This window comes from Taudactylus pleione, unplaced genomic scaffold (genome assembly GCF_031769625.1).
Source record: "Taudactylus pleione unplaced genomic scaffold, aTauple2 ptg000066l, whole genome shotgun sequence".
NCBI classification, from domain to species: domain Eukaryota; kingdom Metazoa; phylum Chordata; class Amphibia; order Anura; family Myobatrachidae; genus Taudactylus; species Taudactylus pleione.
In genome coordinates, this window is record NW_028284468.1 from 15,575,901 (window position 1) to 15,647,989 (window position 72,089).

The 72,089-nt window shown below is 43.8% G+C and overlaps 2 protein-coding genes across 4 annotated transcripts; one reads left to right on the forward strand and one right to left on the reverse strand.

Moving 5' to 3' along the window:
- Positions 1–9,021: 9,021 nt before the first annotated feature.
- PDAP1 (PDGFA associated protein 1) lies at positions 9,022–37,761 on the reverse strand. The gene is made up of 7 exons (XM_088466668.1): positions 37,563–37,761; positions 37,217–37,356; positions 27,647–27,738; positions 25,585–25,686; positions 16,907–17,028; positions 13,742–13,893; positions 9,022–9,343 (listed from the first exon to the last, which is right to left on the reverse strand). The coding sequence occupies exons 1-7, from the start codon at positions 37,694–37,696 to the stop codon at positions 9,282–9,284; spliced, it is 804 nt and encodes a 267-aa protein (XP_088322794.1). The 5' UTR covers positions 37,697–37,761; the 3' UTR covers positions 9,022–9,281.
- Positions 37,546–48,091, forward strand: BUD31 (BUD31 spliceosome associated protein). Of its 3 annotated transcripts, none has more exons than XM_088466669.1 (5): positions 37,546–37,649; positions 39,450–39,555; positions 43,448–43,570; positions 44,581–44,747; positions 47,908–48,091. In XM_088466669.1, exons 2-5 carry the CDS (start codon positions 39,462–39,464, stop codon positions 47,956–47,958), a joined length of 435 nt encoding a protein of 144 aa, XP_088322795.1. In that variant the 5' UTR covers positions 37,546–37,649; positions 39,450–39,461; the 3' UTR covers positions 47,959–48,091. The 3 variants fall into 3 exon arrangements, with proteins under 3 accessions (XP_088322795.1, XP_088322798.1, XP_088322796.1); XM_088466672.1 differs by having other exon boundaries at positions 37,590–37,663; XM_088466670.1 differs by lacking the exon at positions 37,546–37,649 and adding an exon at positions 37,696–37,801.
- Positions 48,092–72,089: the final 23,998 nt, after the last annotated feature.

Here is a 72,089-nt window from a genome sequence, read left to right on the forward strand (position 1 = left end):
CACTGACAATGCGTCCACAAAGGCTGCATCGGGGTCCTTTGTCCTGGCTCCATACACTGGAAGTTTGTTGTTGTGTCTTGAGGCCATGAGATCCACATCTGGTAGACCCTATTTGTCCACCAGGAGCTGAAAGACTTCTGGATGTAGAGACCACTCCCCTGCATGCACATCGTGATGGCTGAGGAAATCTGCTTCCCAATTGAGAACTCCTGGGATGAATACCGTGGATATGGCGTTCTGTCCATGTGAGAATGTGGGACACTTCTGCCATTGCTGCCCGGCTGTGAGTGCCTCCTTGGTGATTGAGGTTGGCCACTGCCGTGGCGTTGTTGGACTGTACTTGCACTGGTCTGCCCTGAAGAATATACTGAGCCAGAGTGAGAGCTTTGGGTCAGGCAAACCTCCGGGGGGAGGCCCATCATCTGGGATCTGAGTAGATGGGGTAGCCGGTTCCACCTGGAGAGGATCAGGTGTTGTAGGGGCCTGAAGTGAACTGAGCGAACTTCACCATGTCGAATGAGGACACCATTGATCCCAAGGTGTGCATTCCAGAGTGAATTTACACTCAGTGACTGCGGAGCAGTCTGCGCACTCTGGGCCTGATTCAGAGCCGCTCGTAAGCGGCCGCTCGTTCGCTCTGAGCGATGTTCGCACAACTGCGCATGCATATGGGTCGTAATGCGCAGACCAGTCATTGCGGTCGGAAATCGTGCGCTCGCAAAACAGCGAGGGGCTGCTAATTTGATTGACAGAATGTACCGTTTGTGGGTGGTAACAGGGGAAGGTGCTTGAAAACGGGGGAGTGGAGATCCGAACGCAGGTGTGCCTAACGGTGAAAAGGGCATTTAATGAGAGTGCATAATTAGTAAAGGAGCATCATCGACCACCTCACTTGGTTGTCTTTTAGCCTGAACTGCTCACAGTGATAGCGGTAGGAAAAAGCTACCACAAGCACTGCGAGCAGTTCAGATGCCTTTCGATGTTCCCGATTAATCTAATAAATACCGGAGATGACGTGTGATGTGAACGGCAAAGGGGCGTCTTTACAAAATAGCAAGCGCATTTTTCGTTCACTCACTCAGACATAGAGGCGTCAACAAACCGCAAAGAGCGAGCGCTCAATTTAAATAGCCGGCCCCTTTTTTGGAATGACCGTCCGCAAATAGCGTCCGGGTCTGAATCAGGCCCTCTGTGCTGTATTATTGCGATCTTGTCTTCTGTTAGGAAGATTCTCTGAACCTGAGAGTTCAGGAGGGCTCCCAAATGTACAATTCTTTGAGGTGTCAGGGAAGACTTTTTCCAGTTGATCAGCCATCCAAGCATTTGTAGAAAGGCAATGGTTACCTGCAGAATGAAGAATCTCTTGGGAGCTGGCCAACAGCAAGAGATCGTCCAAGTATGGGAGTAGTCTGATCCCTTGACAATGAAGATAGGCCGCCATGATCTTGGTAAAGACCCGAGGGGCCGTTGAGAGGCCAAAGGGCAGAGCCTGAAATTGGTAATGTTGCTGTAGTATAGCAAACCAGAGATATTGTTGATGAGAAGGCACTATGGGGATTTTATGGTGTCTCTGGACATTCAAGATACTTACCTACATGTACCTAGACTCCATAGCTAGGATAATAAAGCGGAAGGTTTCCATACGAAACCTGGGCACCCTGATAAACTTCAGAGATTTGAGGTTGAAGATAGGCTGATGAAACCCGTTGGGCTTCTGAACTTAGGAAAGGGTAGAATAATAGCCCTTGCCTCGTTGTGAGGAGGGCACTGGAATTATTACTCCTGAATTCAGGCTCTTTGGAGCAGCAGGGTCTTGCTTGGGTCCAATGGAGGTTCTTTGGAAAATAATTGTTGGGGGAGGGGGGTCACCTCAGGAAGGATAGGGCATATCCGTGGGAGACCACTTATCCAGGCGTCTGATGTGGTCTAACGCCAAAACTGGGCGAATTGAAGAAATTGGCCTCCCACCCTGGGAGCCCCCAGGGAGAGGCCCGCTCCGTCAGGCTGCAGGCTTATGCTCAGATTTGGTAGGTGGACGTTTAGTAGCCCAGGTCTGTTTGGTCCTAGGCTTGGAGGCCTTAGTTGATGCCGGATGCCTTGGAAAGGCCTGACCTTTAGCTTTTCCTTGAGGACGAAAGGACAACATCCGAGGCTTTGCATTATATGCAGAGGGCAGGAACGCCGTCTTGGAAGCTGCCAAGGTAGTCACAATTTTATTCAATTCAGGGTCAAACAGGATATCTCCAGAATAAGGCAGAGACTCCAGTGCCCTTTCAGAGTCCTAATCTGCCTTCCAGGAGCAGAGCCAAACAATACGGCGGGCCACTACCGAAGTGGCAGAAACCCTGGAGGCTAGGAGAGCCGTATCCATAGCTGGTTCACCTAAGTAGGAGGCTGCATCTCTAATGTGAGCAGGGCCGGATTAAGGTCTCTGGGGGCCCCTATATACCACCATTTCTCGTCACCCTAGGATTCTTTTTTTCTTTCTATTCACCTTAATGCCCATTTTGCAATGGCCACTGTAGAAGTGCATCTTATGCAATTTCCCCAGTAATGGTCCCCCCTATACAGAGCTCCTTATGCAGTGCCCCATTTAGTAGTGCCCCTTATGCAGTGCCCCCAGTATTGGTCTTCCCTATGCAGTGCCCCTTATATAATGCCCACAGTAGTAGTCCCCCCTATGCATTGCCCTCAGTAGACCACCCCTATACAGTGCCCCCAGTAGTTGTCCCCCCTATGCATTGCCCGTAGTAGTCCACCCCTATACAGTGCCCCCAGTAGTAATCCCCCCTATGCAGTGCGCTTTATATAGTGCCCCCAGTAGTATTCCCCCAAAAGCATTTCCCCCAGTGGTATTCACCCCATGCTCTGCCCCCAGTAGTAGTCCCCCCCCCACAGTACCCCAGTAGTAGTCCCCCATGCTCTGCCCCCAGTAGTAGCCCCTCCTATGCATTGCCCCCAGTAGCAAACACCCCCCCATACAGTGCCCCCATGAAGTGGCCCCCCTATACAGGGACGTCTGTAACGCTCCCCCCCATGCAGTGACAGTGCCCCACACACACAAAAAAAAGCTTACCTGAATCCGCGCTCCTGACGCGAGTCCCAGCTCTTCTATTGCACAGTTGGGAGAGACGTCAGCGTCATGACGTCTCTCCCATCATCACCAGCTGCAGGGGGGAGCCGGCTCCCTTCCGTTGTGCAGCAGCCAATGAGAGTCTGTCTGACGCTCATCGGCTGCTGTAACATACACACAGCTGCTGCCGGCGACTAAGTGTATGTCACTGTGTAGTGTGACCACATTCACTGCACGGTCTACACTACACTAGCGGAGGGGACACTAGCGACGGGCGCAGACAGCGCACCGCTGCTAGTGGGGGCCCTCCGTGTGTGGGGGCCCAGGGACGACCACCCCTGTCGCCCCCCCTTAATCCGGCCCTGAATGTGAGATATGTAGGACAGCTGTTCCCTCAAAGCATCAGAGGGAAAGGTCTCTTCTAGGGCCAACTCTCAATGGCTTTTGGCAACCAGGCCGTAGCACTAGCAGGATGAGTATATAGATTTGTGACAAATATCTATCCTTGTTTCCATGGTTTCCTTCAAGGAGGTTGCAGTATGGATGGGTAAGGTAGCATTCTTGACCAGACGTGTTACATGAGAATCTACTGCTGGGGAACTTCCCATTTAGTGCAATCTGTAGTGTGAAGAGGGTGAAAGAAACTTTGTTCAAGTAACGGAAACCTTTTACTTGGCATATTCCATGCCTTGCTCATGTGATCAGATAGCTAGTCGGAGTAAAGGAACTCTGTTAAAACTAAGTTTTGTTGTTTAAAAAGTGGCTGTTTTGCCTTAGGATCGGGTTGTGCCTCTTCGATTTGTAGATTAGAGTTTACAGCTCTCACCAGTGCAGGTATATTTAATTTAGAGGGTGGCTCCTCATCTCCCGAGAAGGAGTCAGAGTGAGAGAGGTCTGCGTCTTCTGCCTCCCCAGAGAGATACATCAGAATCTGATAACTGGGTGGACTGGGAAAATAATACAGCACCTGTGAAAAGGCAGCCCAGGGTGGGTCCTGAGGAGAGGACACTGGGGGGTGATGGGCACAGGGCGGTATAACAATTTGTACAAAGACCATCTTGAATGAGGTCCTCTGGGGTTAAGCCTGCTGAGCAGGACTTACAAGACACCAGAGTAGGAGCAGTGGCATCAGCCTGCTTGTTCTTTCCTCTGCCAGACATAGCCACAAGAATAAAATACACAATCTGACACAGTGCAGTGAGCAACCCAGAAGTATGTGTAATATGGCACAGTGTAGTGTGCAACCAAGCTAAATAGTATGTGATAGCCCTCACAAATATATGGGAGATGTGAGGTACAATGAACCCCCTATACCTTAGTAGGTCAGAGTATAGTAGAATAAAGGGAAAGGAATAAGCTGGATAGTATATAAAGAATATATCAGCGCAACTACACAGACGGCAGTGGCTGGTAGGATATAGCGCTGTATAACCTAGCCCTTGGGAGAGGTATACAGAGAGACTGAACCCATCATTCCGGGAAACCTGCATGCAGAAAACGGCTACCACGTGTCTCTGAGGCTGCGGGAGGAGCAGCTCAGGGAACAGCAAGACCGCAGTGGAATGGCGCCCTGAGCTGGGGGAATGGCTGCAGGGAGAGCATCTTCTCACCTTAGGCTTACGTTAACCACTGGGTCCCCTGGCCTGTAAAATATGCCCTGCGCCAGTAATATATATGCCCCGGTGGTTCCCTAGCTAGTCCCCCACAGAGCCCCGCCGGGAGTACCTAGCCGAGGGCTGGTGTCACGGCACCGCGGAGGGGTGATGGAGCAGCAGTGCAGACGTCCAAGGGACTGTCTCACGCTGCTGATCAGAAGTAAAAATACTAAAAATAAATCATAAAATAAACTTGGGCTGTGTAAAGCAGCCCCAGTTAAAAATGACGATCCACCTCCTGCCAGACACCAAAGAAACTGAGTTGCCCTCAGCCTCTGGGCGGAGTATAGGGGGAAGGACCGAAGCATCCTGGGATTGAAAAGGTTTGCAGTTGATATCCGGTCTTTCAGGTCCCACCTACACCTCATTGTCTCCCCTATGGAGCCCTATGGACCCTGAAGAAGAAAGACATGTTGTCCACTCACACCAGATTGTCTTCCCATAGATTGAAAATAACGGATTCTAATTTCACCATCAAAATATCTGCTAAACCTAAAGGGTCACATGCTTTTGCCACTCACAGATGTGTGATATTGGATCATTTTCCTCAATAAAAAAAAAAAAAAATTAGCACGTCTAATTTTTCTGTCTCATTTGTTTGGGCTTATCTACTTTTAAGACTTTTCAGCAGAAATATAGAAAACTCTGAAGGGTTCACTTTCATGCACCACTGTAAGTCACATTCGCAGTCAGCAGATAGTTTATCACAAGCTGCAGAGACTTTTTGATGTTGTATACTACTCTCCTTCTCTACCACAGGTCCTTCAAGTGTACTGAAGAAAAGCACACCATCTCTAAAATAGACTATCCTAGTATATTAATGGACAGTACAAAAGCAAACCATCCTGAATTTAGGTACTTACTCTGAGCAGCTGATTTTTGAGGCTAGACTCAATTCCCAGTACTGTGGTCTAGCAACAGAGAGCACTATAAGATGTTCCAAGACCTCCATCTGCTGCCCGGATATTACGTATCTGGTGCTTTTCAATGACAACACAATTTCTATTTACAGTAAAGACTTTCACAGGGACATCCTGGATCACTTGGCTCCTGTTTTCTGTATACTCCACCCAAAAAAGTTGTGGTCATATTCTGCCCTAAATCCATATGCATTTCCAAAAAGGTTTTTTCTTTCTGGGAGCAACTACAAAAGAGAGTCTGGTCAAAGAGTTCATCAACTCATCTTGCGCGGTTAGGCTATAAGGTAACGTCCTGTAGAGACTTGGGGATAAATTTACTAAGATGTAAGATGTTCTGTTAAGAAGTGATGTTGCCCATAGCAACCAATCAGATTCCAGGTATTATCTTCTAGAAGGTGCTAGATAAATGAGAAGTAGAAGCTGATTGGTTGCTATGGGCAACATCACGTCTTAATAGAACTCCTATCTTATAAAATGTACCCCCTGTAATCTACCACTTAAACTATTCATGTGTTTCTCCTAGCCTTAACATGCATTGGTTTACTTACCCCTCCATTACCTGCCAAGTGTAAAAGCTTCTGGAATTCCCTACGGACTCCCAATTCACTGGACGGATACAGTACGCACAGTAATGTTCTGCACACCCTCCCTGTAAGGAATGGGTATGATATACCGTCGGCTGCATGGCCGGCGGTTCGATTCCCGTCAGCGGCAGCCCGACAGGAGCAGAGTGCGACGCAGCGGAAGCCCGACAGTGCTGGAAATCCCGATCGTGGATAGGTAAGTATCCACTAACCTAATCCCCCTAACCCTACTTAGGGGTGCCTAACCCTAACTTCCCCCCCAAGTGCCTAACCCTAATCCCCCCTCTAAGTGCCTAACCCTAACCACCCCCTTCCCTGCTGCCTAAACCTAAGTCCCCCGGGGGGTGCCCAACCCGAAGTCCCCACCGTGGGTGCCTAACCCTAACCCACCCGGGGGGGTGCCTAACCCTAAGTCCCCCCCGGGAGCCCTAAACCTAACCCTCCCTCCCGCGGCTGTCCGCTCGCGGCGCCCGGCATCACTACGATCGTGATGCCGGGCGCCGGTCTCCCAGCGTCGGGGAAATGCGGGCGTCTACATCTAGACGCCCGGCATTTCACCCTTGCCGGGATAAGACAGTCGGGAAGCCGGCTGCCGGAATATAGGCAGTCGGCTTCCCGATTGCTTCCCCCCTGTAAGCAGTGGTGAGCTTTAAGGTGCATACACACGATCAGATTTTTTCTTCAGATATGGACGATAACGATTTAAAAATCGTTCAGTCGTTCATATCTGAAGGAAAATCGTTCATATCTGACATGCCTGAACGATGGACGATCAACGATGCGCGTTCCCGTTTGTCAGATAACGATATCTGACATCTGATGGGTTTGCAGTCAGACTTGGACGATTCCATTCATTTTAATGCAGTCAAAAATCGTTCAATCGTTCAAAACTTTGGTCAAATCGTTCAAATCGTTCAGATCGTTTAATCGTTCAATCGTTCATCTGACAAATCTGACAAATCTGACCGTGTGTACGCTCCTTTACTTCGACAACAGACTTGGAAGTTGAATACTGCTTTCCTGATTAAGTGACAAAGGGCCTGATTCAGAGCCGTTCGCTATTTGCGGTCGTTCGTTCAAAAACAAGGGGTGGCTATTCAAATGATCCGTTCGCAAATTGCAGTCTGTTCACACCTCTAAGTCTGAACGAGCGAGCAAAACATACGCTCGTTTTAATGATAAAAACGCCCCCTGGCCGCTCGCACCATACGTCATGTCCGCTATTTATTCGATTAATCGAGTACATCGTACAGCGTATGAACTGCTCGCTATTCTTGTGGTTGGTTTTTTCAACCGCTATTTTGCGAGCAGTTCTGAGTTAAAAAAAACCAAGTGACGTGGTCAATGACGCTGCTGTATTAATTATGCACTCCCTTAAAACGCCCGTTTTGACCTTTAAGCACGCCTGCGTTCGAATTCCACTCCCCCGTTTTCAAACACCTTTCCCTGTTACCACCCACATACGCCTCATTCTGTCACTCAAAATAGCAGGCACTCGCTATATAGCGTACAAACGATTTTCGGCCGCACTGACTGGTTCGCGCATGCGTACTAAAAACCGTACGCATGCGCAGATGTGCGAACATCGCTCGGAACGAGCGTACAGCCGCTAGCGAGCAGCTCTGAATGAGGGCCAATGTGCTTAGCTTTCTATCCTCACAGTATTATTTGAACTAGGACTCTGTGTAAGGAGTTCTGATCTACCAGTGTTTGCATTGATAACCGATACCAGACGAAATTGACCTGTGTATGTTTGTAAGGTAGAGAGAATTAAGAGGGTAAGCTCCACTGGGAGAGGACTCATTTAAAAGATTAAACATATGTATAGCAGTGTGCTATATGAATAAAATAGATGTATCGGTGTTTGTACTTATTATGTGCGTGCCTAGAGATAGAAAGTGCCAAAAGTGAATGTGTCCCAGAGGCAGTGCGGAACAGAGGGCCTGATTCAGACCCGCTCGTAAGCGTCCGCACGCTCGCTCCGAGTGATGGTCAAACAACTGCGCCGGGTTCGCAATGCACGTGCGCAAACCAGTCATTGCGTTCAGAAATCGTGCACTCGTAAAACACAGAGGGACTTGGCTGTCTTTTAGCCTGAACTGCTCGCAGTGATTACGGGAAGTAATTCCTACCTCAAGCTCTGCGAGCAATTCAGATGCCGTTCGATGTTCCCAATTAATCTAATAAAAACAGGAGATGGCGTGATTTGCGAACGGCAAAGGTGCTTCTTGAAAAAATAGCGAGCACATTTAGCAGACGATCGCACAGACATAGAGACGTCCTCACACCGCAAAGAGCGAGCGCTCAATTTAAATATCCGGCCCCTTTTTGAGAGCGAGCGGCCGCAAATAGCGTCCGGGTCTGAATCAGGCCCAGAGTCTGCTGCTGAAAACTCAGCTTTGCATTCTGTATGCGAACCAGAGCATCCATCTAACAGTGCACACACTTCATACACCCAGGGAGGAGAGATTACCTTCTGCCGTGTGTCACTTCACACTAACTGAGCTTGTGGGAAATATGAATGTTTAGGGCCCAACAATACTGATTTTCATACAATTTTGCTATTACATTTTATGAATTGCTCAATAAGAAAATACAAAAATAATATTTAAAAGTAACAAAATAAAAATGATTTTCTGTGAGGAATAGTGCTGCAGCAATAAGGAGAATATGTATCCATCCCAAGGTTTGGTAACCACTTGCCTAAAGCATTTTATAATGTTGGAATTTGTAGTTGTAGCCCTGAGCCGTGTGCTCACAGTTGCTGATAAAAAAAAAACATGACAGAATTTATCGTTTTAATTCCAAACTTTATTCCTCTCCTTCCGGATCCAAGCTCCACAGAAACACAGCATTAAATAAATACGTGCTGAGTGCATGTCCAGTCTTTAGTAGCAGTATCCTCAGTCTGCAAACACTGTGCTGACTTGATCAGGGATAGTATGTTGTGGACACACAAGAGACCAGAGAAGTGGCTAGACAAGTAGTCTACAGACCATATAGCTGCACTGGTCCAAGGATCCTCTGGATGTGGTCTGTGTAGCAGCAGTTATGGTTTATTAAGAGACATTGACTGCATTGATTTGACTGGCCCTCCCGATGGATCTTTTGCTGCAAAGTAAAATACATTGTATTAATAACTTAAACTTCAATGAAAAGCCTGTAGTATGTTACCACAATGGGAACCGTCTTTCATGCAATGTACAATCAGCTAGTACTGACTGGTATGCACACAGAAGCTTATGGTGGGAGCAATAAGTAACACTAATATTTTCTGCAGTGTAGGGAGTTATTACTGGGGATCATACATGATCACCTGACAGGAACTCCCAAGTTCATTTGAAAGAGGAGATTGACCTCACTCGAAGAAGGGTGCCTCTGTGTCTGTGACAGAATTGGTTAGGTAGGGTACCTTTAGTGGTATCGGTATGTAATGCCGCCAGATTTACTCCCTGCGAACCAAATACTGACGCCGGAAGCCCGAACAGTGAAGACCCCGACTAGGGCTTGTAAGTACCCTAACCCTCCCCTCTCCCCACCCCCTTAACCCCCGTGGGGGTGCCCTATCCTTAACCTCCCCCCAGTGGTATCTATTGCTAACCCCCCCTTGCCGCACCCTAAACCTATCCCTCCTGGGGGGTTCCTAACCCAACCTCCCCTTTCCCTAGCCTAACCCCAACCCCCCTTTTCCCTAGCCTAACCCTCCCCCCGGGGGTGCCTAAAGCTAACCCCCTGCGGCTAACAGCTAGAAAGCCGCGGCTTACCTTCGTTCGGGATGTCAGGCATCGGGATTTCTGCGTGGGGCTAAAGATAGGCGTCGGGATTTAGACACCTATCTTTAGTCCCTGGTCAAGCTTCCAGCATCAGGATTCCGGGCAGCGGTATCTTAACCACATCCCCTTTTAGTGTTGGAGCCAGCCACCCTAATGTAATCATGCTCCATCGGCAGTAACTATCAATGTGGGGGAAGTTTATTTTCTGCTATTAGCAGCAGAGATGGTGTAATGGTTAGCAATACTGCCTCACAGCACTGAGGTCGTGGGTTCGATTCCCACCACGGCTCTGTGTGGAGTTTGTATATTCTCCCTGTGCTTGTGTGGGTTTCCTCCGGGTGCTCCGGTTTCCTCCCACATTCCAAAAATATACTGGTAGGTTAATTGGCTCCCTACAAAATTAACCCTAGTGTGTGCGCATGTGATAGGGAATATAGATTGGTACAAGGGAATGTATACTGGACCCGCACTGAGAAAATTCTGCTGGAGTATAATAAATAATATATCTCATGTGTATACCTAAAACAGACTTAATATATACACACACATGTACGTGTCATGGTATTCCTATCATGGATCATGAGACAACAGTCTAACAGGCCATCTATAGGAAAGTCTATGGTGCTCCCCAGAGTCAGTTTATAACATGAAAACCACAGGAGAGAGGAGAAAAAGGACTCTTTGTGGGGGCACACAATAGGTATGGAGATATAGCTGATATCAGCGAATTAAAAATGAACCTTTATTCAACATAGTATTAAAAAGATGAGCAACTAAAGACAATTCAACAAACAGAAAAACAGACAATACATATATGAATGAAACAGAGGAGATAAATTCTCCACTGAAAAAGCCAGGCAAAATAATACTGTGATGCTATAAATACTAATATGTGCCTATAACCACAACATAATATTAGTACCAATTAGTTCATAATTAAGGCGTACTTGCCTATAGAAAGAATAATACGTATATACATAATTCAAGGGAGATGCATTCTCCACAAGGAAGATCACCTCTGATACTAGTGTCTCTCTTTATGATATTAGAAGAGATAGACAAAACGTATATAAATAAATCAGGGGAGATGCATTCTCCACTGCGGGAGCCTAGCAAGATAATACTGTGATGATATAAATATTAAATATGTGCCTTTGACCACAATACAATATATTTCATACCTATTAATTCACAGTTAAACCGTGTTAGCGTATACAACAGATTATACGTATATACTTAAATTAAGGGAGATGCATTCTCCACAGATGAATTCATCTATGATATCAAAGTCTCTCTTTATGGTATTAAAAGAGATAGGCACACAGAGAAAATTCAACAAACAGGACAGAAAATACATGACTACATAAATCAAAGGAGATATATTCTCCTCAAGGGAGATGTATTCTCCACTGTGGATTGAAAAAAAGTCTGTTTGTGCTGTAAACAGTGCCGGTGCATGCCGCTGTGTATAGCTGGAAAGCCGGTGTCACGTGTGCGCATCACGTGACCCGGAAGTGTAGGTCTGACGCGTGTTTCGCCGCTAATAGGCTTGCTCCCAGTTCCAACCCTGAGGGTTGCTCACAGTTCCAACCCTGACACCGGCTTTCCAGCTATACACAGCGGCAGCACAAACAGACTACAAATCAGGACTGCACGCTGACCAGGTAAGTGGCGCATACCCCCTGCACTGCCTAGCGCATCAGGGCAGACGGCCACCTAACCTGACAGCTTATCCTATCTTACATCGTACATATACTTACTGGACCTCTGTCTTTCTCTTTGTAGCACTACAGTTAATTAACTAGAGGGACAAGCGATTGACTGCTTTGACTTTTCATTTATCAACTATATACCCTCATGCTATACATTTAATTAATAACATTAGTAATCAGTTTAGTTATTGATATTAATGAAGTCCGTCCTGATGTTCTTAGTGCTGTTTGTCATACTCTGTGTATTTTCTCTATGGGAGATTTATTGACAAATAATTTTTTCTCTGTATTAATCTCCAGTGCATGCGGGCATACATACAAATGCATGTATGATAATTATCCCATCAGGAGAGAGACACTATCATTTAAGGTGATCTTTTCTTGATACAGTATGCCCATACTGTGTTAACAATATTATATTGTGGCCAATAGCACTACAGTTAATTAACTAGAGGGACAAGCGATTGACTGCTTTGACTTTTCATTTATCAACTATATACCCTCATGCTATACATTTAATTAATAACATTAGTAATCAGTTTAGTTATTGATATTAATGAAGTCCGTCCTGATGTTCTTAGTGCTGTTTGTCATACTCTGTGTATTTTCTCTATGGGAGATTTATTGACAAATAATTTTTTCTCTGTATTAATCTCCAGTGCATGCGGGCATACATACAAATGCATGTATGATAATTAATGGGAATTTATCCCATCAGGAGAGAGACACTATCATTTAAGGTGATCTTTTCTTGATACAGTATGCCCATACTGTGTTAACAATATTATATTGTGGCCAATAGGCACATATTCCATATTCATGCTATCATAGCATTATCTCGCCCGGCTTTTTTTCAATCCACAGTGGAGAATACATCTCCCTTGAATTATGTATATACGTATTATTCTTTCTATAGGCAAGCACGCCTTAATTATGAACTAATTGGTACTAATATTATATTGTGGTTATAGGCACATATTAGTATTTATAGCATCACAGTATTATTTTGCCTGGCTTTTTCAGTGGAGAATTTATCTCCCTTGTTTCATTCATATATGTATTGTCTGTTTTTCTGTTTGTTGAATTGTCTTTAGTTGCTCATCTTTTTAATACTATGTTGAATAAAGGTTCATTTTTAATTCGCTGATATCAGCTATATCTCCATACCTATTGTTTGCCCCCACAAAGTCCTTTTTCTCCTCTCTCCTGTGGTTTTCAGGGAATATAGATTGTAAGCTCTTCTGGTGCAGGGACTGATGTGAATGGCCAAATATTCTCTGTAAAGCGCTGCGGAATATGTGTGCGCTATATAAATAACTGGTAATAATAATAATAACACCCGCAGTGCTGAGGACGAATTGGATTTGGCCTTGTAATTTTTGATGTGCATGCAGAATACGAGTCCCACTGTTCCTGGTCATTAAAAGAATATAGTGATAGAGAATCATCTCTTGGATTCACTGCACACTGCTCTAGCTCCGTTTATTCTATTGAAAAATGCAGTGAAAATGTATATAAAACGACTTACAAAGAGTGAGAGCAATTTAAAATTAAATCATTATAGATTAACTATATAAAGCTTCACAAGTAGGTTATTTATTATTTCAGATACTTAGAGAATATTACCTTTTCTGAAGAGGACGGATTTAAACAAGGCCCTAACTTATAATGACTATGACACGCTTACTAGGGAACCCCTCGGAGTGAGCCAGCTACACCATCACCGTCATGCTTATTGTTCCAGTGTAAAGTCAGAGTACATGGGATGAGAAGAGAGCACATTCCAGTGTAAAGTCAGAGTACATGAGAATAGAGCACATTGCAGGGTAAAGTCAGAGTACAAGAGATGAGAAGAGAGCAAATTGCAGTGTATAGTCAGAGTACAAGAGATGAGAAGAGAGCAAATTGCAGTGTATAGTCAGAGTACATGAGAAGAGAGCACATTGCAGTGTAAAGTCAGAGTACATGAGATGAGAAGAGAGCACATTGCAGTGTAAAGTCAGAGTACATGAGAGCACACTCACTTTTTTTTTCTTCCACTTTTTTCTTTGCTGCCTCTTCTCTCTGTTTTCGAATAATTGCTAGACGGGCCAAGTCAGCCTTCGCTTGGTCTGTTTTTCCTGCTAAATGCATCTTCATGTAGCGTTCTTTTGCCTTCTGCTTCTCTATTTCTTCCCTATTCCAAATACAAAACACACTATTACTCTATGCTTTAGGCACCGCTATACTGCTCAATTTGCCCTAGGGATGGCAAAAAATATAGTCACAGCTAAGACTGACCAACAACAGATCTAGAACTCACAGCTAAGACTGGCTAGCAACAGATCTAGAACTCACAGCTCAAGCTGGCTACACACCTATACAATCATCGGGCCGTTCATGCAATATTGAGAGAACGGCCATTGGATTGTATAGGTGTGTACACTGTCCCGATGCAGGAGTGTTAGCCGATAAAGGGCTTTTAACGCCCCTGCAATGGTCAGGATCGGGAGGTCGCATCTTATGTACAGTTTAATATTCGCGTCGGTTCGACCACCCAATCCCATAGAAGGCCGTACACACTGTGTTATGTCTGCACAGTGTGTACTCGGCTGACAGGGGGGGTCACACTGGGGACAGACTGCACGGCTGATCAGGACAGTTTAACCCAAACAGCCTGCAATGGTAAAAGTGAGTACCCAGCTTTAGACTGGCCAGCAACCGATATAGAACTTAAATCAATAAATTAATTACAAAGTTCAAGTTTCTTTTTTTGCACTTTTGCTGCAAGCAGACTATTCTAAAAATCGCATTTTATTAGTTTTGGCAGATGTAAATTATTAATGGTTTACTGTATCCAGGCACATTTTATAACTTTAGTTTCATGAAGAAGCAGCCAGGGGTTGGTTTTGATCAGATAATAAAAAATGTCTCATTTACGACCAAAAAAAAAAAAAAAAAAAAGTACTCTTTGCAAAGTATAAATATTTACTTTATTGTGTTTAAGAAAAAAATAAATAAAAGGAAGGACCTGACACAGCCCTTCCCCTTTAACTCTGCTCCTTGGGAGTCCAGCTTTTTCTCCAGGGCTTGCGCCCACTTCATTCCCTATATAGCGCTAACAGGGATCTCGTCAGTAGGCCAATTGATTGACTCCTCTGGTGTTAGGAGTTTCCCTTCAGTTCAGGCCAAATGGAACCTACCTGAGAGAGATATGGAGGTATCTCCAGATTAAGCACTCTCTCTTCAAACCGCATACACACTTAATGATATCGCTCAGAGCATATCGATAATTGTTTCCCCTGCACTGCCAGGCTCAATGTCGTTAACGACACTGAGCATACACACTGAATGATATTGTTCAGTGACGGGACCCTTCCTCATCCCTGTACTTGCAGAACCTGATGATATTATCAGGTAACCCTGCAAGTAAGGGCGATGAAAGACATCGATAACGATGCGCACATGCATGGTTCATATCGCCCAATTTACCATCTAGTGTATATGCGGCATTAGGCCTAGGACCACTAGTGCCTACGACCGCGGGCTCAGCCCATTAGAAAACATGTGCACGTCACACTCCTATCCCCCGCATCCTCGGTCCTCTATTTATAAATTACTTGTATATTACCTCTTTCCCACTAGGCCCAAGTCCACAAAGGATTGGGAGGCTGAGCTGCAGGGATTTGGGGGGGGGGATGATTGGCCGAAGATTTTTAGTAACATTCTCCAGCTCACTTATTATGTTGGTGATGGAAACGCATTACAAAGTGTTATCTGCTAGCATCATTATCCTGGTTTATTAGCAAAAAAATTTGCCCAATTCGTGCTGGAGATGTAATGAGGCACTGGGTACTCCCTTACATATCTGGTGGGAATGTTCACCATTGCGTCCCTTATGGGATAAGGCGATACATACTGCAGGGGTTATTCTACAGGAAGACCTGCACTAGCTTCTGGCTTTTTAACCTTCTACATCAGTGGTCAGGGAACAGGGGTAAATTACCCCACATGCATATGAATCATTCTATACAGGACAGGACAGCGGCGGATGCAGGAGCGGGGATAAAGGTGTTTTTTTTGTACAAGCGGCACTACAGGAGCATAACTATGGGGGCACTACTACAGGGGCATTATATGGGGGCAGTACTATATGATTTCCCTCCTTTCAAATCAAGGGGGTAACATCGGTGTATCTACATATATTTTGGGGTAAAAGGTAAAAAAGTTCCCTCATCCGTTCTACATAGACCACAGGCGCTTTTTAAGAAAGCCTTACTGCGTCATATACTCAGTGCCTCAAAAGCTGTCATCCCAGTATATGGAAGTCTGCCACCGTCCCCAGCATGAAAGAATGGTGTGCTTGGCTTGACCACTAAATGTCTATGGATGATCTTATACTATCATTACCACGTGGTCATAAAGATTTCACAGCAATCTGGTACCCAACTCCTTTACAAAGAATCTGATCATTACAAATCGATAAGTAGGGGGTAGGGGTGGTGAAGTGAACAGGGGTTGTTGTCTTTCCTTGTGGGCTATGTGAAACATTGCGACAGACTTCTCTTTTATCTCTTGTTTTTCAGAAACCATGCAATTTGTATTGTGATATGTTTTCAGTTTTAAGTACCAGGCATGATGTGTTAAATGTTTATTTTTGTGTTGGTTTTCAATACACATAAATTGCAAAAAAAAAAAAATTAAACTTTTTTTTTTTTTTAAAGTATTCTATTACCGCTATTTTTTAAACCACTATTATTCTTTTATTATTCATCCTAACACGAGCTCAAAGTTAAAGAAAAGTTAAAATTATTTTTTCTTTCTAACATTTTATCATGTGATCAAAATGGACTAACTTAAGACTTCCTAACACCAAATATATTACCAATACAGCTAAAAACCACTAACTTCAGAAATCATCATTTTAAATAACTGGTGATAGACAAGATACCAGTCTGTGAAAAGTCCCGCACTTGGTTACTGCAATTTCCAAACAAGAGATTCCAGGAAGAAAGAACAAAGTAAATCTCCCTCTGTCCCCAAAACATTATCTAAAAGCACCAATTAGAGTAAGAATTCCCAAATAAATCCATATTGATCGATGATATAAGAGAATAAACTGAGAATTGCCTGAGGGGTGAAACAGTTTTATAACCACTGTATGCTCCGTCTGCATCAACATGATGAACATTAATCTGACAGGAAATTACCTCTCTCTTCGCGAGAGTTCCTTAGGACCTTCCAGATCAATCTGAGCAACCTTTTTAGAAGCTTGCGCTGCCCGATTAGGATTTTCTATGTCAATCAGGCCTTCCACTCCTTTGCGCTTTTGCTGAAACATAAGGGAAAAAAACACCAAAATCCTCAATATGTAACATTACAATCAATAAACTATTTTACCATGAAATACAATAGATAAAATAAAACAAATAAGGGGACACAAACCAATCTTCTTATGTATAGCTAGTTGAAGGTGTTACATAGCCAACGTTACTAAAAGGGGCTCTTAGCTTGAACTTAGCCAAGTAAGGAGTAATCATGACATCCTGGCAGTGCCATTGTGCAAGTCTTGGAAACTACGTTCTTGGTGAAGATCAGACTACAAAACTAAAAATCCTGGAGGGAAGTAAGGGAAGACTGTCTGATGATCTATCAAAATGGGAATCCTGGGATAGCAAAATTTCCCCTGCTGCAATTACTGGATCACCATCTTCAGTGATATCATTTGGAGTCACTCCCATGGAAGGAATCTGTTCAGGGCCTTGGAACAACCTGTCCACATTGGCATCTGTAAGAGCGCACCTGACTGCTGATTGCATGAGATGTGTGTTTAGGATTTCAAAGACCTATACATACATTTCTATGTAGATGCTAGAAGGAAAGAAGATCATCCCAGTGTATCTGAGTGAGTGATAACTTGGAAAAAAAACATTGTAGAGTGTTTTCTTTTTTTAACCAACTAAAGACTTTGCAAGGTGATGTGTGTAAAATAATATATATATATATATATATATATATATATATATATTTATTATATGCTCCGAAACGTTGGTGATATCTATCACACTCTCCTGTATTGTTTCATTGGAATCAGAGTGCCGCCGATGTGGACTGTATTTCGTTGGGCCATCAGCTGGTGGCCTTAACTGGAAGGCACTTGCATGTTTTTTCTTGGAGAAAGGGAGTGCCACCCTTGGGGATTATAGAGCTAGAGATTGAGATATACACACTGCAGGTGGCTTTTGGTTCTCCAAGTGCCAGCATGTCCTGTCAGCCATTCAAATTGGGCATGCCAGAGCTTGCCAAGACCTGAAGTATTCCAGTTAGTTATTTATATTATTAAACAATCTTTATTGCCCCTCACTCACTACTACATGGGTGTGGGAAGAGTACTAGTGCCTTTATTTATTTATTTTATTAATATGCTTGGGTGTGGTTCTGTCTCTTTAAACCAGTGAGCCAGTACCAAAACAAGGGGAGCCATGATAACGGTGTTTGGGAACCTCTGACCTAAACCCATGGAAGCAGCATAATGTGTATTTAAAATCTATGTGATACCTATGGGTAAATTTACTAACAATCAAGATAGGTCGAGATGACCATCTCGGGTGATTTATTGATTTTTTTCTCTGCTTGCAAATTTTCTAAAAGCACAAGGCTGCAGGGACAGAGCTGGTTTTAAATATATGGCGAAAAAAATTATGTGGGTTACACCGTATATTTAAAACCAGCCCTGGACCCTTTCTAACGGGGGCTGATGCCACAGCCAGGAGTGCCCTTTCACCGGGCGCCCCAGCCACAGCATCAGCCCTGACCGTTAGTCAGCCCAGGCCAGGGATCCCTGGGGAGCTGGTGACCCCCCCAATAAAGGGGTCACCCTCTCCAGGGCACCCCTAGCCTAGGCTGATAGCCCGGGGCAATCCCCGCCGCCTCTGGGTGGTGGGTGTCAGGTTGATTGTGTTAGGTGAAGTGTAAAACTAAGATTTTTCATCATTGTCTTTACAGTGGAACTACAGGTCCCAGCAAGCCTCCCCTGCATGCTGATACTTGGAGAACCACAAGTACAGTGCATTAAGGGCCCACTGGTACCTGTAAAGAAATGGTTAAATAAACACACAACACACCTGTAAAATAAAGCTTTATTACATACATGCATACACATACATACTCACCTGATTCCAGATGTTCACGTCCACTTGTCAACGTAAAGTATCCTATTGGAATAACATGTAAAAAAAGATCCAATACTCACCTCTCTGTCCCACAATGTTCTCCGTAGAAATCAAAGCGGGGCCCCTAATACAGTGTAACAGCATGTTGTTACACTGCGCTACTGTCTGCTCGTGGGAACGAGCAGACTTCAGTCGCGTGCCGCCGGCCAATCAGCGGCGGCTAACATTAGCGGCCGCTCATTGGCTGGGACCCACGTGGGCTTAGCCAATGAGCGGCCCCTAATGTAAGCCGCCGCTGATTGGCCGGCGGCACACGAATGAAGTCTGCTCGTTCCCACGAGCAGACAGTAGCGCAATGCAGAGCCATAACTAGACTTTTTGGTGCCCTGTGCCAGAAAAAGCATTGGCACCCCCTCATTTTTCAAAGGGACATAATGTACCCCAAAAAAGGGCCATGGCCTCATTGGGAAGGGCCAGGGAAGAGATAGCAGAGGCCAGGAGATGCTGGGGATGAAATAAGAGGAAACTACAAGTGAGAATGATAATAAATAGAAATTTGACAGACCCAAACAGCACCCCCTGACCTGTGGTGCCCTGTGCGATGGCACCGTCCGCACTACCCTAGCTACGGCCCTGGCGCGATGTAACAGCATGCAGTAACATGCTGTTACACTGCATCAGGGCCCGGCTTGGATTTCTACGGAGAACATTGTGGGACAGAGGTGAGCATTGGATCTTTTAAACCATTTCTTTACAGGTGAACTACAGGTACCAGTGGGCCCTTAATGCCCCGCATGCTGGTACTTGTGGTTCTCCAAGTACCAGCATGCAGGGGAGGCTTGCTGGCACCTGTAGTTCCACTGTAGAGACGATGATGTCAAATCTTAATTTTATACTTCACCTAACACAATCAACCCGCCACCCACCACCCACCACCCAGGGGTGGCGGGGATAGCCCCGGGCTATCAGCCTAGGCTAGGGGTGCCCTGGAGAGTTTGACCCCTTTATTCAGGGGGGGGGGGGGGGGATCCCTGGCCTGGGCTGACTAACTGTCAGGGCTGATGCTGTGTCGCCCGGTGAAAGGGCACCCCTGGCTGTGGCACCAGCCCCCCCCCGTTAGATGGGTCCAGGGCTGGTTTTAAATATACGGTGTAGCACACGTCATTTTTTTTCGCCGTATATTTAAAACCAGCTCTGTCCCTGCAGCCTTGTGCTGGTTCTTGCATTGCAGGGGTTCCCTACACATTTTTCCCTGTAATGTTAAGAACCTGGACAGGCTGGTAAGCCTGGGGCTGGTTAGCTTTTTTTTTTTTTTTTGGTTGGGGGGGGGACCTCACATCATTTTTCTAAAAAAAACATTTTTCTAATTTTTATAAGGGTTAAAACACAAGCAGCAAGCACATATCTCACTGATATGTGCTAGCTGCTAGCTCGGGAGAGATTTGCAGAAAGAAAACACTGCAATCTCGGGTGACTAATCTCCTGCAAAACGAGATACTCGGGAGAGATATCTCGTTCTGCTTCACCAAAGGCAAACTCGTTTAGCCTCAAATCGCCTGATGGTAAATTTGGTAAAAGAAAAGGGATTAAATCACCCGAATTTTGGCGAATTCCAGCGAGTTAAATCACTTTGAAAATCGGGACCATCTCGAATCTTAGTAAATTTACCCCCTAGAGCCAAATGATGAAGAGCAATGCTCATATTTTTGAGAGTCAGTGTATGGACTGACCACAAGGGAAGACAGTGACGTGGTTGGTCAGCTTAACAAATTATTGCAATACTTTGGAACTACCATTCCCTAAAATTTAATGAAGTACAGTTTGGAATATAATGGTGAGTGCTGAGATTGTATGATTTTTGAATTTTTATTTAAATGGTGTGGTCACATACCAAAGGCACCGCAGATGATTGAGTGCTGTGGATCAAAGCCAATTGTGTGTGATATATATATTAAAGATTTTTTTTTTTTTTTTTAAAGGTGCACTGCAGGCTGCAGATGGCTGACAGGGCATGCTGGCACTTGGAGAAGCCATTAGAATTGGGCATACCAGGGGCTTGCAAAGACCTGAAGTGTGCCCATAAATGAATTATTTATATTATTAAACAATATTTATTGACCCTCACTACTGCATGGGTGTGAGAAGAGCACTAGTGCTATCATCATAGGGCTGTTTTTTTTTTTTTTTTTCCTGTGGATACAGGGCACTATTTTATTTTTTTGCCGGCCCAATACCCCTAGTGAAAACAGCCCAGTGCTGACTGGCCTAAGGCTGGTTGGCAATATGGCTAGGGTACCTCACGCTGTGTGTGTCCACTGCTATAGTGGCACCAACCATGGCTGGTAATGACTAGTGCTCAATAGAAATTTTGGGGGTGCGGAGATACCATGCTTTTTTTTTTTGTCATGCCAATTTACCAGTAGATGGTACTGTTTTAACCACTTAACTGACAATTTTTTACCGGCAAAAAACTGGTCAGAAATACATTTTTTTAATGTAATATAGTTTAAAAAGTATTTTTAAACAGCTATTTAAATATTTCATTAAAAAAATATATGCATAGGGGATGTCTCGCACCACCCCCATGTCCATAGGCCCCCATTATAAAATCACTTTGCGCCCCAACCCCTGGTTTTTTCACCTCCCTCCTCCTCCCCATCACTAATGTAATTTTGTATTATTTTAGCCCCCCCTCCCCTCCAGAGTCTGATTACTTTATTTTACCCCTCCTTAATACCAGCCCCCCCACACACACACACACCGCAGTGGAGCCTTTGTCTCAGGGGGACAGAGGGTGTCGCTGGCTTTTCTGGGGCCGCCAAGGTATACACAGAGGGGCAAGGGGACAGCACTGGCTTCCCCGGCAGCCTCCGGGAGGGGGTGCCGCCAAGCTGCCCGCTCACTGCTGGCAACAGTAATCAGGACACACTGGGGGCGGAACAGGAGGTGCATAGGGGCCGGGAGGTCCCTCTAACATTGGACGTTTCGGATTGGTTGCATCAGATATGACTATGTCCGGGAAAGCCCAGTCTGGTGTGGTCGCATCTGATGCGACCATGCCAGACAAGTGGTTGAAGTATGTAACTATTTAAAAGGCATGTCTGTATTGTATTTAATTACATCTTAAATGGCATGTTTTTTTGGAGTTCGTTCTCCCTCACATATCTGCAACAGGTTGGCATGTTGAGAGAGAAGTGTTTTGCTACCAAAGACAGCAAAGTTAATGACAGGCTTACAGACTTGCATTGCAGGCATGCACTGTGTTGATCTCAGGATTCTTATACGGCAGGCCTGGCCGTAGGTCCCCAGCTGTTGTGAAACTACAAGTCCCAGCATGCCCTGTCACAGTTTTGCGATTAGGGCAGGACTCAACAAATCCCGGGGGCCAGGTCGTCATGGCTACCAGATTTTGCAGTGAGGGAGGAACAGATCCTCATCAGCTCCGAGAGAGATTCGTGCCTATAGTATTGCGGTGTTCATATCATGCACAGGAATGCATGTGCTGAGTGTCGCCTGTGGTGACTGCTGTGCCTCTGTCTGTCCCGGCCTGTGCTGACAACTCCTCTCCATCCTGGCCTGCTCTGATCCCTGCTGTCTGTTCCAGTCTACGTTGATCCTCCTGTATGTCCCGGCTGTCTACTGTCTCCTATCTCCGGCTGCATAGAGCTCTCCGGTAGTAGGGTCTATGCGTGGCCAGGGATTGCGGAGCGGCTTCAGAGGGATAGTGGTGTGACCACGAGGGGAGGAGGGTTTTGTTGTTCTTTCTGGCACCGTTATTTTATGTGAAATGTGGTCCGTTATTACAGGAGGGTGGAGCAGGGGAGCTGTGCAGAGCAGTGAGGGGGCCTCCATTTTACTGTATCCATTCAACTGTGACCATTTTGTGGACTAGTATAGTGTGTATAACAGTTGCATAACACACAGAGCTGTGCTCCTCACTCACTCCTGTAATTTTTTGAGGGGACGGTGGTCTGGCTCCTACACTTTCATCCTGGTTCCTAGATTTTAGAAACATTTGCAGGGCATGCTGGGACTTGTAGTTTCACAACAGCTCGAGAGCCACGCTTTGGCCAGGCCTGTTATAGGGGGACAGGTCCAGAGATATCAAAATAACTATATGGCCGAAAGTATGTGGACAACCCTTTAATTAGTGTGTTTGGTCATTTCAGCCACAACCCCTGATAAGTTTCATAAAGTCAAGCATGCAATCTCCATGGTCAAACATTAGCAGGAAAATGGATCGTACTGAAAAGCTTGGTGACTTTCTACATAGGATGCTATCTTTTCAACAAGTCAGTTCGTAATAGGTCTGCCATGCTAGAGCTGCTGCCGGTCAACTGTAATTGCTGTTATTGTGAAGTGTAAACATCTAGGAACAATGACAGCTCAACAAAGAATTGGTATCCCACACAAGCTCACAGACAGGACCAGGAGTGCTGGTGGTTGGAGTGGTGTAAATCACCCAGTCACTGGGCTCTGTAGCAGTGGAAATAAGTTCTCTGGAGTGACAAATCACACTTCACCATCTGGCAGTCTGAGGTGTGAATTTGTGTTTGCCTGACGCCAGGAGACCACTACCTGCCTGAATGTGTACTGCCAACTGTAAAGTTTGGTCGAGGAGGAATAATGGTTGGTGGCTGTTGGTATGGCCCTTAGTTCCAGGAAGTAAAATTTTAATGATACAGCTTGACCATATGACGACATTTTAGAGAATTGTGTGCTTCCAACTTTGCGTAAAAGTTTGGGAAAGCCCCTTTCCTGTTTCAGCAGGACAGTGTCTCTGTGCACAAAGGGAGGACAATCAAAAACATTTTTGCAGTAGAAGAGCTTGACTGGTCTGCACAGAACCCTGATCTCAACCCCAAACACAATTGGGAAGGATTATAAACCAGGCTTCTAACCCCCCAACCACACTAGTGCTCAGGTGGCTGAGTGGTTGAGAATCCCCACACAACAGTGTTCAAAAATTTGGATGGAAGCCTTACCAGGAGATTGATGTGTGCTACAGCAAAATAGGGGGGGGGGGGGGACCAACACAATATTAATGCCTATGGTGATGGAATGAGATGTACAACAAGCATATATGGGTGTTTCCCCATACTTCTGGCCATGTAGTGTAGCTGAAATGGCTGAAGTACCTACACCAGATCGCATTAGGCAGCTTTCCTAATAGTGTGAGAAACACTACAGATGCATGAAGTGATTACTTTACTTTCTAAACACAGCTGATGTTGAGAATCAGGTTAACCCTGAACAATGTATTTTACCTACATGATTCAGATCTGAAATGTTTAATCTGCAGTAGTGACTGGGGTTATAAAGATTCTGCAATTGTAGCTTCCAAACACAGATAGACCCAAAAAGCTTGTGCAACCAAGATGGTGCATGGAAGTCCCCGACATTATTTTGCTTGTCCTTATCTGCCCTTCTATATAGGTTGCTTTTGGTTTGGCAACACTTATGTTACTTAAGTAGAAACACTGGTATACAGTAAATATAACTCTGAAAATGCAGCTTTGATAATCTTACAAAGCTCTTCCAAATGCTTGCACATTATAAACATTGAATAATATTACAGTTTTACTTAGGGGTCATAGTGTATTACGCACTACAGAATAACTATCCTATAAAAATATGTTTATTTGCATAATATGCGGAAAGAAAAGCAATAGGTTTGTCAGTAATAGAGAAATAAAAGACAAATACTAATTATACTGTTACACTGCAGGACTAATTTAGTAACAGCACAGAGCTACCTATGAGGACTAAGGATGACATGAGACAGCTACACAATACACATAGTAAGCAGTCACGTTACCAAATTATCACCAGTAAGGTTATTTGCCAACTTACTCATTATGTATCCACAACATTTATAGCACAATAAAGGAATGGTGAAGAGAATGGTCACATCTACAAGAAGTAAAAAGTACTCCTTACATACAAACTAACCATGCCCCTATATCCATCTAAAAGCATGTGGTATGGATAGAGCACAGCATTAGAAAACCTCAGTCAGTCTGTTCAACCCGATTTCTAGTTTTAATATTGAGTATTTGTTTTATAAATAAATTTGGTTTAAAAAAAACTGTGGGTATATTGTGTAATTTCTCATTTCACAGCGCTACCTCAGTCAGTCTGTTCTTTCTATTTTTTGGTTTGCCACCATATAAACAGCTGCGTGAGGTGATACATCAAAATAAAGGTTTCCTTTTTAGCACCATTAGCCACTATTTTGGCATCAACCTGAGACTCCTTCCAACGATAGCCACTAAAGGTGCCTACAGACTAGGCGATATTTTACAAGATTCACCCGATTTGGACACATCGGAACAACAAAAAGTGTAAAATATGTCCAAATTGTGAGTGTCCACTCACTATCACGATGCCGATGTACGTACATCGCACCTTCAGATCTTGCCCGCTGCAGGTAAGATCTGCCAATCTCAGACACGATGTGGTGCAATAGATAGATTTTGTGCATAATAGATCTTAAGTCAGATTGGACACTTTTTAGTACCATATCGTGTCCAGGACTGTTCAAAGGAAATCGGACACGATATCTCATCGTGAGCACATCGCCTAGTGTGTAGGCACCTTAAGGAGAAAGAGGCATGCAAACATTTTCCAATTCAAGCTGCTGTTCAATGCCAAGTTGCAAAATCATTTTATCGCACAAAGGCTAATATTATCTAGAACTTGATGAGACAACCTACCTGATAGTCATCATCGTCATCACTCTCATCTGAGCTCTGATCTTTCTTTTCCTTGGTGGGGTCTCCAGTAGCACCCACTCCACTTTCCTCCAGCTCTGCCTCCTATATGGAAGAGGAAGGAAGGAGAGGGAAAGGAAGGGGGGGTTATGACCATTGTTCTTGCAGCATGGGTTGCATAATATTTTCTATTTAGCATTATACAAAGGAAATCTCATATTCTAAACAAGAAATAAAAACAACTAGACTACCACAACTACAAACAAAATAGTGCCAAAGGAAAATAATTACGTTAAAAATAACAATAGCCCAACATAAACATTTGGAGGTCTATTTACTAAGCAGTGTTAGGAGACGGAGTGAAAAGTGATAAGAAAGTGATCAGGTGCCAACCAATCAGCTCCCAACTGTCATCTCACAGGCTGTGTTTGAAATATGACAGTTGGGAGCTGATTGGCTGGTACCTTTTCACTCTGTCTCCTAACACTGCTTAGTAAATAGATCCCTAAGTCTTGTAGCAATAACAAATTGATATGTAAAATGGTTCCATATTTTTAAAAGGAAGTTATGAAGACATTTAATGATAATGTCATGTTACAGTAATGGAGGGCTTTTTCTCTCCCAGCTATTGAAGCAAGGCACTGCACTTTTCTTACTATGCTGGTGCCCTGGGGCGGCTTGGCTGGGGTAGTTTTTGGGGGGTCCTGCGCTCTGGATTTGAACCCTAGTATGTTAGGGACCTACCCGAAAGAGGTTACCTGGATATGGTCGGTATGCCCATAAGCTTGGCCATGATTGTGCTAAAAACCTCTATTGATTGCAAAATTTTATTGCATTTACATATATTATTAATAATTTGGAGTTGTGCACCTGAGATTTGTCTGTTTCTGTGCTAATAATAAAATCAACCATACCATTAGGCTAATAGGAGATTAATTTAACCTAATTAATTAAGAAATCAATTTATTGATCAACTCGTTAGCAGTGTCATATAAATGGATCCTCGTGACACCTATGCTAACACACTGAGCAGCATACTCATTTTCCAAATTGCTCCCTTAGGGAGGGATGAATTGGACAAGATCCTGCCATTTGGCGATTTGGGCAGCACAAGGGCCTGCGGTGGGAAGAGGATGACATACACAGTCTGATAATTCATCTTCTAGCCAAGTCACTTGGCCAGTGTTACTTTAGGTCATGTGAACTTTTAAAATCTATTGATTACTCTCACCCTCCGTCCTGTTTCTTTGACTGGGCAACCAAGGAAAACAACAGGAACAACAATGCCAGACAATGAACCTATTAAAATCAAGAGGATCATTTTTAGGCTGAAACTGCTGCCTGTGATCAGTATCATCTACCAACACTAACAAACTGCAGAGAAATAATCCGGCCACTCGGCCCAAGAGACAACTGGCCAGACCTACTTTGCCACGTACACATGTGGCTGAGATGAACGAGCATACTATAGCTCAAATGTTGGGTGGCCTCTAGGAGACTTTACACTGATTGAGTTCCAGTTTAATAACACAAAGCATTAATTTACTTAGCACAGTGGTTCCCAAACTTTTTAGAATCACGGCACCCTAGAGTATCAGCATTTTTTCCATGGTACCCCTGGGCCAAAAGTTTCTTATTAAGAGATTCAGCAAAAATGAAATAAAGCAAATTGTGCTTATAGGTCATCCTTAGGTTCAGTTACTTGATGGTTTACAGGGCTGCTTCTTTTTTGTCCACATATTTGATAGGCAAAACCAGTGCTAATGGCAGCCAATCACACTGACTAAAAACCATTTTATTTGGTATTGGACCGCCAACCCTAGGCACCCCTGCAAGTACCCTGAGGCACTCCAGGGTGCCAAGGTACCCAGTATGGGAACCACAGGTTTAGCAGATTAATCCCCATGGTCTACATGCAGTATCATGGCTTACTGTTAAAATATAAATGTACTGAATTGATTAAAATGCATATTTTATTAAAGATGAAAGTATGAAAACATCTAAGTAAAAGGCAGCAATAATTATAAGACAATTTCTGGAAATGTACTATTAGTTATAGACCAACCTGAGCCTTTTCATGTTCAGCTTTAATCTGAGCATCAATTTCCTCTGGACTTGTGTACTGCCTCACCCGACCTTTGTGACCGCCTTTTCTACCTGCACGGTTATAGGTTTAAGACAAAACAAAAATCATCACTTCATACTTGTACCAATCTTTAAAAGTGAGAAAAACTATAGGATGACCCAATGGCTTATTACGGAAGCTAGAACAACCTAGCATTTTTTGTTAATATATCAGATAAAAATTATATTCAAACAATAACATCTTGATTGTTATTTATCCATTGATCTCTACATGGGATCATCTACAACATGGTCTACATTAATTTGAATGTCTAAGATTCCTCTGTTAAACGGTATAGTAAAGTGCCCTCTCACCTTTCATTATTTGCCACTGTATAGCATTTGCATGTTATGGTTATATAAATAATTACAATAATAAATGGAATCATGCATATTATAAGAGACAGAAAAGCAAATCAGCACTGTCTTGTTTCCATTGTTTGTGAAGCACACACAAAAATCTAGTTCTAAAAGCTGTGTAACATAAAGCATGTTTAAACGACCTGCAAATACCATTCAGAAGAGGCCGATTGCCAACTCATCTGCTTAAATGTCATACAACAGCAAGACCGTTTGTGTCTCCAACATGAGGTTCTCAGCTGAGTCCTGAGAGCAGTTGCTAGATGTGGATCAGATTCAGAGAAATGATTTATAATATTCTGCATAACATACACTAGTTATGTTAATGCATGATATTATGGATATATCTGCCTATATGCTTTCAAGAGATTTGACAGTCAATACGCATGCTTAAATATGTAGCAGTCTTAACTTTGCTCCAAGTACTCATGATTGCTAAAATGTGGCAATATTTTAGGCCAAATTCAGCTAATAAAATAATCCTTAGCCCCCTAAAAACTCCAGCTGTCCATGGTCTGCAGATCCCACCATAAAATAAATGTACTCTAATCTTAAAATCCCAGATACACATAACAGGTTCTAACATCCCATTACTGAATTACTCCTAAATAGAACAGTTAGTAGCAATATTGGCTGCAAACCCACTAGACCCCCTATGGCTTACACAGGTGTATAAAAATAAATATATCCAAAGTATTCTAGAGTCCAAGAAGACCAACACTTGTTAGTATAGTATATAGGAGGCCAAGACAGACTCCCGATTCTCACTTTAATACAATATCAGCATGAACATCTTGGGGATTATTTATTTTTAGGGTTTAGACCAAAAACTATAATTCTTATTGCCACTATTTGTGGCAATAAGTAATTATGTACAGCCCAGATGCATGAAGAAACATCGCTGATGCATCATACATCCAGGGAATGCTTACATTTTGCGGGTATCCCCTGAAAAGGTCAGTTTTAGGCGATTTCATGCTAAATTTAATAAATAATTATTAAAGGGTTTGAGCACACTCCCATCTGTGAAAGCCAATGCCTAGTGACAGGACACAGTGGAAGAACTTTGAATAGTAGTAGGCATTCAGTTAAGTTCAGAGACTTAAGTTTAGGAAGATGAAAAAGATGCTGCACTAAATTAGCTGCAAATTGCAGCCATGGGCAGCACAGACGGTGCAATGATTAGCATTACTGCCTCACAGCACTGAGGTCGTGGGTTTGATTCCGACTACGGCCCTAACTGTGTGGAGTTTGTATATTCTCCCTGTGTTTGGGTGGGTTTCCTCCCACACTCCAAAAATATACTGGTAGGTTAATTGGCTCCAACAAAAATTAATCATAGTGTGTAAGCATGTGTGTGTATACATGTGGTAGGGAATATAGTCTGTAAGCTCCACTGGGGCAGGGACTGATGTGAATGGACAAATATGATCTGTAAGGTGCTGCGGAATATGTGTGCGCTATATAAATAACTGGTAAAAAAAAAAAAAAAAACAAGTTCACTAAAAAGAACTGTAATTGTATGCATATGCAAAGTCACAGCCATTGCAAGATGTGCAGTAGTAGCATATGTGCTAGGCATATCAGCCACATAATGCTTTAACTATTTATTTTTGCTGGCAAATAACTCATTGTTTAGGTTTCAGTAAAACTTTATACAAGATGATATTTTTATATATGAGGTGCATTCACACTCAGAATGATACTGCCGATGACGCTGGCATAGGGAGCGTCTGTGCGCTGGTCTGCATTATGGTTGTCCATCAACCATCAATATTTAGCAACCTACAATGTTTTCAGTCCAATGTTAGATTGTTTTTCCATTTTTGGCTGAAGTCCCATCTGGGTGATGTTGATAAAATGGACCTTGTTCTTGTGAATCTTGATGTACAATAAAGCAATTCTAATGAATGCCACATAACAGAGTATGATAGTATTTGGACACGCTGTGAATACTTTAAGTTCGAGACATCAAGGTAGTACGAGAGTTGCCACAGTTTGCACCGCTAACAGACACCCAGCTTTCTTTCTGGGTGCTGGATACTTTCATCAGTGAAAGGGAAGCTAAAGGTTATCTTACAGATGGCAGATTATTGGTGATCCCTCGCAGGACACTAAGCATGCTTGTTCTGTCCTGCAGATATTTAGCTGCCACTGATACTAGTCATGGGGCCTTGCACAGTGTGGATGTGAGATGATAGCTTTGCGTGCCTTACCTTGCAGGGCAGGAGAAGCTCACATGTGCTATTGGGTTGGTGTAAGGGGGGATTACATTGTGCAGAGTAGCTTGGGGGGTGTGCATGGCAGTGTCTATGCAGTTCCAGTTTTAGCTGAGCTGTCTGCACCCAAGAATACGCCACTTAAAGAGATACCGAAGAGGACCACTTGGTGCTCTGCTGGAGGGGAAGTAGCGAATGAACAGCTTCCTACAGGGAGCCAAGCAGTGTAACAAGGCATAAGGAAAAAAAATTCCCAGAGGAGTCAGAACTGTGCATGAATAGAGATGGGGAATGGGGCACGCATCACAAAAAAGGCCCAGTGACTGCACCTTAGCTATGACACTGAGGAGAATACCAAATAGATGTCACAGTTCTTTTGCAATAGGGAAATTAAGGATTAAGGGCCAGATTCACAGATGTACACAAACCCGATGGTTTACATACGTATTTGATGCTTTTAGATCTAAGCACGTGCAGAAGAGACACGGTGCATGTGCAGATCCGCTACTGTGATGTTGCTAGTGCCCCAAACACCGCAGCATGTTTGACATGCTGCTGACATTTGGAGGGCAGTAACAGGCAGCATCCCCAGTGTTCTCCCAGGCTGTTTTCTCCGGCACTTTCCCCCACTGTGGAACGCTGGCCTCTGAAGTGACCGGAGGCTAAAGTAGCCTCTGATCGCATCAGAGGCCAGCGTTCCCAGTGATACACTGCGCGGGTGATGTCATGAAGTCACCCGCAACGTGAGGAGCCTGCCCCGCACGCCTGCTGGATCTAGTTAAATCCAGTCAGCGGGAGCGGCCAGCAAGTAAAGGTAAGCGCTGGGCTGGGGCCATCACCAGTCTGGGGGCACTATTAAACCTGGGGGCACTGCATAAGGGGCCAGCCTGGGCACTGCATAAGGGACACTATTAAACCTGGGGGCACTGCATATGGGACACTATTTAAGCCTGGGGCACTGCATAAGGGGCCAGTCTGGGGGCACTATTTAAGCCTGGGGGCACTACATAAGGGACCAGTCTGGGGGCACTATTTAAGCCTGGGGGCACTACATAAGGGACCAGTCTGGGGGCACTACTTCAGCCAGGGGGCAATGCATAAGGGCAAAGTTAAACTACAAGGGGCAATGCATAAAGGGGAAAACTACAGGGGGCACTGTATAATGGGCACTTTTGAGTGAGAGCCAGTGGGGAAGCAGCCTGAGACCTGTCGGCTGGATTGGTAAGGGAGTTACCCCTTTTCCCGGCGCGCGCATAATTACGAAGGCCCCCACCCAGCTACTTTTGATTGCCACCTGGCTGGAAAAAATGTCTGGGGAGAACACTGATCCCAGAAAACAGGGCAGTGTCAGGGTTACTCAGAGGACTGATGTTCACGCAATCTCGGATGCAGCAGCAGATCAGAGCAGTCGGCATCTATTTACACAAGATGCCTCCTGTGGCATTAGCATATTATTGCAAAGACGCAGTGGCTGTGTGATATGCGTACAGCTCACAATCAGCGCTTAAGTGCTGGAGAAAATGTGAAATTAAAGGGTAGGAAAGCCTTAAGGCAACGGTGAAAGATTAGCACAAATGCTGTCAGCTAGAGGTGAGGTGGAGGATTAGTAAGACACACTTATGAGGCAGGACAAGGCAAACAGCCAACCCACATGCCACGAGACCATGGTCCGCTTTGTGTATTCGCAAAACATTGATGGCCTTCTGGCAATGGTTGTCTGCCATTGATGAGCAGGCAACGATGTTGACTTGTTTGCAATTGCTAGAACATCTTTACTGAACTCTCCCTACGTTAGAACGCCCCTTCTCTCCTCTGTACCACAATTCCAGGTGCAAGCAAGCTAAGTGCTAGAAATATACATAAGCTCAGCTGCGTACATCTAGTTTTCTATTTACACAGCTGGTATAATGCTCACTCACTCTATTAAAAGATATAGCAACCAGGAATTTTATTGGTGGCCTGAAGTAATGCATTACTGCCTTTTTCCAACATAAACATGCGTACAGATAGTAATTATTTCACACTGTAAACTTCAGAAACAACCAAAAGCCCTGCCTAAATTAAGAGGGAGCCCATATGTCGACTGCAAAAACATCACTAACCAATTACTACTACAGCAGAATTTTGTTTAATAATTTCCTGACTTAATAGCTTAAATGGTGACTGTTAGCAGGTTCGTATAGTAGCACACTGGGGGCTCATCAGTATCACTGTGCTGAATGCACACCTGGGACTCAGAACACCGCCAAGAGGATGGTTGGGGAATTAAAGTGTTGATACAATGACTCTCAAACAAGTAAAGTGAGCTAGAAATTTCAAGCAAGTTATTGGCAATCCTGATGAAATTCTAGGTTATATGGGAACGGCTTTAAAGATACATTTCCACTGTATTGAGTGATGCTTGTGTAGATACCTTGGCCTAGACAAATCCCAGGAGCCAGTGCATGAAAAAAATTTACCATTGGCACCTAACCTTTTTAAAGAGCTTCTATTAATGGATGCTCATTTTCCAGAGATAAACCATAGCAACACCACCTGTTTACACACCTGTTCTCTCTCACGTGCACTTAGATTTGCCTCCCACCTACAAAACTTTGTGCTGAACAGAGTCTCCCCCCAATTCTGCACTCAGACTTCATCTTAAGATCAAGAAAACAATATAACATCTCACCTCACCTCATATACATGAATGTGCTAGATGTATTTATTTATTACCAGTTATTTATATAGCGTACACATATTCCGCAGCACTTTTACAGAGAATATTTGTCCATTCACATCAGTCCCTGCCCCAGTGGAGCTTATAATCTATATTCCCTGCCACGTGTACACACACTAGGGTTAATTTTTGTTTGTAGCCAATTAACCTACCAGTATATTTTTGGAGTGTGGGAGGAAACCCACGCAAGCACAGGGAGAATATACAAACTCCACACAGTTAGGGCCATAGTGGGAATCGAACCCACAACCTCAGTACTGTGAGGCAGTAATGCTCACCATTACAGATCTGAGTGGAGTTCCTAGCCAGAGGGGCAGGACACAGGCAGGGCTGGGCACAGGAGTCGGGAGATCCTTGCATACACAGACCTGGCTATACGGAGGAGGTCTGGCGAAAGATATGCAGCCAACGGGTATGCTCCCAGGGGTGCGGTCCCGTAGTGTGCGACTGGTGTGCTGGCTGGAGCCAGGTGACTGGTTGGCATGCCCTGCTCCTGGTGGGCAGTGGGCAATCAGGCCGAGCATGGACGGAGAAGCCATTTCCCTGAAAAGCGTGGAGGCACACAGCGGCCTAGCTCAGGAAAGCGTTTCCCCCCCACCCCGGGAGGGTAAGCGTGATGCAGTAACTGTTCCCACTTCTAACACTAAGGGGCCTCTGCTGTAGGGACATGTGTGTGGGGTCCCCAAAGTTTAGTTAATACTACTGGCATTTCTGTGTATATATTGTATAATAGTTCGTAGAAACTGTTTTATATGTAGAATTAGTGCGTATGTAAATAAAAGGTAACATTGTACCTTTGCTATTGTGTCATTTCCTGTGCGATCCACAGGGACTCATCAAGGAACCGGGGTACTGTGCAAGGTGCTGAAGGGCAATAGAGCAAAAAGCATGCACGCATAAACAAGTGCCCAGCACTGGGGCAGGAAGAGAGGCATGTACACCAGTGCTAGAATGGAGATACTCCTGTGAGGTGCACAAGAGTACTTTGCCCCGAATTCAAAAGTGTGCATACAGTTACCACGAAGCAATGAGCAGATTTTGTTTAACAATAAATTAACAACAAAGTTACCCTATTGATTCAGTCTTGTAAAGGTATAAATGCAAATAATGTAATGGAGAAGCAGAAAATAAAATAATTGCTGTTTACCGACTATATCATATGCACATGATCATCAAGGGTTTCCTCCTAACTAACTTTGAGGGGCACGGCAGAACAATTTCAAAGACACTGCTGGGTAACCGGATTTTACTTTGGTTTGAGTACATTTCAGATTGTGGAGAGCTTGCACAGGACCCGTTCTACTCATGTGCAGAACGAGTCCAGCGTGATCTCAGGCAGTGCCACTAACAGCAGCATGATTTACATGATCTGGGGGTGGCACCAGCATGCGTTCCCAGAATGGGGGATGTCACACCCGTTCCCTGGGAGTGCAGAGGCCAGGGTCTGCTTCGGAGGACACAGATTTCCTGGCCACACAAGTGGGCAGGAGACGGCCAGTCTGAGTAAGCCTCAGCTTACTCAGATGGCCGATCCAGGAAACATCATGACAGATTGTCACAATTTTGATACAATGCTGCATCTTCGGTCGGAGCACTTGGATATGTGATGCCGGCTGGAGGTGTCTTTTTCCCTCAGACACCTCCTGCAGGCATTAGCATATTAGTTGTACGGTATTGCACTGCTGCTACCCTGTGGCTGTGTAATACCGTACATATCTGAATCTGGCCATGCAAGTTCTAATGGGTTAGGGACTGGTGTGGCCAATTAAATATGCACTGCAAAGTTTGTATTTTGACCCCTTGTTTCCATACTAGTAGTTTATTTGGCTTCTGACTTAAAAAAATAACGCTAGTGTGTATGTAGTGTTCACTCCAGGGTGAACAGCGGGCAGGGTGCTGTCCTGCACGTGCCTGAAAAGGGGCATGGCCCCTCCAGGAGGGGGGAGTGATTTCATGTCGCACCGCTTTTTTTGTCACTCTAGGGGGCATGCCCAGCACTTACGGAAATGCTGGGTGCTCCCAAGCTCTCCCCCTCCCATGCACACGGCATCTATTCATTGGCTGCGAGCGCTAAATCACAACTTTTCCCACCTGCAGGACACTGCGGCCCGCGGGTGGGGACGGCTAAGGGCAGGCTATTTCAGCAGGGTGCCACCATAAGGACAGAGCCCCACTGAAACAGCCTAGTGGGAACACTAGTATGTGTAGTCATGTGATAGGTTTTAAGTTCAACTGGGCCAGGGACTGATGTGAATGACTAAATATACTCTGTAAAGCACTGCATAATAGGGGCAATTCAATTCAGCGCGATTTGAATAGCCCTGGGAATGAGTTTCTGGAGCTATTCAATTGTCCCCATTACGCCCTGCACTTAAGTGGGGAGATGCAGGTTACTGTGCTTAAGACAGGTGGTTAGTCATGGTAACCTGCATTCTCAGACTTAAGTGGTGACCGTGATGCTATTAGCAGATGCACTAGTATACTCGGATTTCTGCTTGCACCTCAGGATGGTGCAAGCAAAATACTTCTAGTCACAGGTTAACAGCACAACTCATTCCCGGCACTATTCAAATTGGGCAGAGCTGAATCGCCCCCAAAGTGTGCACTATATATACAAAAAAAAAACTTAAATATTTTCTATGGGGGTGATTCAATTGTTTTGTTTTGTTTTTTTAAATAATAATTAATGGGCGTCCAATGTTGTAAGTCAATTGTTTTGGACGCCCATTAATTAATGCACTTGACATGAAAAGTTAGACCGGATTTTGCCAGGTAAAGTCCAGGTTAGGGAGCCCAAACTCCCGTTTGGGTGCCGAAAACCAGGACTTATTGCACATTTCTGTTCGCCTCTTCAGCACAAGCAAAAAAATGCTGGTGACTGTTCACACCCGAACAGAGAAACATTTGAATTGCTCCGACGAGCGCCCAGCACTGACAGTCACCAGAGAAAGCATTTGAATCGCCCCCTATGTAGCAGTGTGTGATATGGTGGTATAAGCAGCACTGGACAAATGAATCAAAATACAGAATTTCAATGCATTTTTTTTTCTTTTTCCCTGTTGTTATGCATTACATTTTTTACCAATGCAATACACTGACATGTAGAGATGATTTTACTAAAGCCTGCTCCTTTCAACACCATGGTGGATCTCTGCTCTCTATTCAACTGTCTAGGGCAGAGGTGGGAAAAGAAATGGTACTTACAGGACAAAGGTGAATGCCACTGAGCTTGTTTGTCTTTTTTAAATGAAGTCCCCAAGTATGTGCAGACACCACTGACTGCCAGTCATTACATGAATGACAAACTAAAGGAACATGAGCTACAAAACCAGGTCACTCTAATAGCATAGCTTAAAGGTAAGGGAATCCAATAAGAAACCAAGGCACCCTCAGCCTGTGCCTCATCTTCCCTCCCAGGTACCCTCAGCCTGTGCCTCATCTTCCCTCCCAGGTGCCCTCAGCCTGTACCGAAACTCCCTCCCTCCTAGGTAGTCAGCCGGTGCCCCATCCTCCCTCCCTGGTACTCTCAAGCGAGTGCCCCATCCTCCCTCCCAGGTACCCTCAAGCCAGTGCTCCATCCTCCCTCCCAGGTACCCTCAAGCCTGTGCCCCATCCTCCCTCCCAGGTACCCTCAAGCCTGTGCCCCATCCTCCCTCCCAGGTACCCTCAAGCCTGTGCCCCATCCTCCCTCCCTGGTACCCTCAAGCCTGTGCCCCATCCTCCCTCCCTGGTACCCTCAAGCCTGTGCCCCATCCTCCATCGCAGGTACCCTCAAGCCTGTGCCGCATCCTAACTCCCTGGTACCCTCAAGCCTGTGCCCCATCCCCCCTCTCAGGTACCCTCAAGCCTGTGCCCCATCCTGCCTCCCAGGTACCCTCAAGCCTGTGCCCCATCCTCCCTCCCTGGTACCCTCAAGCCTGTGCCCCATCCTCCCTCCCAGGTACCCTCAAGCCTGTGCCCCATCCTCCCTCCCAGGTACCCTCAGCATGTGCCCCATCCTCCCTCCCAGGTACCCTCAGCATGTGCCCCATCCTCCCTCCCAGGTACCCTCAGCATGTGCCCCATCCTCCCCCATACACAGCCAGCCTGCCCTGTACACAATCCACCCCCATACACACTCAGCCTGCCCTGTGCCCCATCATCCCCCATACACACTCAGTCTGCCCTGTGCCTCATCCGCACGGATCCCCACCACCCGCCGCGCTCTCCTCACCTCCTTTCGGCATTATATCTCTGCTCGCTGCCTCTTCCTCTCTCACAAGTTGATGGACACGCTGCTCAGGACCCTGGAAGTGAGGGCAGTCCGCGGCGCCGCCGGTTCCGGTCTCAGAAATAGATCCGCTTTGCAGACGTCTAGAAAACATACACAGTTACCCTGCTCTTCTTTACTTTTACAGAGTAACCTAAATGAACCTGGCACAGATTACACGACACCAGGGAAAGTATAGTTTGGGAGTTTCCCAGCAGGCACTACGAATGACAGCTCTTCTGATGCAATGATCTCCCTCCCCCACCCCCGACTCGCTGACATCCTGCCCACCCAGACACCGTGCTCTTACTGGCGCGGCCATGGAGGCAGGATCACGGCGGGACGGCAGAAAGCTCGGATTCCCGGACACCTAGCGCGGCTCTTTTTGACGTCACTGGTAATGGCCGGAAAGTTAGTAAGGACCTCAGTAGGAATGGATGTCATATTTTAGCGCCGACGCGGAAGTACATGTAGGGGATAGTTTCCGGGTCATAGAGTTTGTTTGGTGAAGAGCTGGTGTGTCTGTGCGGCCTCTGCTCTTGTGTGCAGGTACAATGGTGTCCTTGGCGGTACTGGTGTATGGATGGTGTGCTGGGCGATACTGGTGTATGGATGGTGTCCTGGGCGGTACTGGTGTATGGATGGTGTCCTGGGCGGTACTGGTGTATGGATGGTGTCCTGGGCGGTACTGGTGTATGGATGGTGTCCTGGGCGGTACTGGTGTATGGATGGTGTCCTGGGCGGTACTGGTGTATGGATGGTGTGCTGGGCGGTATTGGTGTATGGATGGTGTGCAGGGCGGTACTGGTGTATGAATGGTGTAGTAATGGTGATCTGGGTAGTAAAACTCTACTGTCCTGTTTTTAGTTACGTGTCTTACACTTTCGAAACTGAACTATTTAATTACATTTATATGGTACCAACAGCAATATGAATTAGAACTTGGTTATTCATCATGTGGTCCTCCAGCTGCTGGTGAACTACATATCCTAGTATGCACTGCCACCAATAGTAGAAATTTGTACCCTCGCGGCTCGCTTTGCTTGCCACAGGTTACTCTTCCCACTCTGTCCACATGGATAGTAACTGATTACGTCAGGGTACATCTACTGAAGGGGATCTCTCCGCAAACCCATAATGAATACCCCTGTTTTAGAGTATTGGGTAACATGTAACACAAGCTGACCATTAGCTACTTTGTAGTCTCAAATATTCTGATAGTCCTAACAGAAAGAAGTACATATTTGTTTTACCAAGTGACATAAACTGTAAAATGAATGCTGGCCCGATATATCGCAACTTGTGTAGTTCCAAATGCTGTCGTCATTGGTTAACGCAATGGGAAGATAGTCCGTAGATGGCCGCTACTGGCCTCTGTGTTCATGACCACATTGACTGACTTACCCTGGTGATGCTGGTGGAGATGTGGCTGCTCAGCTCAACCACAGGATGGCAGGATCTCTTCCTACTTGGCTATCTTAATCTGTGTGGCTAAATCAGACTCTGATCCTGTCGCCTGAATCTGTATGAAGAGTAGGCTCATACCATGTATAGTTGGCATTATAGTATTCTCTTCCGTAGGGTTCCATAGTGCCAAAAGTAAATGAAAAATCTCTCTTGCAGCAGAAATTGACTACAGATAAAAATCCCATCTTATATGGAATGTGTGATTTTTGCATGTATTGTTAATAACTGTCAAAACAATATTCCTGCTTGTGTATAACACTTAATTACATTTTCTACTAACATTGTTAAGCCACATCTCTATACTATCATGGAGCCTAAGTGCAAATGCTACTGGTTTTTAGCTGAACAAAGTGTCACCCCAACATATGCAGACACCGTGTAATTTAGTTTTTTCTTTTTATGAGCATCTTTGCTCTGCCCTCCACATGTTACCCACTTTTTTATTTTTTGCAAGGACACAGCTGGTTTAATCATTTTGGGTTGGTGCAGGCAGTGCATTTAGGTTGTACAGTATGCTGCTGTTACCTTCCAATGTACATAATTCCACCTGTCATTTGTGTGTGGCTCCTAACTCTTGGATGCTTTTGCCCAGGTATTTGCATTTTTTGGCATGGAAGAAACCATATAGTACATTTGCCATATTTTTGTACGCAAGTTTTCATTTATTAAATAGAAGGTTTATGCCAAAGTTATACAGTTTGTGAGGTAACCTAAACCTACTCTTATTCAGGTTCTAATAACCATGCCAAAAGTAAAGCGGAGTAGGAAGCCTGCACCAGATGGTTGGGAGCTTATAGAGCCTACGTTGGATGAACTCGATCAGAAAATGAGAGAAGGTGAGCAATTCTGGTTTGGGGCAAAATATATTGTTTTCACATCAATAAACTCAGGAGCCAGGACACTGATCGGGTAATACACATTTTTTTAAATAATCCTCCCCAACGGTGGCATTGTTGCTTTGGTATTTGCTACTACAATATCCCTAATAGTTTTAATAAAAATGAACCATAAATGTATAAAAGTCAACATATTTGTAGGTGTGCAATATGACAATAGTTATAATTAAGATGACACACCACAAATGTTATAATGGTTTTGCTGACTTGCAATAACCCTTCACCTGCAATCAGGTTCTGTCAATGGCAGCCAACTGGCAAAACAAAGTACATTCTAATCTCCTTTCTTGCTTGTTCAAAAGATCTGTACAAATGTTTTTACAGTATTTCATATTTATTGTCATTTGTGAGGTACTGTGGTGCTAGGCAGTAGGGAAACCAGTGTGTGCAAAAAGTATGAAATTAATGCAGCCATTAAAACAAAAGGTAGGGAGGGCCTTGCTCATGTGAATTTGCAATCTAGTGTTAAGTGGTGAGTGTAGCTCAAAATGGAGAGTATTAGTGGAAGTATGAGCGGCTTTAGCTAAGAGCTGCGTTTTCAGAGAGTGGTTAAAGATTTGAAGACCTGGCCCTTGCTTGGGAAAGACAAATTGACTGTTTGATGCAAGGCATTTCTTAAAAAAAAAAAAAAAAGTTCATGCTTTTCAGATTTTAGTGATGCCCAATGGTGTGTGTGTGTGTGTGTGTGTGTGTGTGTGTGTGTGTGTGTGTGTGTGTGTGTGTGTGTGTGGTTTTTTTTTTTTTAAGTGAAATTGAGAAAAAAAAAAAAAAAACTAGACAAATGCATAGGTTGAGATTGTTTACATTTTTCTCTATGTACATAACAGTAACTGAGAAGGATTTGGGAAGAATGATATATATTAAAATAAACAAATGATGAATTGGTATGGCGCCAAAAGAAGATATGGTCTCTTCAGAAAACAAAATGTAGTTGGAATATGATAGTTGAAAATCAGCGCCTGTCTTGAAGAGGTTATTATACACCAAAATTATCTATGTATAATGTAGATGCTGTTTGTTGCAGAATTTGTTCTTTACATTTCTTACTTTAAGGATGTTCTTGGGTCCACTGTGATTCAGTGTTATAAAATAAACATAAAATGTAATAATGGAAACCGTTTATTTAGCCTATATGGCAGTGCTCCTGACAATATACTGGGAATGACAGCAGTATAGAAAGCAGTCACTTAGCAAATATTAAATACATATTCTCAAGACAACCGAACAGTGGTGGTCTTCATAAAACACACATGAGGTTCTCTTTATGATGTTTGAGGTAGAAAAACTGATATATTGGGCATAAATAAACCTAAAGTCGCTTTCAGCTCTCCATGTTGGCAAGAAAATTGCAGTGGCTGATTTCCTGAGCGGGAGGCATGTTATAGAGGAGTGGTCTCTACATCAATTCCTTCACTCAGTGAGAGAGATTTGGGCTTCCACAAATGTCCATGTTATGTATGGCGGCAAATCAAAATGCCACAGTACCAAGAGTTTTCTCTCAACATATATTTCCATGGAAAGAAGGAGTTAGACGCATTGTCAATCCCATTAAGGTTTCAACAATCTTCACTTAATTTCCTCATTCCTATGTCCGACCTCTGTTTCCTCTTCTTTCTCACATGCTAAAAAAGATTTTAAAAAAAATACCACTTATCCTAACGGTTCTCATGGTGCCAAGGAACTCTTCTATAGTGTATTACAGATTTTAAGACACTTATTACATTGTGTGAATCTAAAATATTTCCAACTAAAACAACCATTCCACACATCCTTGATTTGGTAAAGGTCTTGCCTTATTCACACTTGAATTTTTTTGGAGGGTAAATTGGCCTCAGAAGAATTGATGATTTGTTTTTCCTAGTGGTGAAGAAAATTTCACCCCTCTTACATTTTCTGTGGCTCTACGGGACCTCAGGCTCTAGTACTTATTGCTTTGATGGATGCCATTTTGAACCAATACAGGAACTCTCAAAGATGGATGGCACTGAAGGTGGTGTACCTGGTAACAATTACTTCTGCAAGATGTGTTACAGGCACTGTGGAGACTGTCACTTCTGCCAGAAGATGTATTACAGGGGAATCGGTATGAAATACCGCCGGCCGTATGGCGGTTCGATTCCCGTCAGTGGCAGCCCGACATGAGCAGAGTTCGGAGCAGCGGAAGCCCGACAGCGCTGGAAATCCCGATCGTGGATTGAGTATCTACTAACCTAAGCCCCCTAACCCTCCTTAGGGGTGCCTAACCCTAATCCCCCCTCTAAGTGCCTAACCACCCCCTTCCCTGCTGCCTAACCCTAAGTCCCCCGGGGGGCTGCCTAACCCTAAGTCCCACCCCGGGGGTGCCTAACCCTCCCTCCCCCTAGCCCAACCCTCCCGGGGGGGTGCCTAACCCTAACTCCCCCCAGGAGCCCTAAACCTAGCCCTCCTAAACCCCCCCCCCCCCTGCGGCTGTCCGCTCGCGGCGCCCGGCATCACTACGATCGGGATGCCAGGCGCCTGTCTCCAGGCGTCGGGGAAATGCGGGCGTCTACATCTAGACGCCCGGCATTTCACCCTTGTCGGGATATGACAGTCGGGAAGCTGGCTGACGGTATTTAGGCAGTCGGCTTCCCGATTGCATACCGTAACAGGCACTATGGTGACTTACTTCTGCCAGATGGTGTTACAGGCACTATGGTGACATGTACTTCTGCCAGATGGTGTTACAGGCACTATGGTGACATGTACTTCTGCCAGAAGATGTGTTACAGGCACTATGGTGACATGTACTTCTGCCAGAAGATGTATTACAGGCACTATGGTGACATGTACTTCGGCCAGAAGATGTTTCAGGCACTGTGGTGCAAGGAGCCCTTTAGAAAAGCCTTCAAAAAGAAAATCGTCCGAAGAACCAATGCCCTTTCTTGCCCAATGTGGTAACTATCTACTTTTCCTATTTATAGGGATATTTTCCACCATGTTTTTATTCTCAGCCTGTGGATGTGACAGAAAAGATACTTAATTCATTGGATTTAGTACAAATAATTGTAAAAAATAATTTAGGAATACAGAACTGGTCTTTGATTCCAAGAAGCCCTGGAAAGTATTTATTTATAAGCATGCTATTTCAGGATGGATTAGAGAAGTAACAAATCCTTCAGTGGTCGCAACTTCTTGGGCAAAGACTAATCAGGCCTCTGTGACAGAACTTTGAAAGGCAGCAGGCTGAATATCTCTACATACTATAATCTATTTATTCCGCTATATTATACTCCGCTTACTCAGTTTGGGAAGATACATGTTCTCCACACAGCCACTTAAATAAATATGATTATGCCACATATGTGACTTGATTTTTCCCTTGTGGCCATCCCTGATGTATTTGCAAGTGTCCCATTGTATGGTCAGCCATTGTGTATTGAAGGGGAAAATGGCAAATGATAAATATTTCCCAGATGCTATATATTTTTCAGAGACTGCATGTGAAGTCATTTGAGACCAGGAAAGAGGATGAGCCACACTATATACCATCCCAGGGGCACTTATCTAACTGTCTCTACTTTACAAAGAGTGGCTTCCTTTCTAAGTTAAGGTTGCCATGAGCATTTGGAAGAAATACATTATCGGTAATGATTTATATGTGGGAAGCATTAGCTTTATCATGAGCTTTAGAGGCTTGCTTTACCCAAAAGTAATAATTTAGTTTTGGTTAAGAAAGTACACCTCAATTCATAAATGACTTGCATGGGTTCTGGTGCTCACGTGATGATGTGGGTCCAAGCTTTACCTGGTTACATAGAATTGTCTTGTAAACAAAATAATGTATAATATTATTGTTGTGTTTATTTGCCAGCGGAGACTGAGCCTCATGAAGGAAAGAGGAAGGTAGAGTCTCTATGGCCAATCTTCCGTATTCATCATCAAAAAACCCGCTATATATTTGACCTATTCTACAAGAGGAAAGCTATAAGCAGAGGTATACTTCTTATCATAACCGACCCTTTATAAAACCCGTCTACTGAATACTATAAAACCTGTCTAATGAATATGACCATTTAGTGGTTTCTTAAGACTGCACTTTCTTATAGATGCACCATAGTATGGCCAGGAAGGAAAAATATAAGGTTTGTTAATTCAGGTCACATTTTAATCTTTTTCTTGATTTATTGCAAAACCTAAAAATGCTCTGACAATGAGAGAGGACATTAGACAGTAACTTTTAAGGTGGGGTTTTTTTTTTTCTTTAGATATTATCACAGTGTATTCATATACAGCAGTCAGCCATGATTTGTTCCTACCTCCCATCTTCTTCCTTCTGTAGCAGGAGTATTCAACATGCGACCCTCCAGCTGCTGCGGAACTATACATTCCAGCATGCCCTGTCACAGTTTTAGCATCCCCTAGTCAAAAGATTGTGGCAAGGCATGCTGGGATGTGTAGTACCGCAGCAGCTGGATGGCCGCATGTTGTATATCCCTGTTCTACAGCAGCATCTGATGATATATAAATTACTGGGGGTAGTGGGAGGCAGACCTTTCTGGCTCACACAATACTCTTCTCTTGATGGACAATAGGGATAATGGTGCACTATTTAACTGCTCTCTCACAAGTATTATCACATTATGTACCAAGTCTTTCTGTATATTTTGTTTTATGTACTTTTTACATGTGTTTTATTATACCTCTGTTGGAAAAATTGTATAGGAACACCTTAAAGGTTCTCTCTATTTTCTGCAAAGGATTAAATAGACAAAAAACTTTAATGGTTTGGAAAAAGATGAGATGTTGCACATATCTTCAACTAATGTAATCTATGTGTAACAATTACATACTTATCCTCCATACTCTACATTAGTATCATTGTAATGTGCAGAACTTAAGGACCATTATGGTATAAATGAGTTAGGTGACGTTAGCAGAATCTATGTTGTGAATAAATTATGATTGCCCAATGGTGACAGTCTCCTGTGTTCCTGGTTTTCTTAGAGCTGTATGATTACTGTATCAGAGAAGGGTACGCTGACAAGAACCTTATTGCAAAATGGAAGAAACAGGGATATGAAAATCTGTGCTGCTTGCGTTGCATACAAACTAGAGATACAAACTTTGGAACGAATTGCATTTGTCGGGTGCCTAAGGGCAAACTTGAAGTGGTAAGAAATTTTCATGTTTTAAAGGGAAGCTGCACCTGTATTTGTCTTGTATTTGTTTCATGGTTGTTTTTTTAGATTTTTAGTAAACAAAATAATGTACAAAAGAGAAATTCTGTTGTTAAATACATTTAATGCAATCATTCAATTTAACTAAAAATGCAAGTAAGTGTAGTGGGAGGTAAAAAAAGGAGTATAGTTTAATGATAGAATATATATAGTCCAGCACTGATGGAAGTCCTTGTTTATTGCAGTAGAGCTCTGAGTATATATTTACCCCAATCGGGCAGTAGTAGTAGAATTGTGCTTTAATCCTTCAAATTAGGTACTTTGGGTAGAGATATAGTGTGCATTTATTAAATGTACTCCATTAATATCAACTACTTTGTGACTGGCTCACATAATGTAGCAACTAGATTATTTTCTGTTTAAAGAGCTCTTATATAATATTCACATAATGAAGGCCTTTATAGTTAGGAATGCAGAACACTAAAACAAGGGGTTCATGATACAAACACATAATCAAACGCCTGAGAAAGCCAGCCCTGCCCATTCACGCTTACAGTCTGGTAGGTGTGGGGACAAATTGATACACAATGGTAGTGCCAGGTGGTGTAATTGTGGTTGGTAGTGGGGAATGTGTGTGGCTGGCCCTAAGTGCACTGGAATATCTGTATATATTCAGGCACCACAAGTAGCCATAATTGGGCTAACACTGAGCAAAAGCCTAGATGAGCTGTATTAATTTGCATCCTCTGGTAGTATGAGTAGCTATGACATTGGATAGCCCCTGTGGTCTGCAGGAGTTATCCAATGTAATAACTTGATAGGTTTGGTAAATGAAACTGTAAGACATGAATGCTATATCTACTTACATAGAAATGTAGGCTGCAGTCTTATTATGGTGTTAATGGGTTGGATCCTGATATGCAATAAGAGGAAATACAGATGTATCCTTAAACATCTAGCCTTAATACACCATGCAGCGCGACTTGCCTGACGTGAATGAGCCGCCAGGTCCTGAGCTACTCTAGCATTGGGTGTTTTCTTTTACTGCCGAAAATATGTCCAAGTCGCAATGCGATGTTGTGGTTCATTTGATGTGACACTTGTATATCTGTGTGCACCTGAGTCTGTATATGAACCACAACAGAACTTGTCATGAAAAAGCTGCAGCCGCTACATTGTAGCACTTGATATACAAATTCAGAGACTGAGTCACACACAGATATAAAAGTGTCATATCATATTTATTAGCACAGGCAGCTTGTGCGTCCTAGTCGCATCACATTGTCAATTGCATCGAAAAAGAGTAAAAAAAAAGTCCGGCGCTAGCAGTCTCTCACAGGACCTGGCGCAATGAGGGGCTTTTTAGCACGACTGCAAAGATATATATATATATATATATATAAGGACACATCTGTATTAATTCCGGTTGATTTTCCCCTACACCCAATATCAACTATTCTTTTATTAAGAATATTTCCCCTATATGGTGATAATTGATATGATAGTAAATGGGCTGGATCCTGATACATTTCTATTTATTACATAATACTGTAGCCTCAGAATTTATACGCAAGTTTAAAGAACACATTGTAAGTTGGAAAAACTTTGTATGAAGTAACAGTTTGTTATTACAATAGTATGTTTAGGTTTTCTATGTATACTTACTTTTTTTTTTTTTTTTTAAGTATTTAATTTACATATTACCAAACGCAGTCTTCAAGGCACCCTAACAGTCCAGGTTTTAAGGATATCCATGCTTGACCCCAGGTGGCTTAATTAGTACCTCAGTCAATTTGATTTACCATCTGTGCTCAACCATTCGACCCCGTTTGGGACCTCTGAATTAGTGTGAGACAGAAGCATTGCCAGTCACCATTGGCCAACTGGAATTCTTTTGGTTTGACTACAGATTGCTGTATCCCATAACCTGCCAAGGCACATTGATGAGCAGATGATGAATAGATAGATGTTGGTAAACTACTGTACAGAATTTTATGTAAATTACTGTATTAAGAGAGCAAAGTGCTCGATTTGTGAAACTCAATTGATTGTTTTTCAGGTAGTTCATCTGTTTGTTATATCAAGCAATATTACTAAAGTGCCATTGCAGTGTTGAACACAACAATTTGCGTTGAGCTGTTTATCCGTCCCTAGGTGTCTTACAAAGTCTACTGAATGCCTGTGCAAACTGTACTAATCAATTATACCCCTTTTACACCAGAGCTAAAATCCGGGTTATTGCAGGTTTAACCCAGGTAGCTCCTTGGTGTAAAAGGGGAGCGGGTTGGATTTCCGGGTCGAGTAACCCGGCAATAAAACCCAGATAACTTGCAGGGTTTAACACTGGAATAACCCGTGAAACCCTGCAGTGTAAACGACGCAATCCGGGTCACGATGACCTGGAGTGTGCCGCATCCTGGCCGTTTGGCCGGCTTCAGTGGTGCTTGGAGATAACGTCATCTCCAAGTGTCCACTTCCATGTCGGAAGAGCCGGGTCACTGCAGACCTGGCTCAGGGAATTTCCTGGGTTGGGGTCTGATCAGGTTTGGAACCCTGTTCCAACTTCTGGTTCAGACTCGGAATTTAGGTATAAAAGCAGTATTAGATGCCCAAAAGCTTATCATAGCACCACTGTATAGCTGAATACTCTGGAATTAGGCACATTGCAAGTGAATCAGTGCAGACTGCCCTTGACATACTTGGTAAGACTCTCTATCCCTAAACCCAGTAATTCTGATATTCCCTATTATAACTGTTGTCTCTCTTCTCATTAACTTAAATCAGTGGTTCTCAAACTCAGTCCTCAGCACCCCCACACAGGTCACGTTTTCCATGTCACCCAGCAGGTGCACAGGTGTAATCATTACTCACTGACACATTTTAAAAGGCCCACAGGTGGAGCTAATTATTTCACTTGATTCAGTGTGGACACATGGAAAACATGCACCGTTTGGGGTACTGAGGACCGAGTTTGAGAACCCGTGACTTAAATGATACATTTTTGCAGCCCATCTGACAAAATTTTCAGAATAGAGCTCAGATAGTGTTGAAAAGTGGATTAAGCACTTATTTGTTTTACCTTTTTTAATTGACATGATTTAACAATGTGTAATGGCCAGAGTTGTAAAATTAACATTTCTTTGGTTTGTTGCAGGGGAGAATTATTGAATGCACACACTGTGGCTGCAGAGGATGCTCTGGATAAAGACTTTAAATTCCCTTCAGATTCCCGACATATTATTTTAAGATGCAAAATGCTTGTCTTTCAATGTTTTTTTGTGTGCCTGCTTTGTGACTAGTTGTTTCTTTTAAAGTGTATTAAACATGTCTAAAATGTATTATAATTTTTTTTTCATAGATAGATATATCTATCACACACACACCTCAGCACTCACCATTGTTAAGTCACTCACAATAATAATGGGGTTTTGGTTCATGGATTGATCAATGCATTTAAGCCTGCAGCCCTCATAAGGCGACCCCATTTCTCTGCAGATCCTACACTATCTGTCATACTTATGGAAACCTGGTAGATGCTATCACAGAGTTTAAACTGAAAAAATGTTATCTGGTTTAAAGCTTACCTGCCACTTATGGTTTTTAAAAGCAAGACAGTCACCACATAGCTTCTATCATACTACCAAAAAGGCAGCTGACACAGGTTAATATAAATGAGCTTGCACAGGGGTGCATGAGACAGCTGTGATCACAAAAAGGCCAACTAAAAATTAGCCCCATAAACAGTCAGAAATCCAGTGCACTCGCCACTCCCAGATATGGAGTGCAAACCTGCACTCTTCATTCCCAGGACTGGGGTAAAGTGGCTTGTGACCACATTGCTTAAAGAATTAAAAACAGAAAACTCAGCACTCACCATTGTTAAATCACTCACAATAATAAATAATGGGGGTTTTGGTTCATGGATTGATCAATGCATTTAAGCCTGCAGCCCTTATCACAGGACCCGATTTCTCTGCAGGTCCTACACTATATATCATACTTAACCTGTGTGTGATATATCTACTTTGCAGTGCTTGAAGTTTAGTATTGTCTGCCATAGAACAAGTGCAAATGAATGCATAATTGGGTTTAATAACCCCTGTGCATCTGAGCCTATTCTTGCACATTTTGGGCAGGTTTTTAAATAATTATCAGATTATGTAAGCGCTATTTAAACCCTATGCGATGTAATTTTATTAACAAACTAGCTGATGTCCATGGTTTCACCCTGGCAGACCTTAGATATTTTTACTATTTCCATTTCTGTCATCTCATTTTAACTTAACTCTATTTCTCCTTCATCCACTAGTGGACACGGGAGTTCAAGACAGTGGGGTATAGACGGTGGTAGAGTAGAGCCTGGCACTTTAAATAATTTAGAAGTGTGACTGGCTCCTCCCCCTCTATGCCCCATCAGCCCCAGTTTTTAGAATGTGCCCGAGAGAGCCGGTAGCACATCAGGCTGTCTCCAGCCTTTCCATAAATTTTTTATCTTTTTCTTTTGTTTTAAAAACAAGCATTGAGGACAGGCAGACTGCTTGCTGTGGCAGTCTGCCTGCTACGGGGGAGCCGCCGGGAGGGTACCGCCACGGCTACTGCAGCCTGTGTCCGGTGACCCTGAGAAGGGGGCTTACAGATGGTGTCATCAGACACTGCGAGGACCCGCCACAGCTGACACTGGCTCGTGTCCGGGTTTCCTCGCCGCCCCCTCAGCCCAGCATCCCGGCCGCAACAGCTTGTAAGTATAACCACTGCTCTGCATTAGCAGGAGCAGTGGATGAATAGCTGGGCTCAGTGACATTCTGTTACTGTTAGCAGAACTACCTCCCCACCCGAAATCTCCACAGATGGTAGTTTTTAAAGAAACTGGTGGCGGATTAATTGGCGCGTCCTGCACACCAGCGGCGTTATTTTAGTAAGGGCTCTCCCTCTCTGCACTCCCTTACAGAAGTTGTTTGGGAGAGTATATGACAGTGCGGTGCTGTCGTGCTGAACCCTTGTTGGTCGGGGCTTCACTCCTGTACGCTCCTTTATACGGAGACTGGATCGCCTTCCCGGCCCACCTCTTATAAAGTAGGTGACTGCCCTGGAGCCATTAACTTGGCCTGGGCACAGCTCTGCATTCTAATGCAGGAAATGCCCTTTGTACCTTCCAGCAGCTCTTCTCTAATACAAAGGAGAAGACGGCGCGTCCCTCTGTACTTACAGTGGGAGCGCTGTGCATCGCTCTGGTACGAGCTGCAGGCGCACGCTCTTAGCATGGGGAGGGACGCTAAAGTGCTCCCTTACATAGCGGTGTATTCCCACCTTTCCAGCTGGTGCTGAGGCGGGCAGCTAAAGCACAGCAGGGTGAAACAAAGGGCGCCAAGCGACCAGCCAGCGCTACAGCAATAGACCGGCTGGGATTATGGAGACTGGGGGCGGGGCTTAGCGATAGCGCAGCTCTCCCAATATACCAGCTCGGGGACCAGATGCTTACACTGTAGAGCTCCCGATATCCGCGGGTCAGCCCTGAAGCAATTGTTATTAAGCAGGCTCCTCTCTATTGCAGCTGCTTCCACACAGCTACGTAAGGCCTCTGGGCGGAGTGCAGTGCTGACCAGCCGCATGCAAGAGCGCGGCTGTCTCCCGGTTTCCCTCCTTAGGACTGCCATAACTCCTGCAGCAGGGAGTTCTTCAGTGCAGAAGGTAAAGATGGCTGTCACTGTATGACAGGAGTAATAGTGCTAGCGACAGTGGACAGCTGTTGCTAGCACAATGAGAACTAGCCCAACCCCTTTTGCACATTATAACCGCATAATGCAGTTCTGAGTGGAGCCAGTTTGTTCAGCCGGTACACATCCCGGCTAAAAGCATTGTCTGATATTGTAGCCTGTGGAGGCTACCTCTTGGTGCAAAATATATGTACAGTATATATCTCTACAATGTGTATGTATATTAACAGCCACAGTTCTGGTGCTGCTGCCAGAACTTAGGGTTATAGCATACCCTTAACAGGGTTAGCAGATGATTGCATCCCATCCCCAGGCTCATTCATCACATTGGTTTGCCTTAAAGAAAGGCAGTATCCATGCATAAACTAAATTATAGTCTAGTTTTAAAACCTTCCAGTTCTCTCCAGCCTTCTCTGCTTACCTTAGAAGGTATGCATATATACATCTATATAGATTTATATTTTATGTGCTCCGTTTGGCTGCACATACAAGAAGAAGTTAGTAGCTGCCAGTGTAGTGGTCACTGCCTCACAGCATTGAGTTCGTCTTTTTGATTCCCACTGTAAAAAAGCAAGTTCAACTGGAGCTCAAATGGCTCACCTGATAAGGCGAGTACACCGAGGACAGATGTGTCCCTAGGATCTAAACCAGTCTGGGACAGCACGCTACTAAAATATCCCGCCGTAGCAGAATGACGGCCGCAACGCAGCACATGAGCATGCTCCCTGCGTGGAGGTAAGCCACATGTGTGTGGTGTGTGTGTATATATATAATATATTTGTATTTTATGCTAAGCCCTGCTTTAGAACATATATATGCCTTGAGTGAAATTTGTCCTGGGCTCAATTAAGGTCTTGGCTCAGTTCCTTCCATGGCTCTAACTATTGCTCATGTTCTATTTTTAAGATATTATAATCACCTATTAATCTTGTCTGTAGGTACAGTATGCGTATACATAATATATATATCGCTTTTTATCCTTGCCATAAAGGCAAGGGTAGGATATGTTCTTGGCAGTTTTATGTCTGATACCTAGCTTATTTTAAAAGAAAGATGCAGAGTTTGGAGGCTTTACTCTCCTGATGCGATAGTTTTTACAATTACTCTGCTTTACACTAACTCTCCCTAAGGATTGTTGTGTGTGTGTCTGTGTGTATATATGTGTAGGTATGCCTATACTTCCACAATCATTAGGTTTACCTATAATTCCACGGATGGGGAGCCGACCTGGGATTACATGAAGCTGTAGGATATATCCATATATATATTTAATCTGACTGCTCGCTTTTGCAGCACGTACAAAAATTGTTTAGGTGGCTCTATAGACTACAGTCATGTTCTGCAGCTTACATTGTGATAGTCACAATTCCCTAAAGCAGTGCTTCTAGTATGGACCCTATACATGTCCTGGTGCCTTCTTGTATGTCCACACATGTATATAAATACATGTTCTTACACCCTCCTGGGGTTATAGTTCTGTTACCGTATATCTATAGCACCCCTTTTTGGGGGACCTATTGTTTACACCCCAGTGACGCACTTGGTAGCAAACTTCTAAGACACTAAGCATGCAGGACTATGTGTATGTATGTGTATATATATGTATGTGTATGTATGTGTGTGTGTATATATATACATACATACACTCCTGGTGCAGGAGTCTGACAAGTGAACTTATTACTGTATGTTATGTCTGTGTGTATATATACTGATATATTCACATTCCTTGTATGACTATTTCCTAATAATTGGGAAAACCTGTTTGTAGCCCTAACTGGGGTTATCACTGCAGATATATCCCTTCTTTACTTGGGGATAACTAATGCATTCTATGTCTATATACAGGTACCCTTCTCAGTATAGATTCCGGTACGCCATATTATTGTCTTGTAATGAGCATCTACAGTGTCCCCTAGGTACATTCCTATCATTACATAGGGAATCCAGGTTCTATTCCTTCCTCAGGGCTTAATTTGTTACATTACAACAGACTGCAGATACTACTCCTAAGCCTAAACGCCAAGGGCCATCCACTGATATAGGCAGGGTGAGGCCTGGGTTGTATTAGAGGTTCAAATTTATTCCCTCTCGTTGTGACCACTATAAATGTCAGGGTCACTAGTGGGGGTCCATCATCATCAAATATGTGATATTTCTATGTGTATCTTCACCGGTAAAGGGTCTTAATTAATTTCTTTTGCTATCCTACCTCTTGGCTAATGAGCATTTTACCATGATAAGTGTTAATGTAAGGATACTTGCACTAGGTAAATGTATAATCTATATATGGATGCACATCCCTAAGGGGACAAGCTCAGCTATAGAGTCCTGTTGTACGACCTTCTTGTCTCCACTAACATTCTGCTAGTCTCTACAGTATTTTCTTCTGCAACATATCCAGACTGAAATCTGCGCTGTAGAGCATTGGTTCGTAGCCACTGAAGCTACTCTCTATACCTGACGAGGTGGGTTGATGCGAGATGGAAAAGGTCAGTGACTTTCTACATAGCATCCAGAGGGCTTCTGCTCACTCACAGGTGAGTGGACTTACTCCTCTAAAGCCTCGGAAGATGCTCCTATTTCATGCAACCTCCCATTACATAGCGTTTTCTCCCTTCCGCACCCTAGCGGCTGTCCTTGCAGCCTTCAGTCATATCAGTTGGCTCTACACTTTAGAGGTTTCCTGGCATGTGGGTGCATAGTTCCAACATTGAGATAAGTTACTCTATTCTCCTAGAATTTGTTAGGAAAGTAAATCTATGGGCTATTGCACATCTTTACAGTAAAGTGTGACAGTCACTATATTCCACGCAGTTGGTTTAGTTGTTTTTCCTGTTCAGTATCTGATATTTTCATTACACTGACGGATACCTATGTGGTTGACCTAGTGCTCTAGCTTCCCTATATTGGTAACTCTCCTTGGGGGGCTGTTGCATCCGTCCTCTGTTCGGGCCAGCAGTTGGTACTGACTACGCGCTTCCATCATGTTGGAAGTGGTCTGTTGTCTGGGGTTTGTTGCTGTGGGTTTCTTTTCGGCTGCAGGGTTTTAGTTGCTGTTTTATCCCTCTGTTTCCAGAATGGGTTATACTGCTTTCTGACACCCTGAAAGAAATTGTAGTCTCAATCCTTTCGGAGCTGCCTCTTCCTCATGCCCAGTAAGTTCTCAACTTCTATGGTCTAACCCTTCTGCTGGTTGACAGCCTTGTAATAGTTGGACCTCATGAATGGTTCATCGCGACTGTTCAGTCTTGACTTTTGCCTCCCTGTATACTCTTTGTTAGGAGTCTGTGGACAGGATCAGCTCTGTATCTGTAGATTGCTTTCGTTATACATACATACATACATACACACACACATATATAGATATAGATATATATATCTATATATCTATCCAGCAGTGCTGGGATTCTGCTGTCTGCGACTGTTGCAGCTTCCTGTTTTAAGCTCTAGTACGGTTTTCTCGAGATTTGTCCTCGTGTTACTGCCCTTCTATGGATTCTGGTTGGGGCTGTCTGCTACCAACAGTCTGGCTTAGTGTTTTCAGCTGAGCTTCCGGTGTTTTGTTGATTCTCATCTGCGGGTGTTCTCTCGCTACCCATTTTATTCCATTCGACTTACGCTGTATGTTGTGGAATTTCTGTGGCTGTTCAGCAAGGAGTTCTGATTGTCTTCTGTGCTCTACGACACTTGTTCCTCAGCTCTTGCCTTTACATTGGGCCTACGGTTCTTGGCAGTCCCTGTTTCGGTTTTGCAGCGGGATCGGCAAGTTCTCCGCGCTTCCCACCCGGGAGGTTGGCTTTGGGACGTCCCCACTGTCTTGAACTCCAGTGTCCCCTAGTGGATGAAGGAGAAAATAGGATTTTGGTACTAACCGATAAATCCCTTTCTCCGATTCCACAGGGGACACTGGACGCCCGCCCAGCGCTGCGTACCTGCCGTTTTTTCTTTGGTTCCTTATATGGTTGTGTGACTGCATGTGTTCCCTGCAGTGGATTCCTCTGTTCTCCTTCAGTCGGTCTTGTTCCGTTCTGTGGTCTTCTCCTCCTAGTTTTCCTGTTGTCCTCCGTCTCCTCTCGGGCTCAGTTCTTAAACTGGGGCTGATGGGGCATAGAGGGGGAGGAGCCAGTCACACTTCTAAATTATTTAAAGTGCCAGGCTCTACTCTACCACCGTCTATACCCCACTGTCTTGAACTCCAGTGTCCCCTGTGGAATCGGAGAAAGGGATTTATCGGTAAGTACCAAAATCCTATTTTAGACTTTTTTTTTTTTTTTCTTTTTTTATTAAATATGAATTAATTTGAAGGTGGGGTAGAAGACATATGTAAACCCTTAGGATTTCTTTGTAAACTGGATTGGTGGTTCTATCCTTAGGTGCAAAGATCACCAGGCTGCTACGTGAGCCCACTCTGGAGCAGACCATGTAGAACTACCTATGTGAGAAACAGTCCTCCCTCAAGTCAATCCCTGCCAGCTTCAGCAACTACCCCTAGGGCTTGATGGTCATTGTAAAGCAGACCTTTAGGGGAACTGCAGCTTCTAGAACTGGAAGGGATACTCTGATGGTAAGAGCACAGCCAGTGATCACTGCCTTAATGACTTTCCTGTGGATGGCCTTTACTCGCAGCAATATCACTGCTGCTCCCGCTTTGAGAAGAAGCTTGTGGACTGTGAGGCCATGAAGCTTGAGGGTGTTGAGGAACTGCACGGGGTAGTGGACTGCATCATCCATTTGCACGACCGAGTCTACAGACCTGTACTTTAGTTGTTCGAAAGGGCAGAAATGGAGTAGTCCTTAATGACCGTAGCTGTGTCGTTCTTGGGGGTCAGAATGGCACGCTTGCACAGCCAGTCCATGGACATATATATATATATTCGATCTAACTAATATATATATATTAGTTAGATCGATTATTATATATATATATATATATATAATCTGCAATATCGGTATATCCTGGCTGTGAGGTCTGGTAGGCTCTTGCAGTGGTGGTGGGGCTGCAGCACAGTCCAATATTCAGAGAGGGGAGCCACCCCAACTGCTGCCAAACATCACTGGCAATAGGTGTGGCTCCCCTATTTGAATATTGGACTGCGCTGCAGCCCCACCACTAGAACCGCCACTGCAAGGACTTTACACTGTAAGCTCATTGTCTGGGACGATAGTACCATGACTCTGGAGCTGCCACTCGACCAAGACAATGCGCTTACAGTCCCACGGCACTTTGTTGTCTTGTCACGAGGAAAAAAGCTTTGGAGTCGAATTCTGAAAAATACCTGCTTAGTAGGTGCTTATGTTATGAAAGGAATATACACCCTGAATTTCATGTTAATAGGTCCAGGGGTTGGAGCTGGTCGTTGGTCAGTCAGGACCTTTTGTTTTCATATATTAAGATATGTACACTGAATAAAGTTAAATAGCTCTTATTTACACAATTTGATTCAATAAAATATAATAATTTTGTGGAGATTTTGGTAAAGTTTATACAGTTAAAAAAAAAAAAAACTTTACGAATATATGCTCACTATATAACATAGTGGGCGATGTACAGTGCCTTGCAAAAATATTCACCCCCCCATTTACAGTTTTCATGTTTTTGTTGCCTTACAACCTGGAATTAAAATGGATTGTTTGAATGTGCACATCATTTCATTCACAGAACATGCCTACAACTGTGAAGTGTTTTTTTTTTTTTTTTTTTTTTTTTTTTTTTTTTTATTATATATATTGTGCATCAAACAACATTTAGGTCAACATAACAGAAAACTTCAGCGTGCATAACTATTCACCCCCCCTAAAGTCAGTACTTTGTCGAGCCACCTTCTGCGGCAATTACAGCTGGAAGGTGAACCTCCGTCCCATTCTCAAATCACAGGCAGTCTGAAACAGGTTTTGCTCAAGAATATCCCTGTATTTAGCACCATCCACCTTTCCCTCAACTCGAATCAGTTTCCCAGTTCCTGCTGCTGAAAAACATCCCCACAGCATGATGCTGCCACTACCATGGTTCACTTTGGGGATGGTGTTCTTGGGGTGATGGGATGTGTTGGGTTTGCGCCAGACATAGCGTTTTCCTTGGTGGCCGAAACGTTAAATTTTAGTCTCAACTGACCAGAGCACCTTCCTCCATACATTTGGGGAGTCACCCACATGCCTTTTGGCAAACTCAAATTGTGTCTTCTTATTTTTATCAGTAAGTAATGGCTTTTTTTCTGTCCACTCTTCCATAAAGCCCAGCTCTATGGAGTGTATAGCTTATTGTGGTCACATGCACAGATACACCAGTCTCTGCTGCGGAACGCTGCAGCTTCTTCAGGGTTACCTTTGGTCTCTGTGCTGCCTCTCTGATTAATGCCCTCCTTGCCCGGTCTAAGTTTTGGTGGGTGGCGCTCTCTTGGCAGGTTTGTTGTGGTACCATGTTCTTTCTATTTGATGATGATGGATTTGATGGTGCTCCGGGGGATCATCAAAGATTTCAATATATATTTTCATAACCCAACCCAGAATTGTACTTTTCAACAACTTTGTCCCTGACTTGTTTGGAGAGCTCCTTGGTCTTCATGGTGTGATGCCTCTTGCTTAGTGGTGTCATGCTGCCTCTGGTTTATTAAAGGTGTGTTTATACACATGTGGACTTAATTTCACTAATTGTCACTTCTGAAGGTAATTTTTTGCACTAGAACTTTTGAGGGGCTTCATAGCAAAGGGGGTGAGTACATATGCACATGCAAATTTTCTGAATTTTATTTATAAAGATTCTTTTTTTATATATATTTTTCTCATTTCACTTCACCAAATTAGACTATTTTGTGCATATCCATCACATAAAATTCAGATAAAAAAAATTACAGGTTGTAATGTAACAAAAAAAGGTAAAAAGCCAAGGGGGGTGAATACTTTGCAAGGAACTGTATAACCCAGTGTAGAGTGGAGAAGTTACCCATAGCAACCAATCAGCATTTACCTATTCTTTTAATAGCATGTACTTGATAAATGCTACCTTGACGCTGATTGGTTGCTGTGGGTAAACTTCTCCCTATTCTACACTGCTTGATACATCGCCCCCATAATTCTACTCATTCTTGTAGAACTTTACAGCCCTGCAGGATGATAATCCAGCAGCAGTGGTTCGGCCATCAATCACTGCTGGGAGAGACCAGGCTGACAGGTGAGCCTATTAGGATTGTGATGGTATACCAATCACATTATACTTGACCTGGTTTGTGTGGGGGGAGGAGAGAGAGTAATTAATATTATATTGTCCTTTACTTGCGCACCACAAGTCCCAGCAAGCACTGTCATGCCCCTGGCAGGGCCTGTTGGCACTTGGAGAATTACAAGTGCCTGCATTCCTTGGCACTTCGGCTTACTTGCCATGTAAGTATGCTTGTAATACACCCACACTGCAGGTCTCCCTTCTGTTGCCACAATCCCTTGCACAGATTCTAGAGTCTCCGAGTCCTAGGTGGGAAAGCATAGGCACCTGTAGTGTGTTGATAAAATGGACACATCAGTCACAATACCAAGAATATCAAAAAAGTATATTACATTGAAAAAGCACATATAAATGTATATAGAACAACACAATACAATCATAAAATATCAATAACACTCCCGGGAATGTATTAAAAACAATGTGTAATATATATATATATATATATATATATATATATATATATCTCTCCTGTAGATCGGCACTCCATTTATGATGTCCAATAACCGGGGTGCACTAATCCGAGCAGCCCAAGCATCAGCAGAGACCGCATAGACAAGTTGAATAACTTGCAAGTTATTCAACTTCTCTCAAGACTTGTCTTTTGAAATCCGTGGAGTGCTGCTTGGGTCTGTTGTAATTATATATATATATATATATGTATGTGTGTGTGTGTGTGTGTATATATATATATATATATATATATATGTGTGTGTGTATATATATATATATATATATATATATATAATTTGTTACCACACTCCCAGGATAAATACCAGCTAGTGACAAATGCATTATAATGGCATTAAATAGGTAATACTCCAATTAATGAACAACTAGCACTATTGGGGAAAGAGGGGTGGGGTCTCACTGTGATGTATAGTGCAAAATAGAGTATATTCAAATAGTATCCAGGTCCGGATTTTGCAATCATGCAGAAATATAAATATATATTAGTTTTTACGCTAATAATTAAAGAGGTCTGGCATGTGAATTAAACAGTCAAATACTTATATAATGTAATTTATTGCACTATGTAACAGTAACAAGGTTGCAACCGGTTGCTATTATATCAGTGTATATTCCTATAAATAAATAACAATAAAATGGCATTAAAAAAACCATTAAGACAAAAAGTAAATATAACGTCTCTTATGTTTATACTCCAGGGGTCTTTAAATTGGTCCCCTTTAATGGCTATTAGTGTGAAAGCTCACCACAGTAGATTTATTCTTTTTTGGGGTGTAATCAATATTGTATCCAAGTAGATAAGTAACCAACAAATTAGTTTTTAAAGGAGCAAATTTCCAAAGTCCTGTAAGCACAAATATGTTTCAGTCAGTCCTGCTATGTAATGAACTGATCGGGAAAAATAAGCAGACCCAGTGGCTGTAAATGCGATGAGACACCTCAGTGTCAGTGCATTGGTAACGCTGGTCCTGCCTATTCACGGTTGAATCTGTGGCTTAAACTCACCAAACTCTTCTGGTGTCTGCTGGTGGTATGCAGATAAAGACCCACATAAATCGCAATCAGCAGCCAGCATTGAAAGAGCAATGTAGTTATGGTATTGGGACTGTTCTTTATCCTGGGAGAGCTTTAGAGGCGAAGTCAGACTGTGAAGCCGCTCTGAGTTCCCATCCCAGTCCGTGGCAAGTTCAATAGCCATGATGGTGGCTGGTCTCCTTTCACAAAGATGATCTAGAAGGCACAAGGATGTGGTAAACAAATGTTATGAGTGCCGTGGATGGTCCTCTGTATTCCTCAATAGGTTTCACTGCCAGCAGCGGATATTTCAAGCGATAGAATCACAACCCTGGAAGTGTAATTTTCTTCTTCAGGGTCCATAGGGATCTACAGGGATACCATGGGAATATTATGATTGAGACCAGGCACCAAACAGTTACAGCTTCAGCTCCCAGGATGCTTCGGGGTCCTCCTCCATATATACTCCGCCCCTAGCCATAGGACTTGTTTGTTTGTTTGTTTGGTGTGGCAGGATCAAGACACACCTTTGTAATGGGACTGGCAGTCCTAAGCTTTTATTTTATGTATGTTTGTTTGTTTTTTAAAGAACATTTTTATTGAAACACCATGATTACAAGGTGCAATTACATACATAATGACAACTTACAAAGTAACAAATACATCCAATTCCAATGATAAAGACTCACAATGCGACTGAGCAATTATACACTCTTCAATGAGAATAGATTAATAAAACGATTCTTGTAAAAGAAACAGAAAGTTCATGTCATAAGATAGAAAATTAAAATGTAAAATGACTTGTCCTGTTGTACAATCTCTCAAAGAATAAATACATAAATCACTCTGTGGTCCTAATCGAGGAGATAAAAGAGAAATAAATAAGGAGCATAGCCGCAGGACTAAGTAGCCAAAGGAGGAGAGGGGGAAGTAAAAATCTCAGGACTCCAACTGTCCTCCGAAATCATCCAAAAACAATACCACTGGGTTAGTTTTAGTGACTCGTGAATTTTATGCCTCTGTTCTAAGGTCAGATTCCCAATATAGCTCTCCCAAGTTTGAAAACATTTTGAAATGCGTGTTTCCTTCTCTAGCATAGTTTCAATCCAATCCATGTTAAATAGATGGAAAAGCTTTTCCTTAAAAGGTGCAACATTGGGGTCAAGGCATTGACCCATATCTGAAGAAGAGCTTTACTAATTATAAGTAAAAGTCTTCTGCAACCATTCGCCACTCGCTGACCTTCCAGAAGTATGCCAAATAATGCCCATACATCAGTAAAAGGTAAATAATTTACCAGGCGCTCTAGGACAAATTTCTTTACTTGCAGCCAAAAAACTCTTAGGAGAAGACAAGACCAGAAAATAATGATACAAATCAGCGTCAGAGGACTGACAGCGAGGGCAAGAGGCCAAAGAAGACATGCCTGCTAGAAACTGGCCATGTGGGGAGAAATATGCTGTGTGAAAAACATTCAAAAACATTTCTTGATATTGAATACCAGGGAGCAGATTACATGATTGGTGAAGTGTTTTAACCAGGGTATCGCAAGATAAAGAGGGGATCACCTGCACCTACCTCTCATCCCAGTACGTACTCACTCATGCTGCAGTGGTCGTCGCAGAAATGAATAGTGGTTCGATGTTGCTTTTCTAGAAGCCGGCTCTGAAAGAAGCATACTATTTAGCGCATTGTTCCAATCCAAATCTGAGAACCACCTAATGACAGACATTACATAATGCTTAGCCTGCATAAAAGCAAAGGGGCGGATACGAAACAAAGGGAACTTTTCCGTCGCCTCAGTATATGTAAGAGCTTGTTTCAATGAGGTATTAAGAAAAGCGCCTATATTAGCTAAGCCTTCTTTATGGAGCTTGGTAAAAGGGAACGAAGCCTTAGCTTCATGAAACTCTGAGTTTCCTATAAATGGCAAAAAGATGGATTTATGGGAATTTAAATTACAATGGTGTCGAAGAATATGCCACACCCTTCATGTGGACCACAAGAGAGGATTACTAGGTATATGATCTGGAATTTCTTCATCATGCATATGCAGAAAGCCCATTAAAGTACAATCTTCTAAAAATTGGCCCTCAATTGACTAATTTGCATAAAGGTCTTGATCATGAAGCCAATCCCGGAGATATCTCATTATAGCCGCATGGTTACAATTTAAGATATGAGGGAAGTTAATACATCCATTCGCCTTAGTCTGCTGTTATTTTATCAGCCCAATGCGTGGGCGTTTGGACCCCCAAATACATTTTCTAAGAAGTGAATTTAACAGTAGAAGATCCATCTGGGTTAAGAGAAGAGTAAGAGCCTTAAACAAATATAGCAGCCTTGGAAAGGTTACCATCCTAATAAGATTAGTTCTGTCCATGTAAGATAGACAAAGGTATTTCCAGCCCTCCAATTCCCTAGTTATTTGTCTAATTGCCTTTGAGAAGTTAAGTCTATATAATTCAGATGGGTGTTTTGGAAGCTGAATTCCCAAATAATCAATACTAGTCCTAGCACACCTCACCGGCAAGTGATGACCCCATCAAGGAACTTGTTTGGATGCAGATAGAGTCTTATAGACTTTGGTAGATTCACCCCATACCTCGAAATCTTTCCAAAGTCAGAGAGTTGGGACATAATCTTCCTCAGTGATGACTCAGGATTTTCAATGTAAAGTAGCAGATCATCCACAAAAGCGGATAATTTAATCTCTGCTGCCCCCACCTTAATCCCCCAGAACTCTGACCATACATGAAGGATCCGAAAAAGAGGATCAATACACAAATTAAACAACAACGGGGTGAGGGGGCAACCCTGGCGAGTTCCTCTGTGCATTAATATCAGATCCCCTCGTACCCCATTTATTAATAATGTCGTAGTGAGAATAAAAATTCCTTACCAATTAGATGAACAGAGGATCAAAACCCTTCCTTTCCAGGATTGTAAAAAGATGCGGCCATGCTACCGAATCAAAAACGTTGTGTGTGTGTCAAGGCTAAGTAACATACCCCTCGGCCTCTCCTGACGAGTACCCACTGTCGAAGCTGGATAATTGGCTGAGACAGAATCAGTTTAAAATTAGATTGAAATGACACCATCTTGCGGATGGCCACAAGACACCATCTTAGAAAATCAGAACCGCACGACGCCATTTTGCGAATGGCCGCCCAGCGCCATCTTAGAGAAACTCACACTTAAGTACATACAGCGATGCTATTATTAGCATCATGCGATCGCATATTTCACCATATCCCATACACACATTAAATACACACAGTTGCGCTGTTAACATGATGCACATTAGCGAATGCATAAAATCCTGCAGGTGAACGCTGTTTATTAGCTTCATGCGTATGCATCATCCCTAAGTTACATATAACTAACTAGCGTCTTTTCCCAAACCCCTCATACTTACACACTGTACACTCACATAAAAGGTTCCATAGCTTCAAAGTGTAATATTCAAGGGTTAATCATTTATTACTAATGTTGTGAAATAAAGACTATTTTGCTAACTAAGGTTTAGTACATGATAAGCAAACCGTGTTTGGTGTTGTTCTGATCGACTCTGTCTCAACAGCTTTCCGGTATCATCGGTGAGAAGATCGCAACATGCATTCTCAACTTATGGACTGTAGAGAGTTAAAACACTAAAATGTACTTTGTAATGTTAGCAGCTTAGATTTGCATGCGGCGGGAAAAAGGAGACAATAGGCTGTCAGAGGCTGACCTGTGTCCATTTGAATCAACCTGTTAAATATCCTGTAACAGAAGCACCGTGACATGGAACCATGAAAACTTGCCTATTGTGTTGCTTATCCCTGTAAGGGTATGAATGTGCGTACCAACTCCAATCTGGAGTCTTCTTGCTGATGCCGTTGATGGAGGTTTCTTGTAGATGCCGGTAACTGGTCCCAGTGCGCGTGCGTGCGTATGTATAACTGTACTTTGGGTCTGTATGATTTCTGTGTGCTAAATTGTCTTTAGATCACAGCGTGTAACCTACTGTTTTTATGTTGAATAATAACCTTTGTGCGCTGGAAACACATTTCTCAAAGTCTGAAGGCATTTATTTACTGTATGACTGCGTATGCAAATAGCGTCAATTCTTGGAGGTATAGGCAGGATTTAGAAGGTATAGGCAGGAGCGTATAGAGGTTTAAATACAGCATCCTTACCGCCAATGCCAAGTGAATTACACTGACCGAGTGCCTGCATCGGACGAATCCTGTCTGGTGTGGGGTCAAGAAGTCCGGCAAAATGGTCTGCAACCTATTTGCCATTATTTTGGTGAATATTTTAAAGTCCGAGTTCAGAAGCGAGATAGGATGTTATGAATTGGCAAACAACGGGTCTATTCCTGGTTTTGGAATGAGAGTCGTGTCTGTGAAGGATGGGAAAGACAGGGCATCATGCAGCATTGTATTAAATAACTCTTAACAGAGTGGGTGTTATAGTATATTTTATAAGTTTGTAATAAGAGCCCGAAAAACCATCAGCACCGGGAGACTTATAAGTGAGCAGTGTGGCTATCACACTATGGAATTCTTCTTTTGATATGTCTTTTGCTAACATTTCCTGTTGTTATTGACATAAAGCAGGTAATCGAGCTGCTGATAAAACTTGTTCCTGAACGTGTAAAAGCCTCACCATTTTGCTATACAATGGAAAAAAAATTTTACATGTTGTCATTATAGGGTATTGTGTGTAGAATTTTGAGGACAAAAATTAATTTATTCCAATTTATTCTATTTTGGAATAAGGCTGTAACATAACAAAATGTGGAAAAAGTGAAGCGCTGTGAATACTTTCCGGATACACTGTATTGTCGCCAAGGATCCACAGGATTAGTTTCTATACTAAAATAATCATCCACTCCTCCACTGGAATCTCCTGATATAGATTTGTGTAATATAAACGGAAATGAGACATTTCTTTAGTGGTAAAGTATATTCTATTGGTTGAAGGATCCTTAATGGCTGTAATGAAAGATTTTTTCACCCCATGGCCTTGACATAAGTGCAAGAAGTTTGCCAGGCTTTTTGCCCCATTTATAGTACATCTGTTTAGAATAATCTAAACGAGTTTAGCTTGCGCAGACAGAAAAGACTCCAAGAGTTTCCTATTTCTAATGTATTCCTTGAGAGTGTTAGTAGATTGATTACATTGATATCACCAGAAAGCTACTGCCACCGCGTTGTGCAATTCATGGTACTGCTTCCTTGATTCTCTTTTGAGTCTGGAGACATGCAAGATGTGGCCTCGCATAATGGCCTTCGAAGCATTCCAAAACAAAATTATATCTTGCCAATGGTCCACGTCATCTAGATAACTGGACCAAGACATTGTTAAAAACCGTTAAGTCCTCTGATTTAGCTAAATAATCTGGGAACCGCCATAAACGATCTGCAGAGGTCAGAGAGGCATGCCACCAATCCAAGGACACTGGGGCATGGTCTGAGACTAAAATCTCATGATTCTCTGATGCACGTACCTGTGTCATTAGAGAAATAAGGAAGAAGTCAATCCTGGAAAATGATTGGTAAGCTCGGGAAAGGTGAGTATATGTACGTTCTGAACGTGTAAAAGCCTCAAAGGATCAGATAATTTAAGTAAAGTTTTAAAGGACTGTAGATTATACCAAGAAGGGGTGTTAGGCCTATTCACCGGAGGAGACCTATCTATAGCTGGATCATCCACTGAGTTATAATCACCCACCAAAATTAACTCATGCACTGTTCGGAGCACTAATATCTGGGATAATTTAGCCAAAAATTGATTAGGAGTTAGATTAGGAGAATACAAATTGACAGTAGTATAATTGTGACCCTCGACTGCCAAATCTAATAGCAAATAACGACCCTCAGGATCTATTAGCTTATCTAAAGTAGAATATTGTAAATTACGATGAAATAGGATTGCTACCCCTCGTGATTCATCTCCCTGAACCCAGTGTGTCTCTTTCTATATCACTATATCCGGATGCAGGTGGGTCACAACCTTCTTGTGTTTAATTGGTGTATTGAGGATATCCACATTCCATGACACCAGATTAAAATGCAAGGGTATACTAGACCTATCGTCTAAATTCAGCTGATCAGACATGGAACGATGAGGTAAAAGTGATCAGATACTGAAAATCACCAAACTCCAAAAGGAGCAAGAAAAAAGTTAAGAAAAGGAGAAAGCAAATCAAAATATTGGATAAAAGGAAAAAAGGGGACCCCTGCCAGCTCTCAATCATGCGGCCCCACCCCCTCTAACAACATATTATATACCAGGAGGCCATAGTATTCAGGAAAAGAATGTAATCAAATTGTGATGTACAAAAAGGCAGCACAGAGTACAGACAAAATCATCATAGCAAAAAACAAATTGTGAACATGGTGTTTATATTTTTCCATTGTATAGCAAAATGGTGGGAATACACCACCAACTTTCACTGAGGATCCCGTCCCAAAGTAGGAGGGGTGCTCCATATAAACATAAAACATTGTATAGAACAGAGACGGGGTCATGAGCCCTAACAATCAAAATACAGAAAAAGGATACAAAATAACAACACACAGATGTATATATCTATAGGGCATTAATAAAGATATACAGTGCATCTGGAAAGAATTCACAGCGCTTCACTTTTTCCACATTTTGTTATGTTACAGCCTTATCCCTAAATGGAATAAATTATAATAAATTAAATTTTGTCCTCAAAATTCTATACACAATACCCCATAATGACAACGTGTAAAAAGTTTTTTTGAGATTTTTGAAAAATTTATTTAAAAAAAATCTGTAAAATGTTTTATGTTTATATGGAGCATCCCTCCTACTTTGGGACGGGATCCTCAGTGGAAGTTGGTGGTTTATCCTCACCATTTTGCTATACAATGGAAAAAAAAATTTACATGTTGTCATTATAGGGTATTGTGTGTAGAATTTTGAGGACAAAAATTAATTTATTCCAATTTATTCTATTTTGGAATAAGGCTGTAACATAACAAAATGTGGAAAAAGTGAAGCGCTGTGAATACTTTCCGGATACACTGTATTGTCGCCAAGGATCCACAGGATTAGTTTCTATACTAAAATAATCATTACATTGGAATATAATTGACTGATAAAGTAATATAGGGTAAAATCTAGTACTGAGGCACCATCATAAACAATAATTGACCTTTTAAATACAAGAATGAACCCTAGCGCCACAATGAGAGGGCTTTGTAAACACTGATAAACTAATATAGAAAACATTACTAGTGAGTAGAGAAATTCAGTCATATAGGCTTGGGGGGGGATCAGTGGAATCCCTAGTGAAGTGGACTTTGGCTAATTTAGGATCAGTAAAGAACAAAGGACGCCCATTCTCCATGATCCTCAACTTAGCCGGGTACATCAATGCAAATCGCCTATTTTGTTCCACCAGCATTTTACAGACATCAGAGAATTCACAACGTTTCTGAGAGACTAAAACTGAAGAATTAGAACTTTTACGTTGTTAACCATGAGGGATTGTGCAGCACAATAGGCCATCAGGATCTTTTCTTTCACCCTGAAATCTAAAAATTTGGCTATTACAGGTCGAGGTCTTGAGTCATGTGGTCCTGGGAAGGTGGTGGAACTCACCCCCCTATTCGCCCTAACCCCCCCTGTGGGTGACATACCCCTAACCACTCCCCTTCCTGTCCCTCCCTTTCAAGTATGTTCATTCTGGGAATGGGGGGGCAGTGGCAGCAGCGTGATCACACATAGTGGTGATGGGGGGTAGTGGGAGCAGGGTGATCACATTGGAGATTGGGGCAGTGGGAACAGGGCGATCACACAGTGGTGATGGGGGGCAGTGGGAGCAGGGCGATCACACACAGTGGTGACAGACGTGCGATGACATCATTACGCAGTCTCTTTCACGTTGCTTCTGCATGAGAGGGACAGGAGGCAGGGCAGGCTAAGGGGACTAGTTATACCCCTTTTACACCGGATCTAAAACCCGGGTTATTGCAGGGTTAACCTGGGCAGCTCCCTGATGTAAAAGGGGAGAGGGTTGGATCGCCGGGTCGAGTGACCCGGCAATCCAACCCAGGTAAATAGCAGGGTGAAACCGTGAAACTCTGCTGTGAGAACAGTGCACTCCAGGTCACGATGACCTGGAGTGCGCTGCTAGCCGGCCGATTGGTCCGGCTTCAGTGGCGCTTGGAGATGACATAATCTCCAAGCGACCACTTTCACGCCGGGAAAGCCGGGTCTATGCAGACCCGACTCCGATGTGAGCGGCGCCGACTCGGAAATAGTCGGCGCCGGCTAAATTTCGGTTCTGATCTGGATAGGAACTCTGGGCCTGATTCAGACCCTCAGCTATAAGAGCGGCCAGGAGGCCGCTCTAAAAATTCAGAAGGACGGCCCTGATTCAGAGCGAGTGCTCTGTCAGAGCGTCCGGCTCTGAATCAGGGCCTCTGTTCCAACTCCGGGTCAGACCCGGAATTTTGGTGGAAAAGGGCTATAACTAAGCAGTGTTAGGAGACAGAGTGAAAAGTGATAAGGTACCAGCCAATCAGCTCCCAACTGTCATTTTTCAAACACAGCCTGTGAGATGGCAGTTGGTAGCGGACTGCAACCGGACGCACAGAGATGTCAGGTAAGGCGATTCCTCGCTTATGAAGAATCGCGCGCGGCAGTCCTTATTTCTGGTGTCAGAGACTCACCATAAGCAGCTGGGGCCTTATCATCTGATGTCTGGGATCAGCAGGCCAGCATTCCCAGCTTATTAACGCAACGTCGAGGAGGTAGGCGCTCTATCGGCAGCTCCTCCCCCTACCCTGACGCAGTCCCTACAAAGGGTTGCGTGCATCTGGGTTGCTCCGCCTACCCTCCATATGTGTATATGAGATGCTCACAGTCCACGCTCAGTGCGCCCAATAGCTATTGGTCTCAGGAGGGTTTGGGTCAGTCTCCCTGTATACCGCTCTCTTGGTTAAGGTATATAGTGCTCTATAATCCTACAATTCCTTTGTGTTTGGGTAGTTGATTTAGAGTTTATTGTAATTTTATTACATACGCATTGTATGTGACTGTTTGCTAGCTGCTGTATTGATATGGTCTTTTGTTTTAGTCTGTCAATAATAACTATCACTGTTTTTTCTCTCCATCCTCTTGGGGTGGAGGTTTTTCTCTGAGTACTTCACATTAATTTTGATTTTGTGAAGCCTGCCACATTACATTGCAAGTATTGCCTTTACTGAACATGTCAACAGATAAAGGGATACAGGGGGGGAAGCTCTCTGTGCTGATTTCATGTAAATCATGTATGGCTTATTTGTCCCCTCAGTACATTAGGGATTGTTTGTGTGTTGACTGTCATAAAGAGCCACCTAACCAGTCCAGTGTACATGTGCCTTCTTGGGTAGCCTCTTTTTCCCAGGTAATGAAACAGTTTGTGGACCATATGGTTTCTCCCACTATGCTTCCTTGGATGGGTGTCCTCAGCATGCTATGTTTGCACCTCCTATGCATTTTTCCTGGAAGGATGTTGATGGCCATTCTAGAGTATGGCACCATCTAATGCTGATAGCAGACCGGTAGTTAAAAAGCTAACTTGTGCTTAGGCGCCTTAGTATCAGTCTGCTCAACATATGGATTCAGGCACATCATCAGAGGATTCAGATAACGCATAGATCTTCTCCAGGGTCTAGCTCGGAGGAGGACGACCATCCGTCTACAGTGGATGTTCTTTCTTTAGTGAAGGCGGTTAAATCAATCCTAGACATTTAGGATGATGAACCAGCTCACAGTAAGAAGGCTCCAGTGTTTAGTCACCACCGGAAGGTGGTCAAAACGGAGTTCCCTGTATCTGAACAGCTCACTGAGCTTATGGATGAGGCATGGGGTAACCCTGACAAACGTTTTTTATGTGTGTGGGAGTCCCTCCTCCCCCAAAGATGCCGTCGGGGACCGGACCTCGCGTCGCTGGGCGCACACACATGGTGTGGCGCGTCATCACCGGGCGCGTCACCAACCCCAGAAGGCCGTGCAGCAGGTTATTTAGCCCCCCGCGTGTGACCCGGCGGGGAGTTGTGCTCTGAAACGTCGCAATTTTCTTACCTCCCAATTGAAGACTTTAGCTGACGCCAAGCTGTGCCGACCAAAGTGAGAAGCACGACCCAGGAGCGACCTTGTGAACAAGATCTACTGCCATCAAAAGAGGTCCAGCATTCTCCTCACCAAGCCAGACACAGAGACAGGTACGAGTGACTCACGATGGAGACGTCCCTCAATCCGATTGAGACCATCAAAACGGTATCGGGACTCTCGGTTCCTGTGATCGGGGGGACTTACATTTATCAGCTCATATACCAGAGGTAATATTGCGGTGATCTTAAATTGACCTGTGTTTATCATATGTGCACTCAAGAAACATTAGAAATCACTAGTGAAATAAAAAAATCCACATACACTGGCCATTTGAACTTTCTTTGAACTTTTCAAGCTTTTGAATCAGATAATTTTTTTATGCGCTTTTTGATACATTTGTATCTATGTAGTTTCTTGCTATGCTAATTCAGCTTGTGTATTTATACTAGGGATGTGTGCTGGACCATTTTTGCCGGATTTGGATTTGGTTCTAATTCGTCGTCCAGCTTTGGATTTGCCAAACTGCGGTGACTGGCTTTGGTTTTGGATTTTTTAATAAAAATTGACAAAGAAAAGCTAAAATCACATGAATTTGTCTTTTTTTTCTTCCTAGAGTATTATTAACCTCAATAACATTTATTTCCAGTCATTTACAGTCAATTTAGACCACCTCACAGCTTATAATATTGTTTTCAACATTATTGGCCAAAGGTTGCAGTGAGCTGACTGATTACCAAGCGACAAAGCAGCGTCACAGACACCACAGTTTAAAGCACATCTATGACACATTGCCACACAGCAGTGGCAGAAATTAAAAGTAGTGCACCTACCCAGTGGGGTACGGCCAGCAGAATCACAGTACTTGTTTACAAAGTGGGCTACGGTCCTAGGAGTCACAGTGCACAATCATATTCACATTACACCGCACATTGACCCTCATTCGGACCCACTCGCGAACGGCTGTCCGCTCGCAAGTGGGTCGATGGTCCGCGCTGCGCATGCGCACGACGGAGGGAGCTCCGTCGTGCGCATGCGCGCCGAGCGAAGGACTTTCCTTCGCTCGGAGTGTCTCATCAAAGGGGGCGTGCTGTCGATGTTGACTGACAGCACGCCCCCTTTGGTGGGCGTGCCTGCCAGACGGAGGCGTTCCCAAGGGAACGCCTACCGTCTGAAGCCGGCCCCACTGACATCACTAGTGATGTCAGTGGGAGTGATTTTGGCTCTGATAGAGCCAAAATCACTCCTGGCCTTGCGGTTTAAAAACTCAACCGCAGGCTGTTGCTCGCAGTTTCGATGGTCGCGATGGTCACCCACAGCTATACAAGCGTCCAGGAGGACGCTCCATATTAATGGCGGTGGGCCCTGATTCAGAGCGAGCGTCCGGCTCTGAATCAGGGCCCTAGTGCCCCTGATTCACATTACACCATAAAGTAGTGTCTCTTATTTATGTTACGACACACAGTAGTGCCCCTTTTACACAATGCCCATAGTAGTGACCCTTTTACACAAAGCCCACAGTAGTAATGCCCCTTATACAATGCCCACAGTAGTAGTGCCACTTATACAATGCCCCCAGCAGTGGTGTCCCTTATACAATGGCCCCAGTAGTGGTGCCCCCTATGCAGTCCCTAGTAGTAGGGCACCCTATGCAGTGCCCCCAGTAGTAGTATGCCCCCCAGTAGCAGTGCCCCCATTAGCATGCCCCCCAGCAGCAGTGCCCCCAGTAGCAGTATGCCCCCCATAGCAGGCCCCCCAGTAGCAGTGCCCCAATAGCATGCCATTAGTATGCCCCCCAGTAGCAGTGCCCCAATAGCATGCCCCCAGTAGTAGTATGCCCCCAGTAGCAGTGCCCCCATTAGCATGCCCCCAGTAGTAGTGCCCCCATTAGCAGGCCCCCAGTAGCAGTGCCCCCATTAGCACCCTCTTACAAACACACAAATACAAAAAGAAAAAAAAAACCTGAATCCCCGCTCCTGCCGCCGTCCGCTCTGCTGTATTAGGCGCGAGAAAGGAGCCGGAAGACGGAGCTCATGACGGAGCTCATGAGTGAGCTCCAACCGGCTCGCTCCGTGCAGCAGCCAATGAGTCTGCCTGACTCTCATTGGCTGCTATTACAAACACACAGCTGCCGCAGGCGGGTGTGTGTTTGTGTCTGTGTATCACAGCGGTCTGCCCTACACTAGAGGATCCCTGACGTCGGATTCTCTCGTGAGAATCCGACATCAGGAGGCCACCGTTCGACCCCGAACGTGGATTCGAGTCAGGTGGGGAATACCCAAACAGGGTTCGGGTGGACTCAGATCCCCTATGTTCGGAGTGGTTCGGATTCCACAGTATCCGAACCGCTCATCTCTAATTTATACACACAGTGGGCCTGATTCAGAGCCGGACGCTCTGACAGAGCGCTCGCTCTGAATCAGGGCCGGCCTTCTGTTTTTTAGAGCGGCCCCCAGGCCGCTCGCATAGCTGTGGGTGACCACCCACAGCTATAGTGAGCAGCCAGGAAGATGGTCGCAATGGTCAAGACCATCGGGCTTGCGAGGAGAGCCTTGTGGTAGGGTCTCGTTGCCGCAAGCCCCAGAGTGCTTTCGGCTCTAACAGAGCAGAAAGCACTCGCATGCACACTGGGCCACCATCGACCCGCTTGTGAGCGCATAGCGCTCGCGAGCGGGTCTGAGTCAGGCCCAGTGTTTGGATTTGTTTCAGCAATTCTAATTGCCATATGACAACTTGCATTAGCCATTTGTTTTTATACAACTGAATCCTATTTTTATTTTGTATTCTTTTTAATATATGTAT

Bases quoted from the DNA above. Each gene is read 5' to 3' on its own strand.
- PDAP1 (XM_088466668.1), bottom strand. From the start codon at position 37,696: ATGACATCCATTCCTACTGAGGTCCTTACTAACTTTCCGGCCATTACC. The intron at 27,739-37,216 runs GTGAGGAGAGCG...ATAACCGTGCAG, and splicing joins AGATATAATGCCGAAAGGAG to GTAGAAAAGGCGGTCACAAA. The intron at 17,029-25,584 runs GTAGGTTGTCTC...CTTATGTTTCAG, and splicing joins ATGACGATGATGACTATCAG to CAAAAGCGCAAAGGAGTGGA.
- BUD31 (XM_088466669.1), top strand. From the start codon at position 39,462: ATGCCAAAAGTAAAGCGGAGTAGGAAGCCTGCACCAGATGGTTGGGAG. The intron at 39,556-43,447 runs GTGAGCAATTCT...TTTATTTGCCAG, and splicing joins CGATCAGAAAATGAGAGAAG to CGGAGACTGAGCCTCATGAA. The intron at 44,748-47,907 runs GTAAGAAATTTT...GGTTTGTTGCAG, and splicing joins CTAAGGGCAAACTTGAAGTG to GGGAGAATTATTGAATGCAC.